At 38.0% G+C, this 64,907-nt stretch overlaps 2 protein-coding genes across 2 annotated transcripts; one reads left to right on the forward strand and one right to left on the reverse strand.

Moving 5' to 3' along the window:
• Nucleotides 1-4,693: 4,693 nt before the first annotated feature.
• LOC127161406 (junctional adhesion molecule-like) lies at nt 4,694-48,995 on the forward strand. The gene is made up of 8 exons (XM_051104174.1): nt 4,694-4,775; nt 14,898-15,242; nt 15,312-15,671; nt 22,554-22,655; nt 40,598-40,693; nt 47,249-47,347; nt 47,472-47,506; nt 48,840-48,995. The coding sequence occupies exons 1-8, from the start codon at nt 4,694-4,696 to the stop codon at nt 48,993-48,995; spliced, it is 1,275 nt and encodes a 424-aa protein (XP_050960131.1).
• A 3,481-nt stretch (nt 48,996-52,476) lies between these two features.
• LOC127161407 (uncharacterized) lies at nt 52,477-62,318 on the reverse strand. Its single transcript, XM_051104175.1, has 5 exons — nt 62,191-62,318; nt 60,655-60,878; nt 57,962-58,663; nt 53,103-53,892; nt 52,477-52,868 (listed from the first exon to the last, which is right to left on the reverse strand). Exons 2-4 carry the CDS (start codon nt 60,874-60,876, stop codon nt 53,272-53,274), a joined length of 1,545 nt encoding a protein of 514 aa, XP_050960132.1. The 5' UTR covers nt 60,877-60,878; nt 62,191-62,318; the 3' UTR covers nt 52,477-52,868; nt 53,103-53,271.
• Between the last annotated feature and the right edge of the window lie 2,589 nt (nt 62,319-64,907).

The raw sequence follows: 64,907 nt of genomic DNA on the forward strand, positions 1-64,907 counted from the left end.
ATATAAATAAATATGAATTGATACACATTTATGACCCTGGACAACAAAACCAGTCATAAGTATTATGGGTACGTTTGCAGAAATAGCCAAAATTGCATTGCAGGGGTCAAAATTATAAAATTTTCTTTCATGCCAAAAATCATTAGAACATTAAGTAAAGATCATGTTCCATGAAGATATCTCCTACCATAAGTATATCGAAACTGAATGTATTGCTAATGTATTGCTATGTATTGCTAAGAACTTTGCAATTTTCTCAATATTTAGATTTTTTTGCACCCTCAGATTCCAGATTTTCAAATAGTTGTTCTATCCTATCAAACCACATATTAATAGAAAGCTTATTTATTGAGCTTTCAGATGATGTTTACATTTAAATACAAAAAACTTGACCCTTATGACGATTTTGTGGACCAGAGTCACATTTGTTGGTTTTGAATTCAGTGTACATCTTGAAAATATGTCAGTTGTATGTGCATATTTGTGTGTTTTGAATGTATTATATTTTCACATTCTTGTACACTTATTTTGTAAACATTTGCAGTATGACTGTTTTACATTTAAAAATATATTTGTAAAAAAATTATTCGCATATTTAAATAAACAAAATATTTATTTAAAAACAAACTAGTGTTATAGTGTATTTTTATTAATAAATAAATAAATAAAAACTGATATAAATGAATCTAAATAATTAACTCAACTGTTGGGTTACTTTTAACCCAACTGGATTTTAACCCAATTCATTGGGTTAAAATAACCCATAGATGGGAAGGTGCTATACCAACCCATAGTTGGGTTACTAGTTGGGTTATTTTTAACCCAACATTTTTTAGTGAGTAGTGTGTCAGTAGGAAACATCAGTTTACATTTCCAAACATTCTGTTTGCCATTAATTGTAATAATCTAGTGAGATTTTTGTTTACACTAAGAGTCTGACAACAGCCAGTGCTCCACACAGAGATCTGATCCCATCATCCAGTCTGTCTCTGGAATGACATGAAGAAACAGAAAAACTGAGACAGACTAAATCCAGAAGAACTGTGGCAACATCTCCAAGATGCTTCAAGTAACCTACCTGCAAAGCTACCTGAAAAACTCTGCACAAGTGCACCTAGGGCAAAAGCTACTTTAAATGCAAAGGATGGTCACATCAAATGCTTAATTATTTTAGTTAATATTAGTTCATTGATAAAGAAAATCTATTTATGACATTGTTTTTCAAGATTTGACAGTATTCTGATCTAAACCAAAGGGGTCACTGATTATGATTTCAACTTTTTAACTTTAGTGTGTAACGTTGCTGTTTGAGTATAAAAAAACATCTGCAAGTTACAATGCTTAAAGTTCAATACAAAGGGAAATATTGTCTTTTACAAAATTCACTTTTTAACCCCTTTTCAAGCACCCCCCATTTTGGCATGGAGACATTAATGACATGCCCAAAATAAAAAGGATGCTGCTCAGGAGTCTTTCTGGCTAGATAAATAATCAACATACAACGGTCAGGCAGAACATTATGACCACCTTCCTGATTTTATGTTTGGCCCTCTTTTGCTGTCAAAACAGCCCTGGCCCATTGAGGCATGGGCTCCACTAGACCCCTGAAGGTGTGCTGTGATATCCGGCACCAAGATGTTAGCAACAGATCCTTTAAGTCCTGTAAACTGCAAGGTGGGACCTCCGTGGATCACACCTGATTGTTCAGCACATCCCACAGATGCTTGATTGGATTGAGAACTGGGGAATCTGGAGGCCAAGTCAACACCTCAAACTCGTTGTTGTATTCCTCAAACCATTCCTGAACCATTTTTGCTTTGTGGTAGGGTGCATTATCCTACTGAAATCTTTCTACAAAAGTTACATTGTAAACTTGTTGTTTCAACGGTGAAACAACATTGATATACCGTTGAATGCTAAACGGTTGAAGCCCAGTCAAAACATTACCGAAATTCAATTATGTCTGTGTGTATGTCACATTTATGTCTGTTTATGTCTTTTGGTTTCTCCCATTGTCTCCCCCCGTCGATCTGTCTGTTTTGGTTTAACCCTCATTACCGTCATCCCCTACACCTGTGTTTGTAATTAGTCTCTCCCTTTATAAGTCTGCTTGTGTTTTGAGTTTGCTGTCGGTCCATGACGTTATTTGGAAGTGTGTGGATGTATCGTTCTGTTCCTACGAAGAGTTATATTAAATTGTTATTTGTTTGTATCGTATCTCTTCTCTCGTCTCGTCAGTCCAGCACGACACGTAACAGAAGGACCGACCGATACAGTTTTTCCCCGGCATTTCCCTGCTTTATTTTCCGCTTTTTTTTTCTGAGTGTTTTGTTTTGTTTTTCGTTATGGGTAACCCTGCTGTCCTCCTCCTTCTCCTGGAGCAGGGGAATCGCTCTCTCGTGGACCACACTAGAGACTTCGTCCACCTCGTACCACTCACACACTACCCGGACAGCAGCCTTTGCACATTCTACCGTGCAGGTCTGAACATCGCCACGAAAGCGCAGCTGTCCGGGGAGGGTCCACGAGAGAGCTTCGCCGACTACATCGAGTGGGTGCTGGTGTCCTGTAGATCTTCGTTGACCGTGGATGACACCAGCCCCACTCAAGACCCAGAGCCCAGCCAACCAGCACCCCGACATGCAGAGTTTGAGCCAGAGCCCACCGCGGCTGATGAGCCAGAGCCATGAGCGACTGAGTCAAAGATCGCCACAGAGCCAGAGCCCAACACGTCCGATCAGGTGCGAGAGCCGGCTACAACTACCACGACGGGGGAGTGCAAGATGGAGCAAGTGAGGGCTATGGAGAGCCCTGCCCACTGCACCACTGCTGGGGGTGAGCTGGAAGATAACTCTGGGGACTTGATTGACTTTTCTACGGAAGTTCTAGAAAATAACTCTGGGGATTTAATAGACTTCTTTACGGAAATATATCCCTGTCACATTATACCTGCCTGTATGGAATCCACACCCACCCTCCCTCTTCTGCCTGTGTCAACGTCTGTCTGTTCACCGCTGTCCCCTGACAGCCCCTCTGCTAACCCTTAGTCCACCACCTGTGCAGTGGGCTCGCTACGGGTCTGCCAGCTTCCATCGGTGTCAGTGCTGGAGGATCCCTCAGCTCCGCCTCCAGCCTCAGAGTCCAGAACTCCACGGCTCCACCATGGCTCTCAGCGCCCTCGTCTCCATTGTCGCCCGTCGGTCCACCAGCTCCACTGGGCTCCCTCATCTTTCCGGCTCCGCCCTGGTCGGTCGTCGTCCCTCCATCACCTCAGGACTCTGTTCCTCCGGCTGTGCCTCGTCACTCCGTCCCACCGACTCTGTGGACCTCCTCCCTCCCTCCGGCACAGCCTCCATCCTCTGTCGCTCCGGCTCCGCCGCGGACCTCCGGGTCTCCGCCTTGGCCCTCTGGATCCTCGGTGTCGCCCTGGATCTTCGGCTCTCCGTCTCGGGCTCCTCCGCCAGCGGCTCCGCCTCCGTCAGTCAGCCCCCTGGAGTCGTCAGCCTTTCCTCCACCATGGCTCCTCCCTCCGTCGGCTCCACCGTGGGTCGTCATCATGGCTGCGGTCTGGGTTTCCTTCTGCTTCTCCTGCTTGGTCCCTCCTGTTCCCTCCTTGGCTCCTTCCACCTTCGTCACCCCCCTGGACTATGTTATGTTTATTTGAACTGTCTGTCTGGCCATGGCCTCCTGAACCGCCCACCTATTCTCTTGTTTTTTCTTGTATGTTGTACGGCGCGAGACGCGCCTATTTGGAGGGGGGCGTAATGTCTGTTTATGTCTTTTGGTTTCTCCCATTGTCTCCCCCCGTCAATCTGTCTGTTTTGGTTTAACCCTCATTACCGTCATCCCCTACACCTGTGTTTGTAATTAGTCTCTCCCTTTATAAGTTTGCTTGTGTTTTGAGTTTGCTGTCGGTCCTTGACGTTATTTGGAAGTGTGTGGATGTATCGTTCTGTTCCTGCCTGTTCCTACGAAGAGTTATATTAAATTGTTATTTGTTTGTATCGTCTCTCGTCTCGTCAGTCCAGCACAACACGTAACAGTGTAATTGTTGTTAACGCAAAAGTTAGGAAAGTTGTGTCAGTTTTGTCGACTTGTAAGGCCTGTCTGTGTCGCTTCAGTGTCAGATTGCTACAACGATTTTCAGAGGGAAACGTTAGAATATTTTATACAAATTCCTAATTTCAGAAAATAAAATTTCATACACTAATTTATTTTCTGCTTAACAACAGTCGTCATAATTTCTGTCGATTCAGGGTAATATCACGAGAGTGGAGGCAAGACCAGGAATGTTAACGTTAACCAGAGAAGGAGGGAGAGAGTGCGAAAGAAGTCATCGAGGGAGCACAACCAAAAGGTAAGTCTGATTTCACAAATATACATGAGGTTAATGAGTTTCAAGCACTATGTCAATGCTTGAAAAATTGTAATTGCACAGTGTATTAAATTAGCTTGTTAACGCGAGATTCTTGAATGCTCTTCCACATTTGTGTCGCTGAGGCCTACTTTTACAGTTGTCGACCGAAGCCAACTCGTGCTGCTTCAGTGTCTTTTAGTGCTTTTACGGCTGCTACGACAATTTTCAGGGATAAGACGTTATTCGTGTATACACAAATTAAAAATTTCAGAAAACAGAAGTGTACCTAAGCTAATAATTCTGTTTAACAGCCGTTGTCATTACTGTCAATTCAGGATGGTATCGCGAGATTGGAAGCGAGACAAGCCAGGGAAAGAGCACGAAAGAAAGTGGTCTGTGAGGGCGCGGAATCAAAAAGGTAAGTCTGATTTCACAAATATACACAAAGTCCCGAGTTAAATTCATTATGTCAGTGCTTTGAGAATTGTAACAGCATAGTTTGTTTATTTAGCTTGTTAATGCGATATTCCGGGAATGCTTTTCCACATTTGTGTTGCGAATGCCTACTTTTACAGTTGTCGACTGAGGCCTACATTACTCCTGCTGCTTCAGTGTAGTAATGGGAAGTTTGAGTCTCGTTCAGCATAATGAACGAAACTTTTTTTTGGGTCATTTCATTCATTTTATAATGTAATTATAATTAAAATGTTACATGTTACTTCCCTAACACATCTACTGCTTACACAAATGTTGATCACACTACAATCAAGACAAAACTATAATGCTATAAGAAACAAGAAATATTAATTAATTGTTTACATGGGTCTTTAGTCTATGATTAGCTCACCCCACCTCTTATCTGAGTCTTCAAATTTGAAAGAAAAAATAGAAAATAGAAACAATAGATCATAATTAAACCAGAAAAAAGCAAAATACATGCAAGCTTCGGCTCCTAAACATTAGATCACTTACACCAAAGCAGTTATTGTGAATGAAATGATCACAGATAATAGTTTTTATGTACTTTGCTTAACTGAAACCTGAATAAAACCTAATGATTATATTGGTCTAAATGGGTCTACTCCACCAAACTATTATAAGCATGAGCCCCGTCAGAGTGGTCATGGTGGTGGTGTTGCAACAATAGTGATATTCTCAATGTTACTCAGAAAACAGGATACAGGTTTAATTCATTTGAAATACTTTTGCTTAATGTTACTCTGTCAGATATGCAAAAGAAATCTCTCCTATCTCTTGTTTTAGCTATGCCAGGGCCATATACAGATTTCCTAAAAGAATTTGCCGAATTCCTTTCAGAGCTATTTGTTAATTTTGATAAAGCGCTAACTGTCAGAGATTTTAACATTTACGTTGATAATACAAATGATGCGTTAGGACTTGTGTTTACTGACCTAATAAACTCTTTTGGAGTCAAGCAAAATGTCACCGGGCCCACTCATCGTTTTAATCATATGCTAGATTTAATTATATTGTATGGAATTGATCTTACTGATATAGATATTGTACCTCAAAGAGATGATGTTTCTGATCATTTCCTTGTATCGTGCATGCTGCGTATCACTGATATTAACTTTATGGCTCTGCGTTATCGTCTTGGCAGAACTATTGTTCCAGCCACCAAAGATAGATTTACAAATAACCTTCCTGATTTATCTCAACTGCTCTGTGTACCCATTAATACACAGAATCTAGACAAAATGACTAGCAATATGGGCACCATCTTCTCCAATACATTAGAAGGTGATGCCCCCATCAAACTGAAAAAAAGTTAGAAAAAAAATGTATTGCGCCATGGTACAACAGTAATACCCATTCTCTCAAGAAAGAAACTCATAATCTTGAGTGCAAATGGAGAAAAACTATCTTGGAAGTTTTTAGAATTGCATGAACAGTATGTCCAGATACAGACAGGCTTTAAAAGCTGCTAGGGCTGAGCATATCCGCAAACTCATAGAAAATGACCAAAACAATCCAAGGTTTTTATTTAGCACAGTGGCTAGATTAACAAATACCCAGATGCCACCCGATCTAAATATTCCTTTACAGTTTAATAGTAATGACTTTATGAATTTCTTCACTGATAAAATAGATAACATCAGAAATACAATAACCAATGTAGATTCTACTGTGTCTAATATGTCCACTTCTTTCATCACACCCAAAGAAAAACTGCAGTACTTTACCGCTATAGGACAGGAAGAGTTAAATAAACTTATCACTGTGTCTAAACCAACAACATGCCTATTAGATCCCGTACCCACTAAATTACTGAAAGAATTGTTACCTGTGGCAGAAGAACCACTTCCCAATATTATCAACTCATCGTTATCTTTAGGTCACGTCCCTAAACCATTCAAGCTGGCGGTTATTAAGCCTCTTATTAAGAAACCACAACTAGACCCTAGTGAACTGGCAAATTACAGACCCATTTCTAATCTTCCATTTATGTCTAAAATTTTAGAGAAAGTTATATCTGTTCAACTGTGCTCATTCCTGCAAAAAAAATATCTATGAAGAATTTCAGTCAGGTTTCAGGCCCCATCACAGCACAGAACCTGCACTTGTTAAAATCACTAATGAATTGCTTCTTGTGTCAGACCAAGGCTGCATCTCATTGCTAGTTTTACTTGATCTCAGTGCTGCGTTCGACACTATAGATCATGACATACTGATAGATCGACTACTAAATTATGCAGGTATCCAAGGGAAGGCTTTAAAATGGTTTAGATCCTACCTGTCTGATCGCTACCACTTTGTTTATTTAAATGGGGAGTCATCTCAGTTATCATTAGTAAAGTATGGAGTGCCACAAGGATCTGTCCTATGTCCTCTGCTATTTTCAATATACATGCTGCCCCTTGGTAATATTATTAGAAAACATGTGATTAGTTTCCATTGTTATGCTGATGATACTGAACTATATATCTCAACAAGACCAGATGAAACGTCTAAATTATTGAAGTTAACAGAGTGTGTTAAAAATGTAAAAGATTGGATGACCAATAATTTTCTGCTATTAAATTCAGATAAGACAGAGATATTACTTATTGGACCTAAAAACAGTACACAGAATCTTTTGATTTACGATTTACAACTAGACAGATGTACTGTTATGTCCACTAGTCAAAAGTCTGGGTGTTATCTTAGACTGGAACTTTCTTTTCTTTTGAAAATCATATTTCTCATGTTACAAAAACCGCATTCTTCCATCTTAGAAACACTGCCAAGCTATGAAACATGTTACCTGTTTCTGATGCAGAAAAGCTGTTTCACGCATTCATGACTCTAGACTGGACTATTGTAATGCACTACTAGGTGGTTGTCCTGCGTCTTCAAGAAACAAGCTACAGATAGTCCAAAATGCAGCTGCTAGAGTCCTTACCAGGTCAAGAAAATATGATCATATTATCCCATTTTTAAAGTCTCTGCACTGGCTGCCTATTAGGTTCCGCATCAGCTACAAAATAGCACTTCTTACCTATAAGGCACTTAACAGTTTAGCTCCTGCGTACCTAATTAGTCTTCTACCACGCTACAATCCATCACGCTCCCTAAGGTCCCAAAACTCTGGACTGTTGGTAGTACCTAGTATAGCAAAGTCTACTAAAGGATGTAGAGCTTTTTCGCATTTGGCTCCCAAACTCTGGAACAGCCTTCCTGATAACGTTCGGGGTTCAGACACACTCTCTCTGTTTAAATCTAGATTAAAGACACATCTTTTTAGCCAAGCATTCAAATAATGCATCTCATAAACTTTTCCTGCAGTTATATCCAATCAAACGTTCATTATTAATCTTTTAGCTCTGGTTTAATAAATCTTTTCTTTCTTAGCTTGAACAGCAGCTACACTAATTATGTTCCTATTTGTTCTCTGTTCCTGCCATGGGATTGACATCCCATGTTAACTAGGAATTCACAAGCTCCAGTCTGGATCCAGAACACTTAAGAAAAGATGATGCCAACCCCACAGAGGACTTCAGATGATGCCAACCCTGAAAACATACAGCACTACCGAATTCTGCTACTAATTTATAGTGTTCTTTGTCTGTTTGATTACGTCATTAATTGAGGCCTTGAGACGAAGAACCATACAAGTCCATATTTTCAAATTTTGAGTAATAAGATTTTTTTCATTTGGATTGGGAACATTATATTATATATTTTTATTTTACTTGAAAATAGACAACAAAAGCTTCTCAATTCTAAGGAGATAACATTTTTCAGTGTCAGTATTAAAAATCAAAAGTTATTGTGATTTATATTTCTGAAATGTGGAAGAACGGTATATGTCCAGTTAGTGTGGAATAACAGTATAACTCCAGTTCATCATATCACTTTAAACCACTAAAGATCTGATTCCTTATCTTAGTTTTAATACAGTAACAGAAACTTCAGGTTAATATTAAGCATTTCTTTCTAGTTTATTATTATTATTATTATTATTATTATTATTATTATTATTATTTAAAAACAGAAAATACAGTATGAACAATGTATAATACATAGACATTCTTACAGTACAGGCAATAACAATGAATTATTAACAAAAAACAATAAATAAATAAATAAATACAATGCAGACATACATCATAGCTAAATATTATTCAACATATCATAAGGTATACAAGATATATCATAATTTTCTCAACTTTCATTTCGACCTATTCATGACTGATCTATAGTAGACGCCCAGTAGGCTAAGCTACACGCAAATATAACTGTAACAAGTTAGTCAGATAGGATATCTTTGATCACTTCTTGTATGTTTAGATAGCTCCAATAGTGCACCTTGTCGTTTATTTAGAAAAGCTGGCGCAGCGCACCTGTGTATATACGACTTCAAACTGTTCTCGCGCTCCGCCATCTCACGATATAAATAAATATATAAACAAATAAACTCTGCTTGCCGTACTTTACACAGGACTGGCGGGAAATATGAAAGAATACAGCTTTATTATATATGGTATGTGGTTTATTTTGATAGGTTAACTGTTTATGCGGTGTTTAGCGCATTCAGAGAGAGAGAGAGAGAGAGATCACATCACATATACGGTTCTTCCACTCAGCAGTTTGGGTGGATTTTTCCCTGGTTTTTGTTCTCCTCTTCGAGTCAAATATGTTTTTCCAGCATCCCTCAAAGCCTTCCTTACTCTGTCCTTCCATTTGGTCATGTCGGCTCTCTTTTTTTTGCCGAGGTTTTGCCTTTTAATGTCCGAAGCGGACATGACAGCAAGCGGCATCTCCATTCTTCTTTGTGGACATAAACGGTTTTTCCGCGTGACGCTATTTTAACGTTTAAAATGCGGACTCTTGGTCGCGCGAAAACATCCCCAAACTGTTTCTGTATACAAAGTTCACACATACAATTAATGTCACATGGTTATCTCATTTTTTGTTTTTTTGGACTTATACGGTTGTTCGTCGCACACACTCAATTGATCTTTACCACACATCTGTACCATATGTACATCAAGCTACTACTACATATATTGTAGAAATGTCAATTTGGTGTAAAACTGCTTTGCAACGATATGTATCGTGAAAAGCACTATACAAATAAATTTGAATTGAATTGAATTGAATTGAACACTCCTTGATTGGTGCATCATATGTTCAGTTCTTGACGAAGCTCCGGCAGTATTTAATGTAAATGCTTATCTGCTGCCATTCCTTTGAAGTGCTATATCCTTCTTTACAAGGTTCAAAATCCGCAAAATGTCCCCAAAATTAAAAGAAAGAGAAAAGAACAAACAAAAAGAAAGAGAAAAGAACAAAAAAAAAAGAACAAACAACCTTCACTACCTCCTTATATAAATGTCGATAAAAAAGTATTGCGAAATGACAACGTTTCCATTAACCGATGTTATGCGACTAAAATGTAATTTGTTCCTCTCGCGATAAGTCATGGCAAGGATTTTGGTGGGATTTGGACGGATTTTGACTTTATTTAATCGAAAGAGGCGTATGCGTGTATCTTTACAGAAGCAGCGTGGAGATCCGCTTCAGAAACGTGTGTGATGCTGCTGGTATAAACATAACATCAGCTGTTACATGCCGCAGATGTGTGCAGCGTACACAGTCTGAGCATTAATATCAGGGAAAGCCCCTTATACTTGAGAACGGCTACATATGAAGTGTTTCTTGGAGTTTATAGTACATTGAAGAATGATCATATGACTTTTTTTCACATGTGCCATGTGACCTCTAAATGTGGGAAAAGCCGTTTCCATTGCAGTTTTGCGAAATATTCCTTTTTTGAATTGCCTGAAAAAACACCTCATGTGAGCGTAAAACCTTTTTTTGCGATATATGGGAGTTTTTGCGAAACTGATGTGTTTCCATTAGGCGTATTTTCAATTCGCAATTTAAATTTGCCCATCTTGAAAGGTAATGGAAACACGCCTACTGTGTATAAAACCCTACATATACTTTCCATAAGTCACAGTCAACTCACACCTGTTTTTTTTATTTTTGAAGGCATTTGTAGTTACATTAATTACAATAAATTACATTATGACAGGAATAATTGATGGTGGGCCACTGACTTACTAGAAAATCATGCACACCCCAGGTGGTTTTGGACCCATAAAAACTCTTGCTGCAAAGATGTTAAAAAATATTTTTTCTTTTAAGCAGAAACTGCCACCATGTTTAAATAATAATAATTTCAATACAGAAAAAACTAATCAACTAATGTAAGTAAAACATTCTCAAGCTCAAGGCAAGAAAACAGTCCAAGTATTATTTACAAACAAAAGTATTAATACATATATTAATCAAAAATACAAATGAAATAATATTTTTTAAAAATAGATTTTTTTTAGTTTTTTAAAGTTTTTTAGGAAGGTCTATATTAAGGCAGAAATAGACTACAGACATTTCATGAAGTAATAAATGTTAAAATAAAACTGCAAAATCTTCACTGTATACATTAATTATTGGTAGAGGCAGAAGTAATGCAGCTGTCAGTCAAGTGCAAACCAAAACTATTTCTGGACTGGTGCTTGAAGTGTTTGAATGACTTCCAAAATGACTTCCAGTCATCAGCAAATGGCTGTGAAAGCGGTTTCAAGTATTTAATTACTGTCAGGACCAGAATACAAACAATAAAATATATATGTAATACAATAGTTTAGGCCCTGTATATATATATATATATATGAAGAGTTCAGATGCAAAACCAGCTAAAAGCCATCTCGGTCAAATATGAGATAATGATACTGAGTGAATGCTCTCGACACATATTACATGTCCATCAAATACTTTTACTTTAAACTCGCTAAATTTCAGTCTCAGCCTAATCAGAAGTACCAGTACGTACATAGAAACCTATACAAAGTAGTCAGAAAGAAATGCTCATTTTAAAGAAATATGTCAGATGGATTTAGAGGCATTTAGAAACATATATAATGTTTCTAATTTTTTAATAAGTAATTTCTAATTTTATTTAATCATAATTTGACAATCAGCATCTAAATAAAATACAATTTATGTGGAAATAAAGGCTTCAAATCTGCCTTTTTTGTTTGTATACATTTGAATATGTTAAAAGAACAATGCCAATTTTCTTACTTATTTGAATGTTTCCACAAGCATTTCCTCTGTGTATGTTTCCTCTGTGATTGGTGGCACAGCTATGAAATTACAGAGGGCCAAGCAATAGTAAATCAGTGGGAGAGTAATTTTAAATGACACAAAAACTGACCAATCATATCTCTCCTCTGAATGAATGGGTCTTATATACATTACTGCCGTACTTGTCAAATGACCAAAAGGGCAAACCAAAAAGTTCTGCTAGCTCCTTTACAGACAGTAGTTACCACTCCTTTTTTTTCTTGAACATTTGATTATCGATTGTGTTAGTCCTCTACCATGATCAAAGGCTGGTGTCAATCTATATCCTGTGGCTTATCCTCTGAGATCATTTACTACTAAATCTATTTTATAAGCATGAATTTAGGATTCAAACTTTATGTCCAACAAACCTAAAATCATGTGACTACTTAAAAGCATAAAGCATATGTAGAGATGACTGACAATCTGGAGGAGATCAAAGTGACTTCATTCTGGAGTTCTTAATAATTTGGCCCCCCATTTGTCTCATTTGTCTGAGTCAGAGACAGTCAATATAATTAAGCTGGTAAGCCCATTTTTCTTTCTCTTTTCTGATTTTTATACTGAACTTGATGTCCGTATAGCTCAACCAGTAAAACAACATGCATATCAAGTATAAAAAGGAAAATATTCAGAAAGACGTGGATTATTACGGTTTCAGTTTTTGGAGCTCTCCATGTATTTTAGTGAGTAAACACAATAACTTACCATTTTTGCACATTTTTTGGAAAAAAAATCGGAAGAGTTATTGGCAAGTGCTAATGACATCTCGTGCTAAAGAGCTATCTTTTGTTACATCTGGCACTTGCAGCACACAGTCAATGCCTTTTGGAGAATGAGATGCTTCTGCTACAGTTCCGCGGGTAGCCAATCTCATGTTGTCTGGGTTGACAGGGTGTGAGGCTTATGTGGACAATGTTGTTATGTATAGTTCTTCTTGGTCTGAGCACAAATTATTCATCAAATTGTTACTCTTTTGATGCTATCTGTAGTCTTGCTCATAACCAGGTACTCATTGTGAGTTCTGAAAATTTCTCGCTGACTACATGCCCCACTACAGTCCAATATGTGTTATATGGACTGTACCTTTTTCCCTTGAGAAATAATGCTCATTGTTGCTTTTTGTCGGCTTTAAGGCTACAGTGACCCTCCAGGAGAAGGTTTCGACACTTCAACTCACGTTCATTTTTTCATCTGTTAATAATGGAATGCACTTTCAGATTACATATTTCATAGAACTGGTTTAGCTGGATTAGCTGCCTTTTGAAAGGAGTCAGAAGGAAGGAAATAAAACAGGTTTAAATTAGTCTTCATGCACCAGATTGCTTTCTTATAGAACTTTACTCTGACAGATGAAGACATTTTCAAGTAATAATGGACCTGTTTATGTTCACTTTTGTGTCTGTAATTGCAGTTATATCTGGTGGTATGTACATTGATTTTCTTTTCTATTATGCCTTTTTTTTCTCTTTAAGGTGATTTTTTTCTCTTTAATTCATCAAATCTTCTCTTTAATGTGATTAATCATTAATAATGTCGTATTTAAATCTATGCAATTTTACAGTGTCATTTAAGGGTTTGGAAACATTTGACTGAATTTATGTAGCTTATGATCTTAAATACTCATGGCTAAAGGCTTTTGCATAAGTTTGTGTATTCAACTTTTTAAATTATATTTTTAAATGTATTATTTGAAGCACACAGTGAAAGTATCACAAAGTATCATTATGTTTCAGCAGTTGAACTTTCATTGTTGATCTACTTGGGAGATGGCAATTTGATTACTATAAACAAGGAAATAGAGATTTGCCAAGCTGTGGTGCTATTTGTTTCTTTTTAGGTTACATTTCCTGGTGACCTGATTTTACCTGCTTAAGTATAGAGAAACACCAAAATGATGATAAATAACTAGTGCTGATGAAAGCTGACTGTGTTGTTGCCTTGCATTGCAGCAAAAAAGCTGCACTTGAACACACAAAAATGATGTTTCTAGGGTGCCTAACACCCCTCTAAGACGTAGACGTCTATAAGATGTTTTTAATATGTGTATGATTTAGAACAGGGGTGACCAAACTCGGTCCTGAAGGGCCAGTATTCTGCAGAGTTTAGCTCCAACTTGCCTCAACACACCTGTCATACTAGTATGCCTAGTAAAAGCTTGATTAGCTGGTTTAGGTATGTATAATTGGGGTTGGAGCTAAACTCTGCAGGACACCGGCCCTATAGGACTGAGTTTGAGCACCCCTGATTTAGAATATATGTAAAACTAATATCTTGCAGACATTTGTCAGATGTTTGTACACAGCAGATGCTTTCCAGACCAATTGGTCTTTCATAGGCATCTTGCAGATGTACGTGTGCAGACGTACATGTGCGTATCTGTGTTATCATACACATATGCAACAAATATCTGAGTGAGTGCAGAGTCATAATCACTGTATATATGGGAAAGCAAGCCCACTGCAAGTAAATGAGAAAACCGTCTATTTTGCAGAAATATAAGAGGAAAACTGGCACTGAAGCCTGAAGATACACAAACCATAAATAAAGCAGCACATGCTTATAGTTTTGATCATGCTGTCATCATCTGTTTTCTACTCGGCTCATGTAATTACTAAAATATTCACCCCAGGAACATGCAGGTGAGATGGGCGTAAAATTAGTACACCCTTCTGTCTGTGCCATCCTGACTTTGTTTCTGTTTTGCTATTATTCTTGTGCACTTAGTCCTTCACTAAGCTGAACAGCCAGTCAGAGTTCAGAGTTTCTGACGCAGAGTCTACATGCTGAATCAGCCCCCCAAAAAACATTGCTCTTAGGGCATTCCAATTTCGAGTCCAATTTTACACCAAGAAACTTCAAAACAACTTTTATATCACTTCTTTCTGTTTCTTCTTCATTTCAGGGTTGGCTGTGCATGGTCCTTCTGGTCCTCTGGTCGCTCCACTGGGAACTTCAGTGGTTTTGCCCTGTTATGTTGATGAACTTTTATCAGTAGATGGACTAGAAGTGGAATGGAGAAGAACAGACTCAGAGACTTTAGTTCATCTGTTTGAAGACAATGACAGTCGAGCAGAAGCCCAGCATCAGGATTATCAGGATAGAGCTCATTTTTTTACTGAGCACATTAAAGATGGAAACTTCTCCCTCCGTCTGGACAATTTGAGAGCTGAAGATGAAGGAGTATACACATGTAAAGTTCACTGTCAGCTGGAGTCTGGAGAGATTGAGGTTCAAATAAAACATGTTGGTGAGTCTGAGCTCAAATTGATCTCTGGAAATATTTTTGCTGTGGTATTTACACCGTTTGTTCTTTCAGAGCGCTTGCTGGTCTCAGGATCAGATCAGTCCATATCTGTGTCTGTGGGTCAAGATGTCACTCTGAATTGCTCTGTAAACTCTCACATCAAACCTGAAGACATTGAAGAGGTTTCATGGAAGAAAACTGATGAAGATGAAGAACACATTCTGGTTCTGCTCTACCAAAACAATAAGACTTTTTCAGATTCATCAGACAAGCGATACAGAGACAGAGTTGAGTTTTTTACTGCTGAAATTCCCAAAGGAAACTTCTCTGTCCATCTGAAGAGCGTCAGAACTGAGGATAAAGGAGTTTACATGTGTCAAGTGTTTGCTGGAGAAGCCTCAGCCAATGCAACTGTAGTAATGGTACAGCTGGGTGAGTGACAGATGAATATGGTCACTGATTACATGATCAGCCACTACTCACTTTATCTTAGTAATCTCCTATTTTTATTGTTCTGAAACTAATTGATACTTGGGTAACAAACACAACTGTAAAGATTATATTTCTGTATAGTAGGATCAGTAACCTAAGCCTGTTGCATGTACATGATGCTACATTTACACCCTATAAAGTCCAAGAGCATTTTATTTACCCTCCTATATTCAGGTAAACCTCAAATTACAGTTAACCTGATAGTCAGTGAGCCATATTAGACTAACAGTCTAATGCAGGGAATGATAATAAGGACTGCCCGATGAACTGTCACTTGCTGATTGGGCCACGTGTGTGATATATTGTCTATGATAATATTGTAGGCTAACTGTAGTTTTAACAATCTGACATTATCTAATATTTCCCTCACTTTAGAAAAAGCAAACAAAAACACCCACTGAGTGCATGCATACACTATTTGATGAAGTAGTATGTTAAAGTTCTGTGCTTGCATATTTAGAGTGGATGCTTTCACTGCGTGATTTAGTAAGTGCTTGAAGTGGACAAAAAAGAAGTGCAGGTACTCCACGCCCCAATTAACAACCCATAAAAATAAATAAATAAGTACTTTTTAATTTTCACAATTCACAATGTATATATAGTCACACAATGAATCAATAATTAAATACATGTTTTCAATACAAATAAGCAAGTCCTGACTGTTAATAATAATGGATCTATTCAGAATCGCTACACCTCTGACCACCACATAATCTAAAACTCCTTCAGCCAGCATTCACAATAAAACACTCCTGCTTTAATAAAATAAACTGTAATAAAATGCACACTGAAAATAATAATTTACCAGGGTCTGAATGCAAGTCATTATTGTCTGTATTAGTGCTATTTTGAACTTTCAGTTTGAATGCTTTCACTTACTGAACCCTTGAACTTTCCAGGAGTTCACCGGTTTAAAATTATGTGATCGCAAAAACCTACTTCTTTTCATTTTAAGGTATTGTTATAATGCTCTGATCCGAGAGTCCGTTCTCATGAAAATGTGTATAAATAGCATGATTTTCTGTTTCTATTTGGCATGTTATTCATATGAAGAAATTGAATATGATATACATGTGTTTGTTGTGCATATAAAACGCAGTTTTTGCATGCATATTATACGCATCTACACCACGTACTTTCATGAGATAGGGTGACAACCCCAGAGGTAGACCAACTCTGCTTGCATCTATTCACAGGAATTGTTGACATGAGATGACTCCTCCTGGTAGTGTGATTTAATTAGTGCCATTTCTAATCACCCCACACTTTGACTTTGAGTACTGGCAACATGTCAGAAGTGCCAGTACGCACAAAAAAGTGTCAGTATGCAAAAGGCTAAAATACAGAAGTGCCAGTACAGTGTATCGGTGCATACCGGCCCACTTCAAGCACTGGATAGTCTATTAAAATGCATTTAGAATACCTCCAAATTTCAAAATCGGGGTAAAATGCCCCTGTATGCCACCTACTGGTGGTTTTAATTTCACATTTAAAGTGCCTTTTCATTCTTAATAATTTCCAAAATGAATATTCAACATTTTATGTTTGAAAACATCACTTTTTTTTGCACTTGTAAACTGAATAACTTTAATAAGGGCTAAATCCATATTTGTACAGTGAACACTATGTTGTGTGTTCACTTGCCTAACAATATTTAAAATGTAAATGAGTTAATAAAGTCACATAGTTTTTGGTGTCATAATGTCACCTCTGCCAGGGAGTCTCTGTCACCTCAGTCACTTCAGTTACCACCCACAGCGATCACCAGGTCCCAATGTATCGAATAGTGTTCTGGAGATCTACCGGAGATGCTGAGAATTTGGTTGAAATGTTTGCTGAACCAGAACCTAGTGGCCAATTTTCCAGTTTCTGTCACGAAAGGCAGATCTTGGAGAGATGATTGGGCAGTGTTTCTGGAGCGAATATACTTTAAAATAAGTTCAGATGAGCTGAGAAAGGAATTTAGATGGAAGATGTGTATAGGGAACAATTCTCCTAATTTATCCATTTTACTTCTCCTAAGTGTATATATGAGGGCATCTGGTGAGTGTATGGTGATGTCAGAAATGCAGGGATGGATGGATGGATCGAAGGTGGAAGTTGTAGCAAGTTCAGAGAAAGCCGAAAATGAGAGCAGGAAGATAGACTCTAAGGTTTGGTCGATGACAGAATTTGGATAACCTGACTGTAGCAATAAGATTGTAGCGATAAGATAAGGCACTGAGTAAGTCGGTAGTAAGTGGAAGACGTTTGCTGATAGGAGAAGGTTCTTATTTTCACAGATCTTTGATGAGCATGGAAATATGAGAATGGGAGATGGACTGACATTTGTCGCCAGATGTTATAGAAATTGATTCCTGACAACGTTTCCTGTGTTTGGATGGATCAGGTGCATAATTTTAGGAGGGAATGAGCATGAGTGATGAAGTTGCAGATGGATGGAACATCTGTTGATGGAAAAGAAAGCTGATAGTGGGTGTGATAAACTTCGAAGCAGTTCCTTCTGGTTAAGTATGCTGAGAGTGCTCAGTGCGAGACTGTTGAGAATCACTTCTTGGAAAGCATTGGAAAGACTTCAGCGGGGTTAACTGAAGATGGTTGTTAAATGGTTGAACTGGAGTTACGGCTTTGGTGTTCTGGTATGTGAGCTGTTCTGAGAAGGAACAGGTATTTTGTAGAAATGAGTGTAAGTTTGTGAGTGAATGGCATGAATACTGTTAAACGTGATCTGCCTTTGTTAATGATTTCTACTACGGCTGTGTTGTCTGAGTGAATGAGTATTGATTTCCTGGACCACTCTTACCCCAAAAGGATGGAAGCTATGATAATGGGAGAGAGAGGTAAACTCTGTGGGCTATTTAGACCCAGCATCCTCTGTAGTAGCCACCAAAGCCTATGGAGGGTAGAGCTGAAGATCTTTGCCCGAACCCGATAAAACCCGACGGGTTCGGTCGGGCTCGGGCTTAATTTATATAATTTTACATGGGCTCGGACTTGCGCTCCGGCTTGCACGGTAAATGAGTGGTCATGTGATGCCTTCCGATTAGCGTGAGAAAGATGCGAAAATGGTTGCTGAGGAGGTGAAACGGAGGCTTGCCTCTGGTGATTACGTTTTGGCAAAATTAGCCAGATCAGTACAATGCATCCCGGCCAGTCGCAGCAGCAGTGAAAGGGTGTTCGGTGCTGCTGGACGCACCATTAGTGAGCGCAGGACCGCGCTGAAACTACAGTGGATTCAATAATTTTCCTCCACAAAAATATGTAGCCTAATCTTGGTGAGTAAAGGTTTTTTAATTATAACTAAATAATAATTGAGCCTTAAATGCATAATGTAGACAGAGTATATAGGCTAATGTTGGCATTATTCTCTTGTTACATTTCAGATGCTATTCACCGTCATGTTGAGGCCGGATTTTGGAGAGAGGTGGCTAAGCAAATCCCGCGGAGCCTTTATCTTAATTTTATTATTGCCAAAACCCCATCTTAATTTAGAACTTATCTTAATTTAATTTCATTTAAGAAAGAGTCATTTTTATTGGCGCGTTGGCCTATTTATAGGCTGAGTGTACGCCTATTTTGAGTGCTAAGATGTTACGATGTTACAGAGGACTTATTTTATTTCTTTGTTCCAACTTCCAAGTGGCCTACAGCCTACTTTAGTCATTAATAAATTATGTTAAAACATGTATAAATTACTTCTTCTTGACAAAAGGCAAAAGAGCTGTGTGTTTCCGCACATTTGAATAATGTCGGGCTGTAAACGGGTTCGGGCTTTTAAAAAACTGTCATTCAAAATATACTTGTCGGGCTCGGGCCTGTCGGGCCTAACTTTTAAGGCCCGATTACAGCTCTAATGGAGGGTGTAGCATCATACAGTTGTATGTCGTCGGGGTTGGTTAGATATTCAATGTAGAAAAATGAGATGACGTTTCAGGATGATAGAAATTGTTGGCACTTTTCCATTTTGCATGCATCGTCTAATGTGGCTCTGGAGAGATGAGATGGGTATCGTCCTCACCTCTTGGTGACTACCAAAATGGCTTTTGACAGGAGATTTGACAAGAACAATTTTCTTTGAGGGATTATTCAGATGGAGTAATTGAAGTGGGCTAAAAGGGCTAGTAGTTGTCACTTTGTGCCACTGTCTGCCAGTAGGAAGTTAGAGAAGCAGTGTGATGCAATAGATTTTTTTGACAGGCAGAGATTCTTGGAAGGAAATTAAGTCAAGGGTGATGCATAAAAACTCGAAGGAGGTGCTAGGCCCAGAGATTTTCTCCTCTGATAGTTGACACCATGATCAGTTAAGACTTTAGTAAGGGTGGAGAGCCCTGATCGTGGTGGTGCTGATGGAGGTGTAACTACTAGAAAGTTGTCGAGGAGGTGGATGACATAAGCGAGTCTGTAATTATTAAGTAGAATCCAGCATAGCGCTTCTGAAAAAAAATCTAATCTGGAGCTGGGATGATGTTGATAATGCTTGGAGTGTTAGTGCCTGGGGAAAAGAAAAATCAATTATTAGAGTATTTGCGGGTGGTGATTCCTATGAGGCTGATGTGTGTGACAGGTAATGGTGGTTTATTAAAGGGGCCGATCATGAATCCTTCTTTAACTTCTTCCACTAATAGCATATTGACTATGTTGGGTTCTGCGTGGGGGACTGGAGACTATGCAATGTATAGGAGGTATCAGGAATTATGTCTATGCCTGGGTGGAAACCTTTTGTGGAATGAATTTTTAGCGTAGTGGCTAGGGCCTTTACCTTAATTGAGGTGCTGATATGCTTTGTTAGTCATTCTGCTGGTGTTATAGAATTTCTGGGGGCAGGAGTTTCTTGCATGGGCTTCACTGCAGAAGGATTAGGAATGTAGAAGCCTGGAGTTGGAAAGGCTGCAGCTTAAATGGTTGAAATTATTGCACACCATCCTTCCTCCCTGGTACAATATTTGATGCCTATTTATCTGTTTCCTGAGGGGCCTGCTGGCTTTTAGATGATGGGAAGAGAGGGTGCTGCTGCAGATGAGCAGCTGAATACAGATGTCTTGCGAGTGGTAGTTGGTTAAGTTTGAAGGGGGTGATAATGGAGCAAGCTGACGCTGGAAGACGGGGCTCTACAAAGTTTGCACGAAATTGATCACTGCGCTACGTAAACTCTGCAGTAGAGTTCGGAGATGAGAGAGCCCCAGTATGTTCTTTTGTTAAACTGAAGAAGGTGCCCTGCTGCTTGGGTAGCAAACAGAACATGATAATTGTAAAAGCTAGTCCCACCGAAGTGGACTGCCATGTCGTGGATGATGGAGAAATAGTTGACGAGTTCAGAATGAGGGATGGCTGAAGAAGCTGAGCTAAGTCGATGTAAACTGGAGACATGATTCTCTCATGATTCTGAAGAAAAAAGATTAGAAAACTAAACAAAATAACATAATTTACTAGTGGTTCTGACAAACTGTTCATTGCTTAAGTCTTTTAAAAACATATATTCATTTAAACAAAATCAAAACAAAGTCAGTGTCTCAATTCATTAAGCCTGCATCCCGATGTGCATACTATCCATCCTAAATTCTATGTAATAGCAGTAATTTTCAATACTATTTATATATGGTGGATAGTATGCACATTGAGATGCAGGGTAAGACTTGTTTGACTATTGAAATCTCCTGAATGAATGATTCAGTGACAAACTTTTTTTCTGAACGAGCAGTTGTCGCCACCTCATGGCGGAAGAGGATAAGCGTTACAATACATAGAAGTTTTAAGTTCCCTATCTGTCGTACACTCCGAGTTGTGTCAAGTGTGCGACACTAGGGGTCGTTCTTGGGAGCCCAAACACCTCTGATAGTTTGAAAAAAGGCCAATGAAATTGGGTGTGCAGAATTTGCATAGCTGGCCACGCCCGGGAGATCCGGGTATAAATAGGGCAGCGTATGCACCGCTCACTCATTCTGTTTGAAGCGTCTCAATTCACTCAGAGGCAGTCCAGAGTTGTGGCATGGAGGACAATGTGTGTTAGAGAAAAAAACATAATCTTTTTTATTATGGGTTTTTGATGAAAAGCTGGATTGGGATTTTTTTTTTAATTAATATTTTATTTGAAAAATCATGAGGATAAACAATGCAGATTTATTTTCACAACTTTCTTCTGATCAGATTTTCTTCTGCAGCCAATATAATTCTGACCATGACGCTCTCTCTCTCTCTCTCCATTTTTTAACACCATTAATTACCTTCTAGATTAAGCCTACTCCTTGAGCAGCAAGCACAAATATATATTGGTTTGCATATAACTCATGTCTTCATTCATTTGTATGTTTATCTAAAAGAGTTTGGGCTGTTTAATACTATTAGGATTTTATTTTAAAATCCCCCACCGTGGCCCTGCCCTGCAACATCAACACTGAGTTCTTGTAATAACTTCTGATTGAGATCTAAAGTGATTTTTGTGTGTATGTAAAAGGCAGACATGCACTCTTTGTTTAATAATAATAAATAATAATATGTTTAATAATGCTACCTTATCATTTGTCATAAACATCCTTTACACTTCTAAAAAATACCATGAGCTGCATAAAACAAAAACAGAAAATATATTGTCATAATTATATATTTCATGTTTCATGTATTGAAAAAATGTTTCTCTCATTTTTATCATATGACTTTATCTTCAGATTACATATTTCAATGGGAAATTAATAATAAGGTGTCAAACAGATGTTTGTTTAGGAATATGTGGTTGTCTTAAATTGTAACTATTTTTTGTTGGCCTGTAGTATGATTACATAGTTGTAAAAGTCCAGTTCTCACACTGGTTGTGTCCATGTCTCACAGGTTTTTCTGTTTTGCACATAATGGTGTTGATTCTTTGTGTCGCTGCATCTGGATCTGCACTTCTTCTGTGTGGTCTGATCTACTGCACATCACAAAATAAAGGTATGTTTGCAATAAGTTGTAAATAAAAAATGTAAATAGAATAGTTATTTCAGATTTTAGTGAACATGGCATAAATGATAAACCAAGTCTGAAAAACTTCTTTTTCATGTTATTAGATTTTTAACAAAAATTAAATTTGTACCAAAGGGGTATTTTGCCCCACAGGTTAGGGTAAAATGCTCCCACTCAATTTTCTTTATACATTTACAGAAAAATCAGAGAACAGACAGTTTCAACTTGACATTAAAAAGACAAGCTAAAATACATCAAGGCAAGGCACCTTTATTTGTATAGTGCACTATAAAATACAGATTGTCATCGCAGCTTTACAGTATAAAACAGGACAATAGTTTGTATTTTTTCTGTGAATTAAGGCCTTGAAAAGGACTTAATTCAGAGCAGCAAGTCTTAAATTCATATGATCATGGCATTAATGAGGGATTGTTTCCTCATGTGTTTCATTTTTAAGTGAAGCGAAAGCAGAATTTCTGTGCTACATGGTTTAGGTCGCTCATTAAACTATGCGGTAGATGGTGGTATGTGCTGCTTCATCTGTCAGTCACTCAAAGAAGAACTTGTCATTTAAATTTTTTATAGTAATAAAAATCATTTAAAAGTCACTATCTGATCACTTCTGTATTTTCTTTGATATATTGATCTCTGCTACCACTGAATCTAGATCCGACTCCTGGAGTCCTTTAACTCAAAAGTTAATAATGTCATTGATGACATTGCACCAGTGAAAGTCAGTAAGACGACTGGCAGACAAAAATCATGTTGAAGAAAATCAACAGCAGTACAGAGTATGAAAAGACAATGCAGACAAGCTGAGCGGATGTGGCGGAAGACGAAACTTGAAATTCACTATAGCATCTATAAAGACAGCCTTCATGCTTTCAATGTGGAACTAGCCACAGCAAGACAGAAGTTCTTCTCAAACCCTATAAACAGTAACCTAAACAACACTCGCACTCTTTTTGCTACCGTTGAGAGACTAACAAACCCCCCAAGTCAGATTCCCAGTGAAATGCTCTCCGACAGCAAATGCAATGAGTTTGCCTTCTGTTCCAAAAAGATCAATAATATCAGAAAGGTGATTAGCACATCCTCAAGTTATGCAGAGGTCACACAGATTCAACTGCAATTTCAAAAAGAAGTCACTATGTCTGTTTTTGAAGCAACTGATAGCAAAACTTCGGAAGAAATAGTACAGCACCTTAAATCCTCAACCTGCAACCTTGACACACCTCCCACATCTTTTTTCAAAAGTGTGTTCAACTGTTTAGAAACAGATCTCTTAGAAGTTTTCAATCAGTTGAACAACTACTTAAACTTAAATGGATACCTGGACAATTTTCAATCTGGTTTCCGACCACATCACAGTACAGAGACAGCGCTTGTTAAGATAATAAATGATATTCGCTTAAATTCTGATTCTGGCAAAATATCAGTGCTGGTACTACTAGATCTTAGTGCTGCGTTTGACACTCTCGATCATAACATTCTTCTAGAGAGACTGGAAAACTGGGTCGGGCTTTCTAAGATGGCTCTCAAATGGTTCAGGTACTTAGAAGGGAGAGGTTATCATGTGAGTATAGGAGAGCATCAGTCTAAGTGGACGTCCATGACATGCGGAGTCCCTCAAGGCTCAATTGTTGCACCGCTCTTGTTTAGCCTGTATATGCTCCCACTAAGTCAAATAATGAGAAAGAACCAAATTGCCTATCACAGCTATACTGATGATACCCAAATTTACCAAGACTTATTGTCAAATGACTACAGCCCCATTGACTCCCTCTGCCAATGCATTGATGAAATTAACAGTTGGATGTGCCAAAACATTCTTTAGCTAAAGGAGAAGTCCACTTCCAGAAAAACAATTCACAAATAATTTACTCACCCCCTCATGTCTTTCTGTCTTTAGTCGTGAAGAAATTATAGTTTTTGAGGAAAGCATTTCAGGATTTTTCTCCATATAATGGACTTTATTGGTGCCCCGATTTTTAACTTCCAAAAAAGTTGGTTTAAATGCAGCTTCAAAGGGCTCTAAATGATCCTAGCCGAGGAAGAAGGGTCTTATGTCTAAGGTCTAGGAAAGTGCAAGTAAGTTTGTAAACAATGTCCTCCTCTCAAGTTGTAGGAGAAAATAAGATGAGTTTTTCACCATACTGAGAGTTTTTCGCCATACTCAGTACACAGACGATGAACTTACACGTGATTCGTAGTAGTGATGGGAAATTCGGATCATTTTTCCGACTTGGAGCTTTGAGTCTCATTCAGCAAAGTGAACAATTCTTTTTTCCAGTCATTTCGTTCATTATAATAAAAAAAATATAATTGAAATGTTACGTGTTACTTCCCTAACACATCTACTGCTTACACAAATGTTGATCACACTATAAAAACTATAATGCTATAAGAAACAGAAAAGATTAATTATTTGCCTGGGTCTTTAGTCTATGATTAGCTCACCTCACCTCTTATCTGAACAATTTTCATGTTTGAGTCGTTTATTCATCACGTGACAGCTCCATAAGATAAACGAACGACTTGAAAAACCCGAGGACTCGAAAAAGGTGAACTAATTCCAGTACAGAACATAATATCACTCCCCGAGACGACTCGTTCTTTCTGAGTCACATTAAAGATTTGTTCAAAATGAAAGAATTGTTCAAGAACGACCCATTACTAATTCGTAGCATTGTGGATGCACATCCCAGAGCCTGTGCTACATGAGCTTTTTTTGTGCTTAAAAAGTATACACATTTGTATTTTTCGAATAAAAGATGGCAAAAGACAGATTGTTTCACTAGATAAGACCCTTCTTCCTCGGCTGGGATCATTTAGAGCCCTTTGAAGCTGCATTTAAACTACATTTTGGAAGTTCAAAATCGGGGCACCAATGAAGTCCATTCTATGGAGAAAAATCCTGAAATGCTTTCCTCAAAAACCTAAGCATATCACACCAAGCCTTAGATCCTTACACTGGCTTCCAGTTTTATTTAGAATTGATTTTAAAGTACTTTTACCCGTTTATAAATCACTCAATGGCCTAGGACCTAAATACATTGCAGATATGCTCACTGAATATAAACCTAACGGACCACTGAGATCATTAGGATCGAGTCAAATTGAAATACCAACGGTTCACACCAAACAAGGGGAATCTGCTTTTAGCTATTATGCTGCCTGCAGTTGGAATCTGCTTCTAGAAGAGATAAAATGTGCTAAAACATTAGCTACATTTAAATCTAGACTCAAACACATCTGTTTAGCTGTGCATTTACTGCATGAGCACTGTGATATGTCCGAACTGACTGCACTATGTATAATTATTTCCTATTTTTAATTGTTTTTATGTATTTTAAATCAATGTTTAAATCATTTTAAAAGTTTTAAAATTTCTTGTTTTATTGTTGCGATTATTATTTTTATATTTTACTTCCTTTTGTGTAAAGCACTTTGAATTACCATTGTGTTTGAAATGTGCTATATAAATAAACTTTCCGTGCCTTGCCTTGCCTATATTAGGCATATAACATGGTGATTATTATTAGTTTTGTTATAAAACATTCCTTAATGCTGCTAATTTAAAAGTGAAATTAAAATGCACACAACGCTTTTACAAGCTACTTAAACCCGAAGGAAAGTGAAGAAAAGAGGGAAAACTGAAACAAGCTAAAACCAAACAACTACATGATGCAGAATTTACGCTAATTTGAAAATGAAATTAAAATGTGCATGGCGCTTTTACCGAAGGCGAGAGAAAGAGGGAAAACTCAAACTAAAAAAAAAAAACAATTGCTAAATTCTGAATTGCTGCTAATTTTAAAGTGAAAGTAAAACTCGAACTCTACTTGGAACTCTACTTTTCCTTCAATTTAGTTCACAAATTCTTTAGTTGGTCTTAAAAAGGTCCTTAAAAAGTCTTAAATTTACCCTCATAAACCTGCAGAAACCCTGTGATAGAAAATACTCAATTTTTAAGCTAAAGTCAGTTCATCATTGATCATCATCATCCAGCTTAGCTCAGTTCAAACAGTATATGTGCAATCATATTGACAATATTGCCAAAAATCAAGTGTACCCAACTAGGCAAGGAAAAGTGGCAAGGAACCAAAACTCCATAGGTGACAGAAATGGAGAATAAACCTTGGGAGAAACCAGGCTTAGTTGATTGACTTTAACTCAAACTTGATTGTGCAAAGGACTCATCTGGTTCCTGTGGTCTCTGCAGATGGCTGAGGTCTTCGAAAGGGAACTGTCTCTAGGGCTCCTCTAGTTCAGTGGTTCTCAACTCCAGTCCTTGGGGCCCACTGCTCTGCACATGCACATTTTATGTCCCTCATTTAATGCACCTGATTCAGATCATCAGCTCATTAGGATTCAGAAACATACAAAATGTGCACCGTGATTGGCCCCAAGGACTGGATTTGAGAACCACTGCTCTAGTTGATATGGCCTACTCTGACAATCAGGGCTGTAAAGGTCATCTCTAGGTGCTGATCCACCATCTGAACTGGATATGGACTGGATCCGGGTGATTGCAGTGACCATCTGATCTGGATACCAACTGGATTTATAAATTTATACATTTATGGCTTTATAAGTAATTAGCAAGACTTTAAAATCTGTATGATGTTTAATAGGGAGCTAGTGTAGTGTTGGCAGAATCTGGCTAATGGTCATACTTCCTCGTTCTAGTAAAAACTCTAGCTGCTGCATTTTCACCCTGTTCTGGTCAATCTAGTTTTCGATGTTAGTGAGCTCTGATCGCCCCGCCCCACCCCTCCCTTCTCTCTGTGGAGTGATGAGCTGTTTACTTTAGCTGGATTTAGCCACGAAACCTGCTAACTAGCATGTTATTAGGAAGGGCGATTACAAAGATTCATAAAGAAAAAACCTTATATCCACTTCTGCTGTAAGTGAACCTGGATCACAAATGATTTGCGCGAACATTGGCGTATTTGTTTAGATCGGGAGGCGCATTCCCAAACAAACAAAAACATAAACAAATGTCATGATCCCATTTGACTTGTGCTGTGTATTTAAAGTTTTCTGAGCACATACTTTAGGGTTTGGTGAAAAAGCCTCATGTGTCTTGATCAGTCTTTTCCACACAATGGCATTCAATCATTTTCAAGCTCAGAATGTGACAGCAGACCTGCGCAAACATTACATTTTCAAATTACACTCGAGTGAGCAAGAATATTTTGAATTTAAAAATATAAGTCCTCTGTCTTTGTTTCCTATTTTTGCATCCTAAGAGAGATATATAAATAAAAAAAAAAGATTTTAGAAACAAAAATGTGAGATAAACTATATATTCATTATATTCATTAACAGCCCTTGACTTTATTTCAGTTCAAGGGCTATTTACTCATTTAAATTGCACTTGAAAAAAAAAAAAAAGATTCTAAGCTAATACAAATGCTGTATAACATAACATTCAATATGAATTTAGAGTAATTAAATGAATGACTCTTTTCAGTTTGTTCTATTTAGTAAATAAAGCAATATGTCCTGTGAAGCTGTGGTTTACTTTAAGAGTTAAACCACAACATCACAGGGCTTGCTTTTATAAAACAGGTATTCCATAAAAATATGTATTTTAATATTAATTGTATTAATAAAATAAATAGAACCATCTTCACCAAGAGATACTGCAACTTCCTCCCATCCTTTTTCCTTCGCCTGCAAGTCTTAATACAGCAAATGTTGAGGATCACAAATGACTGCCCAGCAAACACAACAACGTTGTAAAAACGTTTTTTCACGTTGTAAAAAGGTTGTAATAACGTTTTTTTCTGACGTATTTAATACGACAAATGTCTGGTTTTTTAAACGTTATAAATACGTTTTTTCACAACGTTGCAAAAACGTTTTTGTAATGTTGGAAGGAGACGTAAAAACGTTTTTGCAACATTGTGAAAAAACGTATTTATAACGTACCTACCACGTCCAAACTGGTACTTCACATGCTGCCATCAAAATGTTTTCTTTACAGTGTTAAATCTGACTATTGATCCTATTAAATGCACTTATTTACATTTCACCTCACCTTGTCTCATTGCTGACCTCCTCGGTTTTATAAGCCTATGTTAACATATGTAGGCCTAATAATTTATACTACACAAAAATTATCACTCATTTATTCACAAAATATAAAAAGTAAAGTGATGTGGGGTAGTTCACAAAAATAAATAAATAACCCAATAAACAAGACAAATGCATGAATATATACCAATAAAGCATAATGGTTTCAAATAAAGTACAACATATGAAAATTATGCAATGACTGGCAAATTTGAATATGAGTACAAAGTCCAAGAAATTTCAATGCATGTTTTAACAGAAAAAAGCAACAGTTCATTTGTAAAATGTATTCAGTTTCAGCTAGTTACAAATTATTTTATTGCAGTTATAATAATAATCACACTGCAATCTTATTACTCGTTTGCACTAAAACTAATGATTATATTGTTAGAGATTTATTAGCACAAATTACAGGTATATGGCATCCAATTTAGAACTTGTTCAAATAATAATACATACAGTTTATAATGGCTATTGTTGTTCAATTAATAATATTTTATAATACTGGAATACCTGAGATTTTGAAAAATGTATGTAGGTAGCGATTAATCAGTGTTTTAACTGTAAGTTACATTGTTATGCCACTAGGTGGCAGCAAGAGACCGTCTTAATGACTTCGTTAGAAAACCATTCTTTTAGTGCTGATTCATTCAGTTGCTGAATTCTGTGACCCACCAAATTATATGACTCTAGTGCTGAGGGTAGTTTATAAACATTTAATATATATATATACACATAGCAATTTTATGGTAACCACAAATTAAAAATGGTTTTGCTACAAAAACATAGTTTTAACTATGGTTATACAAATGGTAATCAATACAGCAAAAAAAATGGTAGGACTAGAGGGTCAGGTTTAGTAGTAGGTCAGATGAGCTCACTGCAGTGCTGAGGTTCACAAAAATTGGTGGGTCACAGAATTCAGTACAACCCCAAAAAGAAACGCGGTTGTAAGGAAGTGAATCATCTAAACCAGGGGTTTTCAACTCTGACTCGTGAGATCCAGTGTGAATTGGCTTATAGGTGCTTTGGGAAAAAAAAACAGTAAAAATATTTTTTTTAATGCTTAAGAGCAATTAACCTTCATATCTGAAATATGACACATTCCCTATTCTTGCAGTATTCGTGTTCATGTTCCTGAGTAATGTCTGCATGCAGTAAATTCTGAGGAGAACAAATAATATGCTAGTAGACAGCAATCCATATTAGAAGTCTGGTGTGGAAGGTGGATCTGAAACTGACTTCTGTCCAGGTTGACACAGCATCTCTTCTTTATCTGTCTTCACAAACTGCCCTGAAATACAATTTTAACATCAACAATGATTGTTATAAATATAAAATGAGTCTCTCTCTTACATTCACAGTGCTCAGTACTTTTTGTTGTTGTTGTTGTTGTTATTATTATTATCTGTGTCTTGTTTTCTCGTTATGTTGGGCCCCTCTGTAGGTTGCTGTATACCAAGTGTCCTCAATGAGTTAAACAAGATGTCCTTGTAGGACATACAAGATTAAAAAGGATATTTAATTGATATATACAAAAAATATATATATATTAAAAATGTAATAAATGGTAATGTATGTTTGAGGTTTTACTTTCTAGTCAGATGGTTCATAGCACATTGGAGATGCTCTTCATCAAGAGGTCTGCTCCAACTCTACTGCAGTACTGCCATCAACATGAAGAATCTAATGTTAGAAACATAAACAATTTGTCACAGAGCCAACACTATGTAATATACAAGGTCAGCATGATTAGAAATAAACAAACTGGAATATGTGAAATAGGTGAAATGCAGAAAATAATCCTCATACAGTATCACATTACAGTTTGTTTTGAAGTCAAATCCTTCTTACATAATACATAACTTACTGACGCTCCTGAAATCACAGTACAATTTATATCAATATTTTTTAGCTTGATCAAAACGTGTTTAAAAAGATTTGAGTTAATTTTCACCTCCATGTAAGTGACGTCACCAATTAACAGTACAGCCCATACATTAAGGTTAAATAGTTTACTTCCGTTCATCCACTGACAAACTGCCAGCAATATTTACAAAACTATATAAAAAAAACTGTCATCTACACATAATATGTGATTAAAAGCGAAAAGTTTATGAAATAAGAGCTAAACTCTACAGTTAGCCTAATGGTTGAGATGCTAACGGACTTTCTCCGAAGACACTAAATCATTTCTGTAAAGTAAATATTCAACAGAAACGTGTCTATTACATGTAAGACAGTGTTAGGAACCGTTGTATGTATTATTTTTGTCTTATGATTTACTTACCGTAAAACAGTGTGACAGACGGAGACTCGCCGCTTGTCAGTTAAGCTGCTTCCCCGTTTCCATGGTAACTCTCTCTCCGCTCCAGTTTAAATGCAACTCGAACGTTCAAAGCGCGTGCCCGTTTAAAATGTAGCGTTTACATAAATACACACATGAACTACAGCGTACAGATGTCAGAATGACAGATAAAATGTCCTGAAACTTGATGACGTATTGTGTAGGTGGATAGTGTAGGCCTAATGTAGGTAATCAAACTGTAAGTGGAATGAGAATATAAAATCATATTAGCAGAGAATGTAAACATTTTTGAATTCAGTTTATAACAGGTTATAATATAATATGATATAATATAATATAATATAATAATATAATATAATATAATATAATATAATATAATAATAGCTTTAGAAATTTTATTTATTTACTTATTTAGCTACCTAACGAAAAACATACCAGAAATTGTAAACATAGTGTAGAATAAGTAGGCTATCTATAGAAAAACACATTAAAAACAAACATCACCTAGATAGATGACACTTGAACAAGAACAAAGGATGTGATGTTCAGAACATTGTGACTACATGGTGGCATTTTACCCCACAGACTAGGATTGAAACAAAATAGTGTCATTTTGAAAATATAACTAGATTTTCCTTACATATAATTAGTGAAATTCCTGAAACATTTCTCTCAGGTACATTACCTAAGTAAGCTTCATGGTGAGTTCTTCTACATCACTTTTGTCAACATAGTCCATAGCAATAAATAAATAAATCAAAATCAATCAATCAATCAATAAAAATGATCTTGACTTTATATAGTGGTTATTTTGGGAAAAACTGTAGTTTAAGAATTTCCACAAATTCTTAAACTCAAAGGAGAGCTCTTTGCTTATCCTGTTCCCCTCTCTCCACCACAAATTGTCCAGTCTATAGCGTTGTCAATAAAAATCATTAAAAAAAAAAACAATTAAAAAATGCAAAATTATGAATTGATAGGATTCAAAATCTTGAAGGTTTGGTCACACTTTATTTTAAGGTACAATTATCTCTATTAACAAACCACTAACCACAAATCTTGCCTCAATACACTCATAATTTACTGCTTATTAATAGTAAGGTAGTTGTTAAATTTCGGTATTGGGTAGGATTAGGCATGTAGAATATGACTGTGCTGAATATGTGCTTTATAAGTACTAATAAACAGCCAATATGTTAATAATAGGCATGCTAATTAATAGTTAAGCTAGTTAATAGTAAGACTTAGTCCCTATACTAAAGTGTTACCGAAAGCTTTGTATTATAAGTTATGAACTCTGAATTTTGTTTAGACAACAGTACTACTGACCTTTCTTTTTAATGTGCAATTTTATTCTATTTTTTCTAGGCACAGTTTTGAATCTTCATGTTTCACTCATCATTTGTCCAAGCATTATTATGTGTTCAAGTTTTGTTCTTTGGGCTTTTACTGAAGGTAATGTTACAGCCTGCTCCAGTGTTAATCTTTATCTTTTGTCTTTATCTATTCTTTGTTTGTTGTTCTTGCACTTTATTTCAGTTGTTGTTGTCTTTTCCCAGGATTTCAGAATGAGGCCTTCATTTGTAGTGCTCTTTACATTCTAAGGCCTCTTACATTGTTGCGTGCTGCTCCATATCTTGATGATCTTCCAGGTATATTTTAACAGATTCTTAGTAAGCATCTAAACCAGGGGTTTTCAAATTTTAAGTTTATTTTAGTGCAAGTTCCTTTCAGCTCAGATTTACATCTTAGTCTGGGACTAGGCTTAAGCCTTGTCTGTGAAAGCGGGGGTGTATGTAACAAGCTTCTGATCGGATTTCATCTTTTGACATGCGCACAATGCATAAATACAGTTACCTGGTGTTTTAAAAAGCACACTTGATATTTATCAGCTTCAGGTCCTAATTAGATGATGACCAACACATGAACTGTTGTGCTGTTCTGCTTACTTTAGAAAGCAGTAAAAAAGCAGTAACACTCAAAGCCAGTCGTCTGATAATGAGAGTCGTAAACAACGATTGGCGGGACGTTGTGCTGTTCCACTTCACAGATGCTGAGTAAAAGCAGAATTTTAGAATGACCGAAACTCATTTATGACACATTATTCACCTTATTGAGCTGTCTAGGTGACATTATTCACCTAGACAGCTCATTCTGCACATCACACATCATTACTTTCCAGTTTCGGTTTTCAGTCTGATCAAGTGTTTGCATGTCCTCTCGCTCTGATTACAAAAAGGAATAGTCCACCCCTTACAATCTGATAATTTCAGTTGGATGTGGCCAATTCAATGTTTACATGTGACTTTTTTATTCTGATTGCGGTTCTAGTCCTATCAGATTATCAAGATCCATGTAAACAAATCTACTGTTTCTGATTAATGGGGATTAAAAAAAGGAGTGGGCATATTTTTACCATTAAAAGCTGGTTGTTTACACACAATGTGAACCATATACAAGTGAATTTTGCACAATAGGTCCCCTTTAGCGGTCACTGATGTACATATAAAATATGTTTAGTTTGAAATCCACTGATTTAAACATTGTTTAGTTTTTTTTACTTATGCTTAAGATTTTATCATTGCCTTTCATATTCACAGGCATTAGAAAATGGGTGAAAGATACAAGTGTTGATCTTGAATATGCTGCTTTTGCTATCATCTTTTACACAGGTATGCAGTGTTTGTTAATTATTGCAGCCTCAAATAATCATTCTACCTCCATTATTTTATTCTTAAAGGGATAGTTCATCCAAAATTGGAATTGGAATGAGGTTTATCTTAGCACAGCACCTACCAGCTGGCCTCCAATGAAATGAATTTATGGGTCAATATCACCATAGAGTGCCTTTCAACCCTCACAATACTCAAAAATGCCCACCCTGTCTTGGACATATATATATTACTATTAAATATGATTTGGCAATCTTGCTTCCTTGTATTCCCTGGCAATATTGAAATGCAAATAATATTTTCTGAAAGGGACTGTATAATGTCCCTTTCCTAAACAGGGATATTCATTTGCTTTCAAATTATATGTATATAATTTTTATGTATATAAATACAAAAAATATTTTATGTAAACCAAGTGTTTTTTTTTCTTATTTGGAGAAAACTGTGATATTTGGATTCAGTTTTTAGTTTTTAGTAAAATAATATGCTGAGATTGTGGACCCATAAAGTAGAACACACAAACCATGACAAAATATGACAATGAAACATTTATTTAACTTAAAAGAAAAACAAACAAATAAATAAATAAATAAATAAAGAGTTCAGATGCAAAACTAAAGCCATCTCAGTCAAAAATGAGATAATGATACTGAGTAAATGCTCCTGACACATATTACACATTCATCAATTACTTTTACTTCAAACTCGCTAAATTTCAGCCTCAGGCCAGTCAGAAGTACCAGTACTTACATAGAAAACTATACAAAGCCAGAAAGAAACTCTCATTTTAAGGAAATACGACAGGATATACGACATGGACAAACTCTTCTTTTTTGTTGAATAAAAATATTATTTTTATTACCAAATGGTCAGTACACTCAAATTGAGTAATCTCTCATTTAACAAAATATTAATAGGAGAACATTTTTTTTTTTTAATGATTTGACTATATTCTACTTTCATTCAAATTTAATGAGCAGTGCATAGGACAAAGCAAAATAACACTCATCCTCCTACACCAAACTAGAAAATATATCTAAAGAGCCAGGTAATGCTTTGGTTTTGAACATACAAACTTAGCCTAATATAACACCCTTTCATATTCATTTTTATGTAATTTTATTTATTTTTGTTATCATGGCAAATAAGTTATGTATGTACACCTACACCAAAAGGTACCTTACAGTATTATTGACCCTTATGTATTTGTTAATTTTTTGTGATTACTAATTTTGTCAGCTTTGGAATTTCATACATCCACATTCCACACCCATCTCTTAAGCCAGGCTCACACTACAGATTTTTTAAAATCTTAACCGATTATGAAATCTAGTTGCAGCTCACACATAAGGAGAATCTTTGCAGATTATCTTCCCTGAAATATTAAACATGCACTAAAACAGTTTCCTCCGTCAGGAATTTGCCCCTTTTCATTAAAAAAAAAATCTAAATTTAAGATACATAATATAAAAATCACCAAAAAATAATAATTTAAAAACAAAAAATAGATTAAAAATGGATCAAAACCAGCTTTCTGGACCAAAACAAAAATGAATTATGATTTTGCCCTTTGGGTCAAAATGACCCCTCACTGTCAGGAGGGATGGATGAGGGTTCCTAAACATCAAACATGTTTAATCGGGGTGGCCCCGTTTTGTGTGCGAGCAGATCGGGAGATGCAAGATTCGATCTGTAAACATCTCACATTACCAGATAATCTGTGCTGAAAATCAGGACCAATCAAGGTGCTCGACAAGATTTTTGCTCCGATTCTCAAGAGGGGAAAATCAGGGCAAAATCAGGTTAAAAATCCTGTAGTGTGAGCCAGGCTTAACATTTCATTTGGCCAAACCACAAGTCAAAGTGAATTATCCCTTTAAGATGCAGTTAAGGCTTTGATTTTAACATGTTGATGATTTCACTTTCATAGCTCTCTTCATACGTATTTGGCAAACAAGTTTGAATTACACGGAAGAGGACAGAATCACCATAGCAATGATCTTTGGGTTATTAAGTCTCATGTGTTTATGCATCTTTGTTAAAGGTACGAAATTCTGTGTGAATTCTCTATTTTGTGTCATGGTGATTACAATATAATTTCATACAATATTTTGTGTCATTTGTTCTAAATTGCTCAATTGTTAAAAATTATGCCAAACAAAATGACAAATGCAGCAGAAACATCTTAAGTGAGAATGAGATGTTCAAAGCTCCAAGGCTTCTGTACTTCTGGGATTTTTACAGGTTCAACTCTGCCTTTGATGCAACCTCAATATCAATAACACATCTGGGTACTTTCATGTGTCCTCTGTACTTTTGTTCTTGAGCATTGGAATTGAACTTCGACAGTTGATGATGATGTAGTATGAGAGCACAAGGAAGCAAGATTGCATAAGAATGCTGAGAAATGACCCTAATGAGGTTTTTCTTTGCACAAAGAGCGCTTTCACTCAAGACCACCACCCTTCTGGTGTTGGTGTCTGTTAGGCGAGTAGGAGATCTGCAGGCACTCTTGGTGAAAGAATCCTGCCTTGAGTTTGGGTCTAATAATCTCATTAAATATTATATGCTATAGAATTGGCTTATGCCTCCATGGACCTTTAGTGCTCTGCAGTAGTGAAGGCCCATTGTACCATCAGCTGGTCAGCTGGTCTTCTACATTCTTAAGGTTTTACAGTTTGGATGTACCCGCACTTCAGGGACAGGTTCTCTCAGCTTAAGCATTTTAATGGCCTCTTTAAGTTGTCACAACTTTACCCAATTGTTTTGGTGTTGTTGCCCAACACCTAGCTATGAGAGCAACTTTGTGTTTTGCCCTAAAGCAGTTCTTCCTAGCTGGGCCTTTGTCAGCCTATCTTGGACCCTCATTGCAGATTACTGTGCCTGAATGCAGTTATTTCTCATCGTGCTTAAGTCTTTTCTATGGCAAAATGGCATTCAGCTGTGGCTTAAGTAGGCATAAAGCCCTGCCCATTTTGGCAGGCACAAATGCCATTTATTCACGTAGGTGCACAAATGTGATTCAGTCAGGCTTTAATATTTCAAAGTCAGTCCCTCAAAGTGCCAAGGATAAATGCAATACTCATTCCTGTAATCTCAGGGAACCAAGGCTGCATTATTACATTTTATATTTTCTGGTGTTTTTGTTTTATTTTTAATTTAGTTTTGTTTTTCTTAAGAATTGCAATAATATTTATGAATAAAACATTTTTTTTTCGTTCACTTTGTTTTATAGGATTGGCTCTCATCAGAGGAAAATGGATGTCTGAAAGTAACCAGTCATGTCTTAAAATTATAACTACAGTTAATACATTCTATTACGCTATACCTTCATTTCAGTTCATGTTTTTGTTTTACACTTACGGAGCAACAGGAAAATGTAAGTTACTTTTTATGAAGCCATAACATATTAGTAAATGTAACAAATTAAACAGAGAATTTGATGTCTAACATTTAATTTTACTCTAATAATTAGTGTTACTGTTTGGTGGACCCTTAATAGTTGTGACAGCATTTAGTTGGAGTCATCTATGTGAGACAAATTATAAGTGTAAGTATGTTATTCATAAGTTGTAAATGTTTAACTCATCATTCTTAGATTTTCCCCACCAGTGTGTATACCCACACAACCTGTAGCTGGCAGGTTTGTAAAACATTTACAACTAATGAGTAGTTTACACTTTAGATTAGGGGATGCAGAAAGATTTGTAAATGATTTATTCATGTTGTGATCTTCAGTGGAGGGTAAACATTTCAATTATTTATAATTGATTAATGATATATTAACTAGTAACCTATTAACCATTAACTAAGGATCTGTTTGATTATTTCAATATATGCTATTTTTTTTAAAGATAACTTATGACAGATTTGTAAATTGTTAGCATATTACTTAATAATTTGTGAACATACAGTGATGTTTTGTAAATTATTAGTTCATCATTATCTAATCACTTGTAAAAGATTTATAACTTAACCTATGAAGCATAGCTAAAAATATTAACATATCACTTATTAATCGTTTATAAATGCATAATCATGTTTTGTAAATGGTTAGTTAATTATTTAGTTGGTTAGTTAATTTACAAGTAACTAATTACTTGTAAATTACTTGTAAATGAATTAACAAAACATACACAAATTGTTAGCATATCACTTAGTAATCTTTTATAAATGTTCTGTAAATGATTATTTCATCATTAAGTAATTGCTTATAAATGACTTACAACGGAACGTTATTGTAAAGTGTTACCCAATTCTTTCTTTGCTTGTTTATTAGTCTATTAAATATGTATTGTGAGTTATCATTAATCTGCAGTAAAAGTAAAAAGTGGACTGGATTTTTAGCAAAATTCAATAAATGAACACTGTATGTCATTTGCTGACATAGACATAAGAGATGTCTGCTCTAATTGACAACCAGCTTTTTACTTGAACATCAACATCAACAAAATTCATCCAAATTCAATCCAAACAAAATTTTGAAACCCTTTTATATTATTAATATATAAGAATGAAATGTTTCTTGCACTTTTATCTGTTTAGGTAACCCCCTCACCTGGAGGACATTATGGTTACTTTTCATGTTTGTGACCAGTTTGACTGTAGTCTATTATTATTATTCAACCCTAAAAAATGAAAAAGGTATTGTTATAATCACATTGACAAAATATATTTGAGCTTTTAAGTATACTTGCAAAATATTGATTGTGCTTCTAATATTGCATATCTTTATATTTTATTCATGTGTAAATTTCATTACTTACCACTTAATCTCTTTTTGCACAGATTATGTGGAATGGCTGTGCATGGGTGGATTTGTCCATTTATTATGGGTGATGACATTCTTCTCATCCATATTTAATTATTTGGGTACAGAATTCAAATAATTTACTTTTGCTTATTTTATTTTTGATGCTTATCAGAATTAATTTTTCACTTTATTGCCATTACAAATATTTAACACAGTTAACACAGTATCCGTTTTATTTCTGGCACCTTTTGGCTGCGCTATAGTATATGATCATATCATTAATTCAAGTGCTAATAATCCATTGCAGTGCGATAAGATGCTAAATAAATAAATGCTATCAGTGATAAAGGGCTTAATTCTCAGGGCGTGTCCTTTCATATTCTTGTTTCTCAGTACCACTGCTCCGTATATGCAGTGTATGCATTTTGTACCAACTCTGTTGCTTCATCTTTAACACACTGTATTTTGAGTTGAGCAGTTTAATCAAACATGCATGCATCACATGCTAGAACAAACCTGGAGCATAGGATGAATTAGATGAATACCTGCTAGTAACAAGCAGAATCACTGAAGGAAAGAGACACAATAACAGAAAAAAAGAGGCATAATCATGTAGTGACCTGATTCATTAAGTGTATACTTTTGTGACATAATGATGCTTTGACTGTCTGCTGCATGCTTGCAGGCTTGGCAAAATGCGCAGTCGAAGCAGCTACATAGGGCGTGTATGCAAGCACCCTTCTGTAACTAATAAATGTGTTTATCATGCATTAGGGGTACAAAACTTTGACAATTTTAAAGGAGAAGTCCACTTCCAGAACAAATATTTACAGATAATGTACTCACCCCCTTGTCATCCAAGATGTTCATGTCTTTCTTTCTACAGTTGTAAAGGAAAAATATTTTTGAGGGAAAACATTTCAGCATTTTTCTCCATACAGTGAACTTCCAAAATGCAGTTTATATGTGACTTTAAATGATCCCAAATGCAGTTGTAAACGATCCCAGCCAAGGAAGAAGAGTCTAGCAAAACAATCAGTTATTTTCATAAAAAAAATACAAAATACTTTTTAATCTCAATCGCTCATCTTGTCTTACTCTGTCTGAACTTTTTTTTTTTCTGGGTACACACATAGGATGTGTTGAAAAACTCCCATCTGATGTTCTTCCTTAACTTCAAAATCATCCTGTATCACCGTTTTACTTTTTTTGTTAAGGGTGTTTGATCTTCTTTGCATATTGACTTTGCTTACTCACTTTGTAGGATGATTTTTAAATGATTTTTGAAGTTGAGGGAGAAAATTCAATTTGAGCTTTTCGACATACCCTAACTGTCTTAAGCCAGAATACACAGAGTTCAGGCAAAGTAAGACAAGATGAGTGTTTGAAATTAAAAAATATTTAAATTGTATTTTTTTAAATGAAAATAACCAATCATTTCACTAGATAAGACTCTTCTTCCTTGGCTGGGATTGTTTACAACCGCATTTGGGATCGTTTGAAGCCGGATTTAAACTGCATTTTGGAAGTTCAAATTTAGGGCACCATAGCAGTCCATTGTATGGAGATAATTCCTGAAATATTTTCCTCAAAAAACATAATTGCTTTATGACTGAAGAAAGACAAACATGAACATCTTGGATGACAAGGGGCTGAGTAGATTATCTGTAAATTTTTGTTCCGGAAGTGGACTTCTCCTTTAAGACCGGGGACAGCCATGTGCATGTATTTTATATTGCATCTACAATACTATTAAGTTACCAAGACCAGAGGTGTGGGTATTTGGACAGGTCCTGTCTTTGGTAAACTGCAGTTTCAAGAAAAATAAAAATAAATAAATAAATAAATAAACACAGCCATGGTGTTGACTGATTTCCACATAGCTTGTTTTAAAGCATATTAAAAACACCAAACAGACATATAAACACATTAAAAACTTGATTTTCACCATAGGGTGTATTTAATATGGATGTTAAAATAGGATCTGATTTTGTGTGTTTTCTGAAACAGGCATACATCATTAGTATTAGCATTTAGTGCTTTAATAGTTTCATACTACTGATGTAAACATACTTGTTTGTGTTCAACTGAAATGCTTCTATTTATGTTACAGATTATACCTGTAAAACATCAGTGTACCTGTTTGGATCAGTTAGCATTGTTTTAGTGACCTCCATTGTAATGGTGACAGAACTCATCCTGAAAAGAAGTAAGTAAACATCAACTAGTTTATTGAGATTTATTCTGCATAGTTTTGTTATTGTAAACAAACTCTTTTGGAGTAGCTGGCTACAAGTAACAACAGGTTTTAACTAGGGATGTCCCGATCAGGTTTTTTTGCCCTCGAGTCCGAGTCAGAGTCATTCGATTTTGAGTATCTGCTGATACCGAAACCCGATCCGATACTTCAACAATACATAAAGAAAGAATAAAGAAGAGGGAAGAAACAGATCCAGGATGTTCATTATTTTTTATTTAATTCAGCTTATTTTAACATTCAACAAATCTGTTAACAAACAGAGCACTTCTGTGAGGTGGCTTGAACAATCAAGTTCACATATCGCGTCTTTTGCACGCTCAAGTTCGTTATTTGAAATGTAGACGTGCGGCAGGCTGTGCGACGCACTCTGTTTTTTCAGGCACGTCTGCACTGCATCGAGTTGAAAACATCTCAACTTTTCAGAATGCTGCAAGCGCACTGCGGGTCATGTGACAAGATTCAACCAATTAGCTCCATCCTTTCACGTAACAACATTGAAAGCTCAGCCAAGATGGAGAAACAGCTGATCATAGCTGTACATTTTTTAATAAATTTAGTAGCAGAGCTACAGCAAACTATTTTTAGTGCTGGAAATCCGTTTGTCCTTTGATGAAACTTCTGCCTCTTAATTGAGAGTGCGAGTCATGGTTGCTTAGCAACGGCAGACGCCACGGGAGCGCAAGCTACAGAGTGCTTTGGAAAGGAGGAGAAATCGGCGCGCCTCGCGTTTTCCACTCTGTGCCACCGCATAACTATAGGTGTGTTAAAAAAATATATACATATATATTCGAGTCCTGATGGAGAGCTAACATCCGATTCTGATCGAGTCGTAAACCACGTGATCGGGCCCGATTTCCGGATTTCTCGTGATCGGATCTGGACATCCCTAGTTTTAACTGTCATTTTAAAAGTTGTCATTACAAAAATTGAAGCCAGGAAATGATCACAAGCCATGTGCATGAACAAAACAAGACATGAACATGCAGCTAATGAGAATAGTCATAAGATGCATGTTCACACAAAACATGACAACATGAAAGCACGCAGCCAACGAAAAACACAAGCTGCATGCAATAACACAAGACAAGAAGAAAGCACATGGCTGAACAGGAACCACATGCTACACAAAACACAACACCACAGTAGACAGAAGAGCGCACAGCTGAGCGAACCTGAAACTGCACGGTCACAAAACAAAACAAAACAGAACATGGAGCATGAGTGTCCGAACCCTGACATAAAACTGAAGCTTGAACAAGATGAGTTTCGTGATCTAAACACCACCCCTTAAGAAAATTAACCATGGTTTTACTATAGTAAAAATGTAGTTAACCATGACTGTAGTAACTGTGGTTTTCTGGTGTTAAAAATGTATTGGTTTAAAAAAAAAATATGGTTCTGATACCATGGTTTTACTACAGTTATACTGTAGCAATACTATAGTAAAACTGTAGTAAACCGTGACTATAGTAACCGTGGTTTTTTTGGTGCATACCATACCTGTGCTTTGGCAGTAAGTGACACATGACCTGCAATGACTTCTGTGCCACTGTAAACCACTCAGCAAACTAATCCACAGCAGGGCCAGACAGTCTCTTTGAGTACACAGAGTACCCAATAGGTTATAGCAGAGGACCCCAACCACCGGGTCGCGACCCACTACCAGGCCGTGGAAGAATTTCTACCGGGTCGCGAGAACTTTCTGGGGAAACTGTCTAAAAATTAGCACTGCCCCATTTCCCCGGTCCATGAGTATATTTTAAAACTGCAACCAGTCGGTGGAGTAAAAAAGGTTGGAGACCCCAGGGTTACAGAATATATTTTCTTTCATTTTTTTTTTCTCAAACATAGTTTCTTTATGAGAAAGACATGAATATCTTGGATAACATGAGTACATTATCTGTAAATATTTGTTCTGGAAGTGAACTTCTCCTTTAATAAAACTACTGTTATGGTTGCTTGGAGATGAGGAGCCAGAGTGAAACTCGAGGAACCAGAAACAACTCAAACAATGTATTTAATAACCTTAAGTAGCAATACAAGGAACTCACAACTGAACATAATGTTAAGACGACACAAAGAGACTGAGGGACAAACGACTTATAAAGGGAGAGACTAATGACAATCACAGGTGTCGACAAAAATAAGGGAGAAACCAAAGTCAACAGAACAACAGGGGGAGACAATGGGAGAGACCAAAAAAAACAGTCCAAAAACCAGAAACACAAGAAGACATGTAACATTACACCCCCCTACCGGTAGGAGCGTCTCACGCCATAACAATACTACCGGGGAGGGAGGGTGGGCGCCCTGGAGGCTGATACGGGACAGGAACGTGGTAGTCAGGGAAAGCCTCCAGGGCGGATCAGGGAGCCATGGCAGATCGGGGAGTTCAGGAGACCATTTCCATATAAACAGTTCTTGAGGCCATGGCGGGGCAGGGAGTTCAGGAGGCCATGGCCGGACAGACAGTTCATGAGGCCATGGCGGATCAGGGAGTTCAGGAGACCATTTCCATATAAACAGTTCGTGAGGCCATGGCGGGTCAGGGAGTTCACGAGGCCATGGCTGGACAGACAATTAAAGAGGACTTGGCGGGTCCGCCTCCATGGCCTTCTCCTCAGCATTCGACCCGGCCCCTACGGCTGCGGGCCCTGTAGGGCGCTCTGGAAGGCTCGGCGGAACCTGCGGAGGTTCAGGAAGGCTGGGTGGAACCAGCGGAGGCTCAGGAAGGCTGGGCGGAACCAGCAGAGGCTCTGAAAGGCTGGGCGGAACCAGCGGAGGCTCTGGAAGGCTGGGCAGATCAGGGGAGAGAATTGGAACCGTGAACTCCACTGGGATTGCCATGTCCATAATGTTTATTATTGTAATCTTGGCTGGAGATTCAGGCTTGGTGGCCATCTTGGCCGGGGACTCAGGAATGGCAGCCATCTTGGCCTGAGACTCAGGAAATCGCAGCCATCCTGGCCGGGGACTCAGGAACGGCGGCCATCTTGGCCGGGGACTCAGAAACAGTGGCCTTCTTGGCCGGGAACTAAGGAACGCCAGCTCTGACTTGGCCTGACTCAGGAAATACAGCTGCAACTTGACTTGACTCGGAACCTTGACTTGATTCAGGAAACTCATCTGCAACTTGACTTGATTCAGGAAACGCAGCTGCAACTTGACTTGACCTGGAACCTTGACTTGATTCAGGAAACACCGCTGCAACTTAACTTGATTCGGAACGTTGACTTGATTCAGGAAACTCATCTGCAACTTGACTTGATTCGGAAAACGCAGCTGCAACCTGACTTGACCCGGAACCTTGACTTGATTCAGGAAACACAGCTGCAACTTGACTTGATTCGGAATGTTGACTTGATTCAGGAAACTCATCTGCAACTTGACTTGATTCGGGAAACACAGCTGCAGCTTGACTTGAGTCGGAAAACGCAGCTGCAACTTGACTTGATTCGGGAAACACAGTTGCAACTTGACTTGACTCGGAACCTTGGTGACCTTGGGGGTGTAAATCTGTATCCTTGCTTGACTCAGGATGTGCAGCTGTGTCTTGTCTTGACCCAGGAAGAACCGCTGTGCCTTGACTTGACTCAGGAAGTGCTGCTGTGACTTGACTTAGCAGGAACAACATCTGTGACATGACTTGATCTTGCGGGAACAGCAGCTGTGATGTGACTTGACTTTACTGGAACAGCAGCTGTGACGTGACTTGACTGTGCAAGAACAGCAGTAGTGACGTGACTTGGCTTTGCAGAAACAGCAGCTGTGACGTGACTTGATTCTACTGGAACAGCAGCTGTGACGTGACTTGATTTAGCAGGACCAGCAGTTGTGACGTGACTTTACTGTGAAAGAACAGCAGTAGTGACGCGACTTGACTGTGCAGGAACAGCAGCTGGTAGGGCGGTCGTGATGGGTGCAGACTCAGGAGCAGTAGACATGACGTGAAAAGCCTGGGGCTTGGCTGACGCTATGTGCACCAACTGTGGCTTGGCTGAGGTGGCCTGAGCAGGCTGTGGCTTGGCCGGCTTGACATGAGCAGGCTGTGGCTTGGCTGACGTGGTGTGAGCAGACTGTGGCTTGGCTGATGTGGCGTGAGCGGGCACTGACTTGGCTGACGTGGCGTGAGCGGGCGCTGACTTGGCTGACATGACGTTAACGGGCAGTGGCTTGGCTGATGTGGTGTAAGCTAATTCTGGAGCAGCAGACTTGATGTGGACTGGTTCTAGCATGGCGGCCATCCTGGGTGCAGGCTCTGGCGTGGCGGCCATCTTTGCGACAGGCTCTGGCGTGGCGGCCATCTTGCGTGCTGACTCTGGCGTGGCAGCCATCTTGCGTGCTGACGCTGGCGTGGCAGCCATCTTGCGTGCTGACGCTGGCGTGGCAGCCATCTTGAGTGCCGACTCTGACTTGGTGGCATCCATCTTGGGTGCTGACTCTGATTTGGCGGCAGCCATCTTGGGTGCTGACTCTGACTTGGCTGAGCGTTGGGCTGCGGTCGGTAGACGAGAACGCAGGGATGAGACCGGCCGCATCTGGCTGAGGACAGCGGCGATACAGCTCAATGAAATCCGCCACATACCGTTCCAACTCTCGACTGCCCTGCCGCAAATTCCACAGCCGTTCCTCAGCCGTCATTGTTTTGGTGTCGTCTTCTGTTATGGTTGCTTGGAGATGAGGAGCCAGAGTGAAACTTGAGGAACCAGAAATAACTCAAACAATGTATTTAATAACCTTAAGTAGCAATACAAGGAACTCACAACTAAACATAACGTTAAGACGACACAAAGAGACTGAGGGACAAACGACTTATAAAGGGAGAGACTAATGACAATCACAGGTGTTGACAATAACAAGGGAGAAACCAAAGTCAACAGAACAACAGGGGGAGACAATGGGAGAGACCAAAACAGAACAGTCCAAAAACCAGAAACACAAGAAGACATGTAACAACTACAGCCATAGTGTAATTGATAAATAATACAAGTTTGTAATACAATTACAAACTATATACTATATAATATTTGAATAAAGGGGCACAACAATACACTTCTGCTTAGGGCCAGCATTTGGCCAGCAGTGGTCTTCAAATCAAAGTGCAATGTATTCACATGAGTAGCTCACAACTGGTGTCTCAGTGTAGCTGTATTTACAGTAAATACTACAAGCTCCAGCATTGCATGTGATGAATTTAACCTGCATTTTGACCATGTATCAGATCTAAGTTGCATACATTTTGTCCTTGCATTATTGTTACATTTGTAGATTTTGTAGAGATCTACAACCCCTCTTCCAGAAAAATTGGGACACCTTGTAAAATACAATAAAATCAAGAATATTTGATTGGTTAATTCTTGTTTAGCTTTATTTAACTGATGAAAGTACAAAGAAAATATTTCCATTTGCATCCATTGCATCCTGTGTCGTACCAACAGGATTCCCAGTGTCCCCAGAGGGACTGGCTAGAGACGTGGGGGGAGGCGCTGCTTTCCTAGCTGCAATCTCTGTGCCACTGGTGGTAGGGGGTGACATGGATGGGAATAAGGAGGCAGCTCACTCTCAATTGATGAGCCTGATAGCCTGGAGGAAGAAGAAAAGGCTCTGTTTCTGAAATTGTTTGACAGAAAAAAATGAATCAGAAAGAAAACAAAAACAAAGTTCCTAAAAATAAAAACTCCAACAGGCCCTTCCTCTGGGGAGTGGCACTGTCCCCGACATCTCCTGAGAAAGAACAGCTCCCCTCGTCTCTAGTTTGACCATGTCAGGGCTGTCAACGTTTCTCATCTCGACTAGGTTGAGCAAGAGATGGCGCTCTTGGACCACAAAGGTGGACATTGCCTGCCCAAGGACCGCTCCATGACTTTCGTCAGTCAGTTGCTGTATGCACATATAGCGTGCATTTGCTATAGTGCCTGGGGTTGGTGGACCTGCAGGATCACAATAATATGCAGGGCAGAGGCATCTTGCCCCACAGCACTGTGAGCTTTGGCAGAGAGGGCCACTGACAGCTAACAGGCTTTGGATACTCTGGAGGAGCTCCAAATGATATACTGGGACCACCTTGAGATGGGCCAGCCGGATCATCCTGGAGCTGCACAGGACAGTTGCTGTGTGAAGAGTGAGAAGTCTGTGGGGGCTCAATGAAATCCGCCACATACCGTTCCAACTCTCGACCGCCCTGAGATGCGATGGCAGCGCTGCCATGGTCATGTGCTTACAACAGATGCATGAGTCATCCGCACAATGTTGCCTTATATACATGTATGTGCGGGGAGTGGCTCTGCATGCAAGATCCACTAGCCAGTTTTCTTTAGCGTTTTTCTTAAACGCAGAAGTGATTGAGGTTCCCAAGTTAGACCCCTAATATTGTCATGACATAACTTGTAGTGAACAACAGATAGGAAATTATGGTTATTTAACAAACATTCGAGGTAAAATGACAGTAGAGTGATTTGAATAGTTTCCCATTGTAGTAATTTTTACTTGATGCTTAATTCTCAGTAAATGGAAGACGTTCAGTGTGGGATCTGAGAATCATTGTTTTTCCCTCTGAGACCATCTTTGTCTTATTTGGGATGGCTGCACAAATTGTGAAATACTGTAAGTAGGATTTTTTTTTCCCATAATTTATTGTCACTGGTAACAAATTAATATGTACCTTTGTGTCAGGTTGAGAAAGATTTTCTAAACTGTTTTTTTCTTTATGTGTGCTGTTTGGACACAGATAAAACTGCAACAAGGTCAGAGCCTACCATTCAGGTTAGTTAGTTTATTTATTTATTTATTTATTAAGGAGTCATTATTTATTCATACAAATGTTTTTCACATACACTCAAAAAATAGCTTAAGTTAACTTAAATTAAGGAAAACTTTTATGTGCAATTAGTTCAATGTTAAGTTGTTTCAACAAAGCATTTGTGTAACTGATCTTGTTTTATGGACCTGAACTAACTGGATGGTTCTTTATCTGCCGGTAACTCAAAACACATATTTAATATTGCTTTACACAGACTTCAATTCAGTTATGTTCACTGAACAAGCACATTTTGAATATTTAGCAAAACACATGAGAATGTTGACAATTTTACGTAATATTTAGCAAAAACACATGTTAGCATGTTCATGACCATTTAATTCATAGTATTAATATATACCATAAGGAATAAGCAAAGAAGACTAATTTCAGAACTGTCATTAGCAGTTATTCCTCTTTGAGTTACTCATGAGAGTCATGAGAGCTACTCTTCTGCACAATGGTAACCTAAAAACGTTTTTTAATCTCCAAAGCTCTTTTGAATCTCCAAATTTTTTATAATTAATTTTTTTTTGTAATTAAAAATACTTAAAATTACATTCCCTCTCAATGCAAAGCACCATGCAAAGCATGCTGGGAATTACACATCCACTGTTCAGTTAGTTGTGTCAACAAAAATTATTCATGTCTTCAGCGTCATTCCAATAGTTCAAACAGTGCATGGTGCTAGAGAATGCTGTTGGTTCAATTTCCATTGAAAAGTCTAGAACGGGGTCACCAAACTTGTTCCTGGAGGGCCAGGGTCCTGCAGTGTTTACCTCCAACTTTCCTCAACACACCTGCCTGGAAGTTTTAAGTATACCTAGTAAGACCTTGATTAGCTAGTTCAGGTGTGTTTGATTAGGGTTGGAGCTAAACTCTGCAGGGACACCGACCCTCTAGGACCGGGTCTGGTGACCCCTGGTTTAGAACAACAAGAGTACAAGTAAATCAGTAATGTATTATTTAGTAAGCAACCCCACACCAAACAAAAGTCTGGATTTACTTTATTTTTGGTCTGGATAGTGCTTTAAAAAGTATTCCTGCAGTAAATATGACAACAGTGGTTATCATGACCATTGTCACCATGATGTCAATTCCAAACAAACTCGAAACCGTTAAAAGTAGGTACAGATATATAAAACAAACAACTTGAGTAATACTAAATAAATTAACAAATTAACAATATCATTTACTATACTTATAAGTTTGTGGCAGTGCTACAGTGTACATAAGGCTTTAATGCAAAGAAATAACTGTTACAATTGAATCATTAAATGCATGTCTTAATCTTTACAGAACACAGCAGAAGCTCATGAAACAGAGGCACTTTCTGGAGTGGATTCTCTTGATTTATGTGAATCTGTGACTCTTTCCAAATCTACATTAAAAGAATCACAGCATCATATGGAGACTTCTTTTGGGCCTGGCCTGGAGTCCAACAACGTTGTTTAACAACGTGCAAAATTAAGTTCTGAACAAGTGTCTTCATAATCAAATAGCAGTGATTGTTTCGCTGTCTCAGAGAAAGTAAGGTTGTAGCTGAGAAAAACTTTCAGTGGGACAAATTTGTTGTAAAAGGTTTTTATTTTGAGTAGACACTATCATTTTTGTAAAACCCTGGTGAAAAAACCAGCATATGCTGGTAGGTATGTTTTGATGCTGGGATGCTGGTTACGTATGTTTTGGTGCTGGTTTAAGATGGTCCTTTTCTGGTTTATGCTGGTCCTTAGCTGGTTGATGCTGGTCCTTGACCAGCAACATGACCAGCATAAACCAGCTACGGACCAGCAAAAACCAGCAAAGAACCAGCATAAACCAAATAAGGACCAGCTTAAACCAGCATCAAAACATACCTACCATTATATGCTGTTTTGTTCACCAGGGAAGTGTCTCTTAATTGTTTTACTGTATACATTTTAAATACTCTTACCTTTCAACTCAATTTAAATTGGTTATTCCTTGTTATTAGGGGTGTAACGGTACACAGATGTCATGGTTCGGTACGTACCTTGGTTCGGGGGTCACAGTTCGATACAATTTCAGTACAACAAAAAAAAAAAAAAAAAAAAAAAAAAAATCTACTATTCCAGATTTCTTTTCATTTATTTTAAACAAATAAAATCTAAGTAGTACAAATTTAAAAAAAATTCCACCTACATGTCAAAATACTAAAACTTAAATCAAATTATAATGTCATATATAGGTTATAAAATCTGCAGTACATATATACACACATACAAGGAATAAATATTTGAAATATATTTAATTTAGTTAACTGTTAGACAAGGGGGAAAAAACACTGCGACACGTAACAGCTTATATTTGCTGAGATTCAGTTCAGTTTTGTGACAGAAAGGAAACTCAAATGGCAGAAAGCAACATCCTATTTGTTTTTTGTTTAAGTTGATTTTGCTGGTATGAGGAAAGTTTTTTTTTTTTTTTTTTTTTTGTAAAATAAGTTTTATTAAAAGATAAAGATTTTGAAGATGGATTTACAATCTCATATACTTTGTTTCTATACATGTACAAAGAATACAATCAAAATTAGAAAACAAAGATAGCAAAATGAAAGAAAACAAAATAAACAAAACCCCACCTATCAAACCATGCCTTACAAGACCTGTTTACATTAGTTTGCAATGTATGATGAAAACATTTTAAAACATGACATTAACAAATTATGCATTAGTCTGCAGGTTTTCCATCAAGATAACAAAGAAAAAGGTGCCAGATTTTGACAAACTGCTCAAATTTGCCCTGTAGACAGTACCTAATTCGTTCCAAATGTAAAGTAGAAATCATCTCTCTAAGCCATAGCTTACATGTAGGAGCCTCCTTTTTTTCCAGAACACAAGTATTAGCTTCTTGGCTGTAGTTAAACTATATCCAAGCAGTTGTGTTGTGCTCCTGATAATGAATGCATACTTTCTGAATATCCCAAAATAAAAAGTGCTGGATCCGGCTGCAAGTGCACCCTAAAAATCTCTGGAAGGACATCAAAAATTCTATTACAATAATTTTGTATCTTCGAGCAAAAATAAAACTATGGGACAAATCAGCAACTACTGAATTACATTTGTCACAAAGAGGTGAGACATTTTTGAAAATTCTATGTAATTTCTTTTTTGAATAATGTAATCTGTGAATGACTTTAAACTGAATAAGGCAGTGTCTAGAACTGATAGAATGTTTGTTAATGTCCTTTAAACTAATCTACCACATTTCCTCAGAAATTTCCACTCCTAGTTCTTACTCCCATTCTCTTTTGAGAAAACTTGTAGAGGGCGAAGTAAAGGATTGTAGCAGGTCATAAATTATCGGTAGTGCCTTTTTATTTCCTTTACACCGATCAAGACACTTATCAATAATTGAGGGTGATGTACTATCCAGTGAAGGTGTATGAGCACATATATAACTCCTAATCTGTAGAAATCTAAAAAAAAATGACTCTGGGGGAATTTCAATTTTTGTTGCAGCTGACTAAAAGATGCCAAAGCCCCATTAATGAAAAGGTCCCCTATAGTATGTACACCCATTTCTCCCCATTGGACAAAGGTCCCATCCAATCTTGATGGGATAATGATAGATTCTTAGAGACAGGAGTTAGAAGTGAAAGGGACTTTATTTTGAAGTGTTCTTTTATCTGTTTCCAGATACAAAGTATATTTTGAATTATGATACTATTATTGAAGGTAGAATGATCCAGTGTTACAGGGGAGACTATCATTGGCCCCGGATTGTATTGGTAATACTGATCACGGACTATTCAGAGCATCATGATCATCCAACCACACTGAAATTAGACTTATAAAACAAGCCCAGACCTCCCTCTTGTTTAGGTTTACAGAGATGTACCTTTTTAACTCTATGATTTGTAAATCCCCACAAGAACGGAAGAACGATTGAATCTAATTGCTTAAAAAATGATTTAGGTAGAAAGACTGGAATATTCTGGAATAGATACAGTATCTGTGGTAAGAATATCATTTTTATTGCATTTATTCTACCAAACAGGGAAATCGGGAGTGCTCTCCAAAATTGTATATTAGATTGCAATTTGGAAATTAGAGAAGTAAAGTTAGCTTTTAAGACCGAGGAATATTTATTTGTAACTACAATTCCAAGATAAGTAAATTTTTCCATTGAGACTTTAAATAGAGAAGACTGTATCGAAGACATATCTTTTAGTCCAATGGGCATTAGTTCACTTTTATTTAGATTAACTTTAAACCCCAAAAACATCCCAAAGATTTTAATAGTATCTAAAATAACTGGCAGACTCATATGGGGTTTAATAACATATAACAGGATATCATCTGCATATAAAGATGTTTTATTAACTGTATTTAAAGTATTAAATCCATGGATAGAAGGATCAGAACGAATGTACTGAGCAAGGGCTCTACGGTCAGCACAAATAAAAGAGGAGAAAGGGGGAAAACTTGCTTAGTCCCTTTTTGAAGATTAAAGGGACCAGACAAAGTATGATTAGTTAGTACCTGAGCTGTAGGACTTTTAAAAATTAAATAAAGCCTTTTCCAATTCAGTTCTATGTTTCCGTGCATCCCTTCTTTGTTGCTTCCCGTTCAATTTGGTTTAATAAGGTTTAATTTTAAACAGAATCCACTAAAAAGAGAAGAAAAGAAACAACAAAACATAAAAATCTTCCTGCATACGTCAGAATCAGTGTGTAGCGCGGGGTGCCTGAGTGCAACATTGTGATGTACTGTTGGTGCAGTGTAAAAGATGCTAAAAGTAACCAAACTCCAACCAAAATCCGAAAACCCAAAGTCCAGAACCCAAATCTGCCAAATGCTTCAGCTAACGCTCTTTTAAGGAAACACTCGTGGCGCAGCAGCAGCAGGTGCATTCAATCTGCGGATTATCGCCGATAGACCCGCCAATCACATCCCGCAGGCTGAAGGATGGGGCCGTCAAAGACGGGACCGTCACAGACACACAGACAGACACACACACACACACAGTCACTCTTACACAGACATATGTACTCTGTCTCTCTCACACACACACACACACACACACACAGAGTGTGTATGTGTATGCATGCTTGTACATGTGTGTGTGTATATGTATGTGTGTGTGTGCAATGCATGTTTTTGTGCATGTTTGTGACTGTATGTATGTATGTATGTTTGTGGGCGGATGAGTGAGAGAGGGTGGATCATCGAACAGTCTTACTGTGAGCACCATTCATGGTCAGACAGGTCTTGTATAAGTGTAAGAACTCTCGGGTTCACATGGAGGCGGGATTTGCTGGTCTTCTCCACCTTGGTCCCCCTCTCCGGATTGATGGAAAAGAAACATCTGGAGAACAGTGAAGAAAACGAGAGAAAGAAAACCAGACTATGTTAAAAGCACAAAGGCTTCATCAAAAAAAAAAAAAAAAATAACATTAAAAAAACAAAAAACAACCTGCTCAATAAACATTTCCTCAACATCCAATGACAAATTATACAAACTATAAAGTCAGTATAGTTACTAAGGTTTATGACAAATATTGAAGTTATTTTTTAAAATGTAATGATAAAAAAAAAATACCTCTGTAAGAACTCCAGCGTGGATGCGAGGACTACTGGATAGTGGATATTAAAGACATAGAAGCTGCCAAACATCAGACACAGGGCCGGTATGAATGATGTGATACTGGGCTGTACAATCATTCAGTCCACACTCAGCATCCATCTCTTTGCCGAGAAGCACGATTGTCCTACAAAAACAAATACAATAACAACAAAAAGGTGAGAGGACAATGGATGTGGGTGTGTTTCTGAGACACAGTTTGGCATGTGTATGCCTGTGTAAGAGAGCACATGGTCAACTTACCACAGACAACAATGGTTGGTGTCAAGGGAACTTGGTCCATCTGCACCTCCTCCGCCAGGCATGTGTCTTCCACGTATGTGAACATCACGTCTTCCTTCTCGTCGAAGTAAGACAACAGGAGCAACACCATCTCCAACACATCGCCTGAGGGCCCTGTGTGCTCTCTCCTCATCAGCTGAATGTTTGTAAAAGATTGGACTAGCCTCTTTGACTTGTTCACAGCAACTGTTTTCAAGTAATTTAAGAGTCGTTCCCCCTTTAGGTCCAAATTCCTAACAAATGTCTCTTTCAGACTAACTCCAGTGAGCTCTTCAAAGTGAACAGCCATGCCTATCTTATCAAACAAAAATGGCCAGTCTTCCAGTAAGTATTTGATTTCTTTCCCGTTGTTGACCTCTTTGCGTTGGGTGTAGAATGCAAGATCTAACAAGATGGCTGCCGCAGCATGTGGAGCTGCATGTGGAGCTGTTACAGGCAGGAGCAAAATTCGAACAAAACCTGAAATCTACCATACAGATACAGGGCAAGTGATTGTGGAAGATGAGCTTTTGAACTTTTTGTTTGTTAAGCTCAAAACTGTGAAGCAGGATGAGATTGTTTTGATGGCTACGGACTGTTTTGGATCAGAATGGATTGCAAACTCCACCAAACTGCTCTTTGAACTGTGTCCAGGTTCTACTCGCAAGCTTGTGGCTCACACCGGACCTCAAAAAGACTCGAAGAACATCAGGAGTTGCCTTAAGCTCCTTAATGAAGCTGGTGAAAATGTACCTCGGTTTGTTTCTCACCATCTTGATGAACTTCCACCTGTGACTTTTAACAGCCTTGATGTGTCCTGTTTGCTTGGTAAGATTGAACAACTAAGTGTGGATATTACAACTATGAAACAGGCTGTGTCTCTGCAGACTAACACCTATAACGATCTGCGGATTATTACCACGGACATAAACCAACGTTTGAGTGCTATTGAGCAGCCTAGACCAAATCTGAAGAGAGGGCCTGTTCTCCAAACCATCAAGCCTGTGACGACTCAGAGAGCGTCCACTTCTCAAGCCTGTGAGAAGACCCAAGATGACATGGGGGGTCAGACCAGTGAAGGAGATTTAAGCCAGATGGAGAATTCTGCCTCAGGCCTGGGCAGGCCAATCAGTGCTGCAAAGGAAGACCCTCATGTAAAGTGGAGTGACATGGCAGCTACTCCACCCTGGAACCTGGTACAGGACAAGAGGAGCAACAACCGCAGAAAACAGGTCCATGAAAATGCTTCAGTAAAGCTCAAACCTCGGATGAATCCTCACAAAGGGAAGAAACCTGCCGGCATTTTTGGAACTGGTACAGGTGGAGACATCCAAGTCATAAAATCCAAACTGGTGAGTGTATTTGCAACAAAATTCTCTCCTGATTTGGACACTGAGACTTTGACTAAATATATGAAAGATAAACTTGGGCGTGATGTAACCTGCCAAAAGTTAGAAGCTGTACAAAGTCGGTTCAGTTCTTTTAAAATAACAGCAGAGTGTAAAGAAGTAGATGAAATGTATAATCCAGAGCTGTGGCCTGAAGGTACTTTTGTGCGGCGATTCTATGAGGCACGCAAACCTAAATCTACAGCTGTGCCAATATCAGGGATGAACGTGCCTGTAATGGGATCAGGGGTACCTCATGTCTAGTACTAGCAATAGTGATGGTGCTCAGAGTGGTGTCATACAACTCACGAGGCTTGCGCCTAGGACAGAGTGCTGGGGACAGAGCACATCGGATTGTGGTTGACCAGTTACTAGAGACCACAGACATTCTCTGCCTGCAAGAGACATTTTTAGCCAAACAGGACCTTGATAAACTTAATTCTGTCCACAGTGATTTTCATGGAGCAGGAGAATCCACAACAGATTTAAGCACCAAAATGGTGCGTGGTAGAATACCTGGAGGTGTGGCCATTTTGTGGCGCAAGAAATATGATCCAATGATCAGTATTATCAGATTAGAGGTGGATTGGTGCATTGCAATTAAAGTTGTGCATTCTATGAATGTTTTTATTATTTTAAATGTTTACACCCCATATGATTGTTATAAAAATGAAGATGAATATATGAATAGATTGGCCTTTTTGAACTCTTATATTAGGGAATGTGCGTATGCAAATATATTTGTGATGGGTGACTTGAATGCAGATATCTCTGATGACAAATCTCTTTTTGGTAAGCATTTGTTACAGTTCTGTCATGATAGTAAACTGGTTCTTTCCAGTATGAATTCCCTACCTGCTGGTAGTTATACTTACATCAGTGAAGCATGGAATACTGTATCTTGGCTGGATCATGTAATTTGTACAGCTGATGCTCATGAAAGTCTGGAAAAAGTTGAAATTCTGTATGAGTTGACTACAACTGATCATATACCTGTCTCTATGATTATAAATGTCGATAACTTGCCTGTCTGCAGTAGTTTGACAGAAGATGGTGCCAACATGGCTAAAGTGGATTGGGATAAACTACATAGAAAGGATATCTTGTACTATTGTGGGAGGACGGATGCTCTCCTAAGGGAAGTACAGCTACCCATGGGTGCTATTCTGTGTTCAAATATTAATTGTGATGATGTCCGCCACAGTAATGATATATGTGAAATGTACAATGGTATAGTGAGTGCTATACATGATGCCAGTTGCCTGTTATATACACACCCTAGAAGGGCTAAGAATATTAAGCCTGGTTGGAATAAGTATGTAATTGACCACCAAGAAGCTGCTAAGATGGCTCATAGGTCTTGGGTTATAGCTGGTAGACCCAGACAGGGGCCAGAGTTAGAACACAAAAAGCATACCAGGGCTAAATATAAATATGCAGTGCGCTTTGTTGGAAAGCATGAGGAAGCCTTAAGAGCTCACTCTATGGCTGGAAACTTGATTGGCAAAAATGTCACTGAGTTTTGGAAGGAGGTGAAAGCTACAAATAGGGCCAAGACAATATTGCCTTGCTATATTGAGGGTGTATCTGGTCCAGAAAATATAGTAGAGCTGTGGAGACAGCACTATGCAACTCTGTTTAATTGTATTAAAAGTGAGCCCTATTGTGTGGGTGAGTTAAATGAGGATGTAATTCACTTTACTCCCAATGAGGTCTATAATGCTATAGAGCAACTAGCTGATAACAAAGCTAGTGGTAAAGATAACATTACTGCGGAGCATCTCAAGTTTGCCAGCCCTAGAGTGGCAGCCCTTTTATCCATTTGCTTCACAGGGCTGATGACTCATGGTATACTGCCAGACACCATGTTGACTGTCACATTAGTGCCCGTCTTTAAGGACAAGGCAGGGAAAATAGGGAGTCTTGACAACTATAGACCCATCGCTCTAGCTAGCATTCTCTCAAAGGTGTTAGAAAAGATGCTACTAGATAGATTGAGTGGGCTCATTTTCACTACAGAAAATCAATTTGGCTTCAAGTCTCAGCACAGTACTGATCTATGTATCTATGCCTTGAAAGAAGCTGTTGAATCCTACAGAAGGCAGGGCTCTACAATGTTTATTGGGTTTATTGATGCGTCCAAGGCATTTGACAGAGTAAATCATCATAAGCTTTTTACTAAACTCATGCTTAGGGGTGTGCCGGGATGCATCATACGTATACTGGTTTACTGGTATGCCAAACAAAGTATGCAGGTTAAATGGGGAAATAGCTTATCGGCACCCTTCAGTGTTAGTAATGGAGTACGGCAGGGGGGGCTTCTGTCTCCAGCCCTGTTTAACTTATACATGGATAACCTTTCAATGCAATTGGGGAAATGTAAGACGGGTTGTGTAATAGGGAACACTCTGTTAAACCACCTGATGTACGCAGACGATTTAGCTATTATGTCCCCCAGCACTGTTGGGTTCCAGCAGTTGTTGGATATATGCTCCAGGTATGGGGTTGAGTTTGATGTACAGTACAATGCAAAGAAGAGTTTTGTGTTGATTTGTAGGACTAAGGAAGATCAGAAGTTGCACTTCCCTATGTTTTACCTGTCTGGACATTGTATCTGTGTATCTAACTGTATAAAATATCTTGGGCATATTATTACTGACAAGATGGAAGATGATGCTGACATGTATAGGCAAAGACGAATGTTGTATATCCAAGCGAATATGTTAGTCAGGAAATTTCATTACTGCTCTGATGATGTGAAAGTGCACTTGTTTCGTGCTTATTGTACCCCTATGTATGCAGCCCCATTATGGGTCAACTTCAAAAGGAGACCATGCGCAAACTGCAGGTAGCATATAATGATTGTCTGAGGATACTGTTGAAGAAGCCCAGGAGCAGCAGTGCAAGTAAGCTTTTTTGTGACTTGAGATTAAGTTGTTTACAGGCCCATTTGAGGAACCTAATGTATAAGTTTATGTGTCGACTTGATGAGTCACAAAACTGTATTATAGTAAGGCTCACAAGTCCCAGGTGTAGTTCGGTCCGATATCAATCACATCTATGGAAGCATTGGTATGAGTGCCTTTTAAGACTCTTGTGAAAAAGGGTGTATTTTTATATGTTTATGTAACGTTTTTTTTTTTTTTCTGTTCATATTGTATGTCTTGCTTTTGGGCCTAGGGCCTGTAATAAAATAAATAATAATGTCGACCTGGTGAGCTGTTTAACCACATCCTGGTTTGGGGCATTTTGTTTAGACAGGCTTTTCAGTTCGTCTCTGCTCTGCTGTTGGCTCTCTGCAGTCTCCCCAAGGGGCATGAACTTCATTTCCCATTTGATGCAACCATAGGTCTCCTGGATTGGAGCTCTTTTTTCAGCAGGCATTTCATCCGTGTCAGAGTCTGCGTGCAGTTTTCTTTTTCTGCTTTTTGGTGTTGTGGAGCGTTTTGCATTTTCAATTCTATTTTGGAGCTGTTTTACGAGGGAATGGTACCCTGACCCAATTATGTCCCCTTCAATTACATCCTGCAGTGATTTGGGATATGTAGCCACTATTTTTTTGGCCACAATAGTGATGTGCCTTTTACTTATGTCTGATGACTTCTGCATCATTTCGCGTACCACAATCCTCACCATCTCCCTCCTCTTCTGTGGACTTGGACGCTTCCCTCTTTCTAAGGACTGGATCAATTCTTCTGGAAACTTCTTCCATGGAATGTCAAAAGTATCTGCCCAGTCAACATCTGGGCTGCAAGAGGCACTGGAAGAGGTTGATTTTGGGGAGAGAGCCCGAGAGGATGAAGAAGGTCCTGGTGAGACTGAGGGAAGAGATGAAGCACCTTCCTGGATGCTGAATGAACTGTTGCTATCCTGTAGAGTTGGGGTACTCGGACTCGAGTCCGGTCTCGAGTACAATTTTTAGGCGACTCGGACTTGTCACGGACTCGGATGCATTTTTACTCGGACTTGACTCGGACTCAAGCCTTTCGGACTCTGAAAATATCCCGAGTCCGTCCGAGTCCAGAGACAGTTGACGGAAATGTCACTGACTCGATGCATTATCGCGAAAGTCTTGTCCAGTAGCTACTTCAAAGCCGACGGGTTTATGCGCGCGCACACACTCAAAGCGCGATCACAGAACGCGCCTCTCAGTCAGTGTGTGAATACGGAGTTCTCTTTCGCTTTTAATAGGTTCTGTTATTGCTACACACATGCTTGTATTGGAGACTATTCATGTAAATGAAATCGGTTTTGTCTTAAGTAAACCTGAACAGCTGGTAGAAATACTGATGCGTCAAAATATTTGATCTGTGTGTCAGATCTTAAAGCGACAGCAGCGTAAACCTGCAGAAGCCGACCGCGTCATAAATATTAATCAAACAAGAAAAGAAAAAGAGAAAATCACTCACTGTTCTTGACTGAATCACTTATTAACTGTAATAAGAATTATCTTTAATGTATACAGTGAAGATTTGGCAGTTTTTATTTTAACATTTATTACTTCATGAAATATCTGTAGTCTATTTCTGTAATAGCCTTTATATTGACCTACATAAAAAATGTAGATTAAGATATGTATTAATACTTTTGCTTGTAAGTAATACTTGGAGATACTTGCCTTGAGCTTGAGAATGTTTTACTTACATTAGTTGATTAGTTGTTTTTTCTGTATTGAAATTATTATTATTTAAACATGGTGGCAGTTTCTAGCTTGAAAGAAAAATAATTTTCTAAACATCTTTGCAGCAATAGTTTTTATGGGTCCAAAACCATCTTGGGTGTGCATGATTTTCTAATAATTAAATAACCCATCATCAATTATTCCTTATATAATGTAATTTATTGTAATTAATGTAACTATAAATGCATTCAGAAATAAAACAGGTCTGAGTTTGCTGTGACTTATGGAAAGTATATACACACTATGTGTACCATTGTAAAGACTAGGTTTTTCCCTCACAACCTCATTTTCATTCAAGAAAAAAAAAGTCAAACACAAACCAAAACACACACAGCCACAATCAGAAATAAAAGAGGTGCATTTTCTGCTCTTAACGGGGTCATCGGATGCCCATTTTCCACAAGTTGATATGATTCTTTAGGGTCTTAATAAAAAGTCTCTAATATACTTTGATTAAAAATTCTCAATGGTTTTGTAAAAAATAAACACCCTTTTTACCATGTCAAAATGAGCTCAGCAAAAATAATCTCATTCTAAGGGGTTGTTCCTTTAAATGCAAATGAGCTCTGCTCACCCCGCCCCTCTCTTCTCTCTCTGGAAAGAGGATATTGGCTACATTAGCCGCGTTTAGCCGCTAAACTTCATAACTACCATGTTATAAGGAAAGGTGATCGCAAAGATTCATAAAAAAAAACCTTACACTCACTTCTGCTGTAAGTGAAGCTGGATCACGAATGATTTGCGTGAACATAGACGGATATATGTAGATCAGGAGGCGCATTAATCTACTGCATCTTCAGTGGCTCAGATGTCGGGAGTAAATGATGACCACTATGTTCATTATTACATCCAGCAACACAACACCTCAGTCGCTCAATCGGAGATATTCTTGTCTAAATTACATCCCTGCTCCAATATCGAAACAAAGAGGGCGGACTGTGATAGCTGATCTGAGGTAAAACTCTCATGTCAATGAACTATTGTGGGAGTGGCCTCTGTCATGTGACGCCACACCGACAGGCATCTGAGAACGGCTCGATTTGAAGAAGGGAATAATATTTTTACAGATTAATTAAAAAACACTGCACTGGGAAATCAAAAGCATCCTGGCCTTTAAAATACACACAAATACACAAAAGATTATTAGGGACATACACATTTCAGATCAATGTTATTTCCTTTTATGGCTGGCTGCATCATACTTACATTTTACCTTCCATGCAGCCACAGCTTTCCGTGCTTGAATGGGTCTTAGCGCTGACAATAAATCTGCCTCTGTTATATACTGCAAGTCAGAGTATGTCTCTACCCCCTGTGCTAACAGTGTTTCCACTAACATGTCTTTTGCCACATCAGATAGGTCAGGCAGGACCTCACGGATGGAATCGTGTAGAAAAGCCATTTCTGCATGATAGGGAAAAGAAAAAAAAAACAATCATACATTTAGCTCACATTTCTAGCAAGCATATTAACTATATACATGTTCACCTATAAACTATACACATAAGTACCTGCCATTATACCTATAACAAGTCATGGCTTACTGGTTGACGCAGTGTGTCTGATAGCATGCTGTAGATAGACATTTTATCTACAGTACAGTGTGTGGGGAAATTCACTGTGACAATATACTATGCTTTAATGGAATGACTCGGTGCCCATTGATGATGTACGACTTTAAGGGATAAAAATCTACCAAATTAGTGATGTTAAGGCACAGCAACTGTGCAGTCAGTTTTGTTACAGAGTACATGTGATATTCATTGTGATACTCAGATGTGTGCATGTCCAACACAAAATAAACAGTTGCATTATGTTGGATTAAAATGACAACAAGCTCTCCAAACTCCATGGACTCATCATTTTTTGTAATGAGGAAATCTCCCTTCTTATATGATGTGCCCTTATACTGGATGTCTGTGGAGACACATGTGTCATTTTCAGAAAAGCCAAAATCAGTAACAGCATGCCTAATTGCATCACTGTAAAGGCTGGGGACAAAAGTACAACTGTTTTTCACATGTAACAACTGACTGCATCCTAGTCCAGCCGATAGATACGCCTGAAACATTTGATGTCTTTCAGATAAAGTAAGACAGATGTTTTTAAAGTTTTTCAAATGCCTTGCGCACCTTTTGAAATAGGCATGCTTGCTTTCAAACCGCATTGTCCATAGTCTGATAAGTGGGCCAAATTTTAGAATTAGTGCGGGATAATGCCGCAAGTAATGATGTTTTGGCTTTAGGTGATTCTCAGGAAACAAGCCCTTTCTTGAATCCAAATAGTCTTGGATTGTGATTTCAAGATAAGCTACCTGTGGCACGGAAATCTTCTGAGCACAGACCAAATCCACAACATCTTTAAGCTGTAGCGTTAACTGCCACACATCATCATCTGGATCTTGCACCTTATCACCAATCAGCACAGGCAACAACCTCAAAAAATTCCAATTTTGCACAGCCTGACCAGAGAGTTTGCATGCAACGGGGTTGACACTGCATGGCTTAGTGAGGGCATCAGATCCTTTATATTTGAATTGTTTGATTCGCCGATTCAAAATTGAGTATGTAAACCATTTCTTTGTTTTTATGAAATACTTCAAGAAGAGTGCAACATCATAGGATACGATACCCTCAAATAAGTCATGGCCCAAGCAAGGTGGAAGACCCGGCTGACATACATGAAAGGATTCCAAGTTATTGAAAACGGAATTTACCTTAATTCCTTTGACGTCTCTGATGCCTTCTGCTTGTAGGTGTCCAAGAGCTGCCTCGTAATTGTCTGGGTTGCGCTGTGGACCACAAACATGTGGGTCATCATGAAACTCACGTCGAGTAACTTCACAGTATCTGCAAAAGTACTGAGATTGACTGAAGTTTTCTGTAAACCCTCCAATACTGTGTGATCCCAAATTGTCACCAGCAACACAATACAAAGCCCCTTTGACTGTTTCACCACCAACAGTGATCCCATTTCCTTCTAAATCTTTTAAATCCTGTAACAACTCTGAAAAGATCTTACCAGGTCCAAAGTGTTTTAAATCATTCTCACCACATAGTAAGACAAGGGACATGTGATCAGTGTTGGACCTCACATGAACAGGTAAGTTAGCAACAGAAAAGTAGACTGCAACAAGTTTGTGTTTTTTCTTTGCTGAGCCAAGAGGATTTACGATTTCAAATGCATCCTGGTACAGAATCAGCTTAAGACACCCTGGATTTTCTTTGAAGAACTTGTTTGACTTGCAGATTTTTCCATCTTTTATATCACAAAGCACATCTGTATCTGAGTCACAAGACTGTGATATTGCATTTTTCCATAACTCAGATTCTAATAAGTTGGCCAATGTCTGCTTCACTGGAATATAATAAGCAAACCTCTGTGTCAAACTTTCATCACTTCCTAATGCAACCTTTGTAGGTTCTATGTACCGGAACATGCTTTTGAATGTCTGTGCTCTTGAATATATTGACCTCAGTGGGCCCTGGTGAGAGTTGGAGAAGAGATCTGAATCCCTCAAACAGGCTTCAATTTTATCAATGGCATCATCTGTCAGACTCAGTTCCTCTCTCAAAAGTGTATGCAGTTTACTTAATGTGTATTCCTGTCCCATTTCATGCAAATTTTGCATTTCTTCAACAATTATTTGTATGGTTGAAGCTGGAAGGAGGAGCTGGCCTTGCAACTTAAGATAGAACATGCACATATTTCTAAGAAAAGTCTCGTTCAAATTCTGAGGCAAGTCATTATTTGGCGCATCATTTGGGGCTAGATTCTGGGAGGCATCATGAAATGCAGCATCAGAGGACTGTGGTGTAACCTCCTTATATATTTCACTGATGGTACTAGCTGAACAGTCCCTATGTTTCCTGGACATGTGAGCAGTAAAGGATGACTTTAAAGTAAAAAATTTTTACAGCCTGTTACCGGACATGCCACAGGTCTCCCCTCCACAAGATGTTCTTTTAAGTGGGATAGAAGTTCTTTAACGGCCTGAAATTGGCGCGCACACAGTGGAACAGCACAAGCAAAATTCGCAATAATGGCTGATGTACGACAATCAGAAAGAACAGAGGGCGTGGGCGCATTGTGTTTGCGATAGAAATGACCCTTAAACGCTGAATATGTACAAAATGTCTGCTTGCAACCGGCGGATTCACATTTAAAAACACAACGGGGTTCATTTCTGTGGATTCTACAGTGCAGTACATAACCTTTCAAACTTGCAAAATGTCGGTTGCAAAAACGGCAGACAACCATTTTAGCTAGTGCTAAACTCTCACATAACACCCGAAAGAATAGCTAACATTACCTCACCCAACTGACAAACACATATTTGAAAAACGTTGTCTCTAAAAGGCAGTGCAGACTTACCACGCTATATAAGCAGGTAGCACTTAATTTTCTATCAAAATTGTATAAAGCGTTGTAAACACCACGACGACGAGAAGAGAGAGAGTTCTTGCTGAGTGAGGGCGCGCGCGCAGCAAATATGGCTGAAACAAACTAGGCTCGCGGACTTAAGTACAAAGTACAAAAAAACTCTTGCAATGACTGAAGCTTACTAAATGCAGATACAACACTATAGAAGCTTAACTGAATTTAGTTATTTTGGCCAACACTGGAAACTAACGTTAACGTTAGTGTTTTTCATGCCGAACTCATATTTAGCTATAACAGCAGCTTAGGTCTTACTAATCTTGCATAATTTAGCAAACTGAAAATGTGTATAGTTAATTTCGCACAGTGGGATAATGTTGCATGAACAAGCTTGCTCCAGCTAACGTTAACGTTAAATTGACACGACAACGATACATTATCCAAGAGGCAAATATCACCGTATTACGTGCATTACTGTTCCCCAATGTCAACAAAGCAAAGTCGTTATGAACATAAGACACTATGTGTGGTCACTTACCAGCATAAAGTTCGTCTTTTGTAGTTGTCTTCTGTCGTTTTGCAGTTTGTTTTACTTAGATATCTCATCGAACGTGACGTAATGAATATGGCGGACTTGGATATGGATATCCAAATCCTACAGGCTGCAGCGATAGGCTTCTCCGTGGACTAGAACGTATGTTATCTCACCTTGGCAACGAGTCTATAGGAACCAAAGAATCCAATGAGGATGTCTGAACTGAAGCAGAAGCAGAAAAAAATAGAGATTTTCAACGATTTTAGGCTACTTACCAGAGACACTTTGCACTGGTCCTCCAACGTTCTTCAGTGTTCATTTACCCAGGGTGTTTTGTTTGAACATTCCCCCTAAAATCATTGCTAAAACAATCCAAATACTGCTCACCTTTCATAAAATAATAACAGGCTAAATAAATAGGCAACATTGAAGTGACAGTCTTTCTTACAGCATTTTGGAAACCATGCATGTTTTTATTTAAGTCTACAGAATTTAATTGTAATTTTAACACAGTTTCA

The sequence above is a fragment of the Labeo rohita genome, unplaced genomic scaffold (genome assembly GCF_022985175.1).
Source record: "Labeo rohita strain BAU-BD-2019 unplaced genomic scaffold, IGBB_LRoh.1.0 scaffold_64, whole genome shotgun sequence".
Taxonomy (NCBI): Eukaryota; Metazoa; Chordata; class Actinopteri; order Cypriniformes; family Cyprinidae; genus Labeo; species Labeo rohita.

Bases quoted from the DNA above. Each gene is read 5' to 3' on its own strand.
- LOC127161406 (XM_051104174.1), top strand. From the start codon at position 4,694: ATGGTATCGCGAGATTGGAAGCGAGACAAGCCAGGGAAAGAGCACGAA. The intron at 15,243-15,311 runs GTGAGTCTGAGC...TTGTTCTTTCAG, and splicing joins GGTTCAAATAAAACATGTTG to AGCGCTTGCTGGTCTCAGGA. The intron at 22,656-40,597 runs GTATGTTTGCAA...TTTATGTTACAG, and splicing joins CTGCACATCACAAAATAAAG to ATTATACCTGTAAAACATCA.
- LOC127161407 (XM_051104175.1), bottom strand. From the start codon at position 60,876: ATGGCTTTTCTACACGATTCCATCCGTGAGGTCCTGCCTGACCTATCT. The intron at 58,664-60,654 runs AGGAAATAACAT...CCAACTCTACAG, and splicing joins ATGATGCAGCCAGCCATAAA to GATAGCAACAGTTCATTCAG. The intron at 53,893-57,961 runs GCAAGACATACA...TCTGTATGGTAG, and splicing joins TACAGGCCCTAGGCCCAAAA to ATTTCAGGTTTTGTTCGAAT.